The sequence below is a fragment of the Trifolium pratense genome, linkage group LG5 (genome assembly GCF_020283565.1).
Source record: "Trifolium pratense cultivar HEN17-A07 linkage group LG5, ARS_RC_1.1, whole genome shotgun sequence".
NCBI classification, from domain to species: Eukaryota; Viridiplantae; Streptophyta; class Magnoliopsida; order Fabales; family Fabaceae; genus Trifolium; species Trifolium pratense.
Window position 1 is genome coordinate 39,506,753 of NC_060063.1, and position 66,662 is coordinate 39,573,414.

The 66,662-nt window shown below is 34.7% G+C and overlaps 4 protein-coding genes, 2 long non-coding RNA genes and 1 other non-coding gene across 10 annotated transcripts; 2 read left to right on the top strand and 5 right to left on the bottom strand.

The window, feature by feature from the left end:
- Positions 1 to 551: 551 nt before the first annotated feature.
- LOC123885726 lies at positions 552 to 3,755 on the bottom strand. 4 transcript variants are annotated; one of them, XR_006801227.1, is made up of 5 exons: positions 3,105 to 3,755; positions 2,703 to 2,839; positions 1,576 to 1,685; positions 1,151 to 1,227; positions 552 to 1,062 (listed from the first exon to the last, which is right to left on the bottom strand). It is a non-coding gene; the product is annotated as an uncharacterized LOC123885726 (long non-coding RNA). The 4 variants fall into 4 exon arrangements; XR_006801228.1 differs by having other exon boundaries at positions 552 to 847; positions 979 to 1,062; positions 1,576 to 2,839; positions 3,105 to 3,536; XR_006801225.1 differs by having other exon boundaries at positions 1,576 to 2,839.
- A 19,595-nt stretch (positions 3,756 to 23,350) lies between these two features.
- On the top strand, positions 23,351 to 23,457 carry LOC123887796. Its single transcript, XR_006801790.1, has one exon. It is a non-coding gene; the product is annotated as a small nucleolar RNA R71 (small nucleolar RNA).
- Positions 23,458 to 25,421: 1,964 nt separating this feature from the next.
- Positions 25,422 to 27,493, bottom strand: LOC123884893 (pentatricopeptide repeat-containing protein At5g50990-like). The gene has a single exon (XM_045934118.1). The coding sequence runs from the start codon at positions 27,316 to 27,318 to the stop codon at positions 25,807 to 25,809; it is 1,512 nt and encodes a 503-aa protein (XP_045790074.1). The 5' UTR covers positions 27,319 to 27,493; the 3' UTR covers positions 25,422 to 25,806.
- A 1,485-nt stretch (positions 27,494 to 28,978) lies between these two features.
- On the bottom strand, positions 28,979 to 29,421 carry LOC123885219. Its single transcript, XR_006801104.1, has 3 exons — positions 29,341 to 29,421; positions 29,102 to 29,238; positions 28,979 to 29,012 (listed from the first exon to the last, which is right to left on the bottom strand). It is a non-coding gene; the product is annotated as an uncharacterized LOC123885219 (long non-coding RNA).
- Positions 29,420 to 30,985, bottom strand: LOC123886640. Its single transcript, XM_045935941.1, has one exon. The coding sequence runs from the start codon at positions 30,983 to 30,985 to the stop codon at positions 29,420 to 29,422; it is 1,566 nt and encodes a 521-aa protein (XP_045791897.1).
- Positions 30,986 to 51,496: 20,511 nt separating this feature from the next.
- On the top strand, positions 51,497 to 52,569 carry LOC123885811 (phylloplanin-like). The gene is made up of 2 exons (XM_045935141.1): positions 51,497 to 51,702; positions 52,151 to 52,569. The coding sequence occupies exons 1-2, from the start codon at positions 51,525 to 51,527 to the stop codon at positions 52,435 to 52,437; spliced, it is 465 nt and encodes a 154-aa protein (XP_045791097.1). The 5' UTR covers positions 51,497 to 51,524; the 3' UTR covers positions 52,438 to 52,569.
- A 4,805-nt stretch (positions 52,570 to 57,374) lies between these two features.
- LOC123887475 (cell wall protein RBR3-like) lies at positions 57,375 to 59,503 on the bottom strand. The gene has a single exon (XM_045936789.1). It carries the CDS (start codon positions 58,873 to 58,875, stop codon positions 57,709 to 57,711), a length of 1,167 nt encoding a protein of 388 aa, XP_045792745.1. The 5' UTR covers positions 58,876 to 59,503; the 3' UTR covers positions 57,375 to 57,708.
- Between the last annotated feature and the right edge of the window lie 7,159 nt (positions 59,504 to 66,662).

The window sequence follows — 66,662 nt, forward strand, 5'->3', positions numbered from 1 at the left end:
TAGTAGATGGGGATAAATGATAGTTGCTTCATTGAATGTGAGAGGGTTGGGGGGGAGTGTGAAGAAGAGAAAGGTGAGAGATTTGATTTTCCAAAATCACACTACAAGAAATTTGGCTATTAGCGACGGTTTTGTAGTGGTGTAGCGGCGGTTCTAAACCGTCGCAACAGCATATAGCGACGGTTGTATAGGGGTCGCAGATCCTGGCGTCGTCAGTACTATATAGCGACGGTTATATGAACTGCCACACAGACCGTCGCAATCGGTTTAGCGTCCGTTATAAACCGTCGCGGAATCATTTAAACCGTCGGGAAATAAAAATACAAAGGGATGTATTTCACCATTTTGCGACGGTTTAAACCGTCGCAATCCCTTTTTTTTTTTGAAAAAAAAAATTGTGGTATTTTTTGGTTAGCTTATAGCATTTCCTGTTTTAATTGATCTTCTTTCATACTTGACAACTACTAAATTAATTGATAAAAATCCAATACATTAATCATCAACAAAAGCATAATTTTAATTAAAATAGTGCTTAAACACACTAATTAAAATTATACAACCAAAGTTCCATAAAAAATGAATAAATTATACAACCAAAGTTCAACACAAATGTCTAATTAAATATAAATGGAAACAATCCAAAGAGTATGGAAATGGATGAAAATTGCAGGCAGCACATTGAACATGATAATTGAAACATAGCATCACATTAAAGTAGGTACCACTGAGATGTATGGAAAGTTTGATAGAACATCAGTAAGATCAATGGTATCAAGGTGACAACAGTTTAGCGATTCCTTAAACCGGACCAATTGTTGCTCATCTTCAATTGGGTCCTGGGTATTTTCTGAAATAAATAGAGTTCATTAACTTTTTTTTGAATGGCAATAGAGTTCATTAACTATTTTGACATATATGGTTATAGCATAGTTTTTTTTGAATCAAATGGTTATAGCATAGTAATTGTGTTGTCTGTACTGAATTAGAAGAAAACTTTAGATCCTGATGAAAACTTTGGATTCCCTCATTGTCATCCTCACAAGGGTCAAGCACACTCTTCACCTATAAAATAGAAGAAGAAATGATTGGCAAATTAAAACATTAGAAAAATATTTAAAACTTGGATGTGTGTCGTATATCCTTCCATTACCTTCAGAATTTATATTTCTTCCAATATTCCTCTGATGGAGAGCCACATAACTTATATATTTTGTGCAGTTGCTCGACCTAGGTCCAAACAATCCACAAACCAGTTACATACCACCCAGAAAATTAGCCAAATTATCCACATAAACAATTCCAAACATACAAATTTATCTCAGCAAACTAAAAAAATACAGTAGCAAACTAATTGCTACACAAACATTGCAGGTAAAAGCATATGCCATCAGTGGAAAGTATTTAGTACCCACTTTGTTCCTATCATGATAAACTTAATTGGTTATCCACATTAATGCACCCATTGTCCAATCCTCTAGAGTTGAATTAGAAGTATTACAATATATACCAAAACATCAGAATGAAGAAGTAGAATCTTTATATAAGCAACAAAACAACGGCCATAAATTAACATACCCATGTTTACATGGCAATATATATCACAATGAAGAGTAAGAGAAGTATTCACCACTTCCAAGATTTGTTAAAATCTCCCCTTGTTTCGCCTCTAAACATCTCTAGTCAACCTATTTAATATCAAACAAACCGCAGTGGAAGAGAGTGAGAGAGAACAATAGAATTATATTAGTGTTAATCTTACATCTATTACCATGGAGTCAATATGATTATTTGGATAAAAGAAATGAACAAAATTTACAACCTGCACCAATAGACTAAAAAAGCTACAAACCAAATAAAACCGAGGCCTCACAAATACAAGAGCATAACAGTAGTGATAACAGTAGAGAATTAAAAAGGCTATACAATCATTGATAAATCTCACATAACTAAGAAGTAAGCATATACATTCAGTTGCATTAAAACAAATCTACATTAAATTGCACAAAATATGAGAAAACTACGTGTATAAATAACTCCCTATAATGTTCCTCATCTTTGAGTGTTCGCAAAAGGGACACTAAAGCCTATATCAAATTCTACAATGTATATCATAAGGCACACATGTCATGTACATGATAGCCATATACTATCAATAATATAAGATATGAAGAAGGACTATTATGCAGACCCTGGTTAGGAAATATGGAATATATAAAAGTTGCAATGAGCTTTGAATGCTGGAACTATTTTAATATGGATGTTAGCTAAAGGAAATAAAAGTGAAAGTGGTGAATTGCTTCTATAATGCATCCTCTCATACCAAATATCTGAATTGTTTCGATTCAGAATTCTTTACACTTTAAAAAGCTCTCTTATGAATCTACACAGATTCATCTAGAAAACTCAACAACATATACAATTGTTCTATAACTTCTCCAAAGCAGAGGAAGTATGCAATAAGTTTAGAGAAAAGTAAACATGACAAACTGTTCTATAAAATTTCCTACACTAAAATAAAAATTTTGCACCCACCTTAGTTCTCATTGACACAACATTTTTGCACTACCTTTCAAGTGAAGATATATCCTTGCTAATAGATAGTTAATTGCATTTGAGTATCTACTAAATTTATCAGTAGCTAAATGAAATTTTCTTGTAATGAAGGGAGAAATTGGCAATTTCTAAAAAATAGACAGATTTACCTTTCAAGTGTGTCATTAACAGACTTGGTTAACAACATCTTCTTCTTCACCACATTGCATTTTCTGTACCAAGTTTTTCTTCATTGCTACCTTGAATGGACTAATATTGATCCAAGACTATAATAAGCTTCTCAGACCTATAATCAGTTTCAGAAAGGAAAAAAATGAAAAAATTTCAAATACCTAATTCTTATAAATGTCAATTACATAACTCTTCATACTCAATCAAAACATACAACAAACCAATAAATAAATTTCAAATACCTAATTCTTATAAATTTCAAATACCTAATTCTTCAAACTCAAATCAAAACTTAATTACCAATTTATTAATCTACCATATGATGAAAATATTGGAACAATAAATACAAAATTCAACAATAACGAAGTGAGAAACTGAACCTGAAGGTGATTTTGAAGGTTAATTGAAGAATTTGAGGAGAATCTGAAGCTTACATTGAACAAACTAGTTTGAATCTGAAGCTTAGGTTGAAGAACGGGTTTGAATCTGAATCTTAGGGTGAAGACCAAGATTAAACAGCTTAGAGTGAAGAAGAAGATTGAATCTAAACGAAAATTGAAGCTTGTGTTAAAAGAACAAACGAAGATTGAACGAACGAAGAATCTGAGATACTGAATCTGAAGCTTCGACTTGTGAAAAAAAATAACGGGTTCTGTAAAAAAAAGGAGGGAATGCGAGTGAATATTACGCGGATAGGATATAAGCGGCGACCGTTTAGAATGAACGGCCGTAATCCTCAAAAATTGAAAATAGCGGCGACGGTTGAGGGAACAGTCGTGGACAATCCGTCACAAATTATAGTTTTTTTTGTAGTGTCAAATTGATTTTATGGCTATTCAAGAAACAAAATTGGAGAATGTGGATGAGAAGCTTTGTGTTGGTCTTTGGGGTTCTCAGGATTGTCTTTGGGCTGTTCTCCCATCGGAAGGGAGTAGTGGTGGGATCCTTTCGATTTGGAGGAAGTCAAATTCGTCCTTGAGATTTACCTTTATTGGAGAAGGGTTTGTAGGAGTTTGTATTGAATGGGGGGTGTCGAAGAAAGTGTGTTTTGTGGTTAATGTATATGCAAAATGCGATTCGATGGCTAAAAGGAGGTTGTGGGAGCTGTTACTAATGTCGAAACGGGGGTTTGGAGATGGGAATTGGTGCATCCTTGGTGACTTTAACTCGGTGGCCAGCGGGGAGGAGAGGCGAGGAGTCTCTCAAGAAGTCAATTTCACGGCTGACATGAGAGATTTTGTGGGTTTTGTGGAGGGTATGGGGCTGGTTGATTTACCGTTATTAGGCCGTCGTTTTACTTGGTTCCACCCGAGTGGGAGGGCGATGAGCCGAATTGATCGTGTTCTGGTGTCCGATGATTGGCTTGGTTGTTGGGGGCAGAGTTCTGTTTGGGTGCTACCTCGCGATGTGTCAGACCATTGTCCGTTATTACTAAAACGGAATGGGTATGATTGGGGTCCTAAACCTTTTCGCTTTAACAATGTGTGGTTGGAGCATAAAGATTTTCCGAAGATGGTGGAAGAGGTGTGGCGAGGGCTGAACGGTGTTGGTTGGATGGGGGTTATTTTAAAAGAAAAATTGAAGAGCTTAAAACTTCATTTGAAGGTGTGGCATAAAGAGGAGTATGGGGGTGGGGATGATAGAATAGCGGTGTTAATTGAGGACATTAAAGACCTTGATGTCAGAAGTGAATTAGTGGGGCTGTCGGATCAGGAGGTTATATTGCGCAAGGTGTTGTTCCAGGATCTGTGGAAAAGACTGCGTGCTAAAGATATGGCGATATTTCAAACCTCCAGATCAAAGTGGCTCCGTCAAGGTGATGCTAATTCTAAATTTTTCCATCGCTGTGTTGCTTTTCGTGGAAATTTAAATTCTCTGGTAGCTTTACAAGTGGGAGACATTTGGTTAGAGTCTCCGGCTCTAATTCGAGATGCAGTGGCTAACTATTTTGAGACTCATTTCTCCTCTACTCTTTTGCGGAGACCGCGGCTTAATGGTGTGATGTTTCCTTCTCTATCGGTTGATGCAAATTCTGTGTTGGTTAAGCCTTTCTCGGAAGATGAAATCTCTGAAGTGGTCAAGCTAAGTGATGGGAATAAGAGTCCAGGCCCGGACGGGTTCAATTTTGCGTTCTTAAAGAATTGTTGGGCAACTTTGAAAGGAGAAATTCGGATTATGTTCGATCAATTTCACGGTAATGCGACTCTGCCAAAGAGTTTTTTATCCTACTTTGTGGCTTTAATTCCGAAGGTGAGCTCCCCGTTTGGTTTGCCGGATTATCGTCCTATATCCTTATTGGGCTGTTTGTATAAACTAGTGGCGAAAGTGTTAGCGACGAGATTGGGTAAAGTTATGAATTCTCTCATTAACTCTACGCAATCGGCGTTTATTAAAGGTCGTAACTTGGTGGACGGGGTGGTGGTTATTAATGAGGTGTTGGATGTGGCGAAAAAGACGGGGAAGGAGGTGTTGGTGTTTAAAGTGGACTTTGAAAAGGCATATGACTCGGTGGATTGGGGCTTCCTCGATTATATGTTACGGAGATTTGGTTTTTGTGATAAATGGATTGATTGGATGCGGGCTTGTGTGTTTGCAGGGAGCATGTCTATTCTTGTGAATGGTTCGCCAACGAGAGAAATAGATATTCATAGAGGTCTCAAACAAGGGGATCCTTTAGCGCCGTTCTTATTCTTACTTGTTGTGGAGGGTTTAGGGGGGGTGATGCGGAAGGCGGTGGAGTTAAATTTGTTCAAGGGGTTCAAGATGGGAAGAAATGATTTGATGATTTCTCATTTGCAATATGCGGACGACACTTTGTGCATAGGAGAAGCGTCGTTGCAAAATTTGTGGACTCTTAAGGCTATTCTCCGTGGTTTTGAAATGGTGTCGGGTCTCAAAATTAATTTTTGGAAAAGTTGTCTTTTGGGGGTGAATGTGTCAGATGAGTTTTTGGCTATGGGGTGTACGTTCCTTAATTGCAAGCGTGGGGCGGTGCCGTTTAAGTACCTTGGGCTTCCGGTTGGGGCAAATCCTCGTCGTTTAGCTACATGGGAACCTCTTTTGGAGCATATCCGGAGAAAGTTGAATTCTTGGAGAAATAAGTTTATTAGTTTTGGGGGTAGAATTGTGTTACTTAATTCAGTTCTAAATTCTATTCCTACCTTTTATATGTCCTTTATGAAGATGCCGATCCAAGTTTGGAAGAAGATGATTAGCATTCAAAGAGAGTTTTTATGGGGAGGAGCCCGTGGGGGAAAGAAGATTAGTTGGGTAAAGTGGGATGTGGTTTGCTTAAAGAAATGTGAAGGTGGTCTGGGGGTGAAAGATGTTAGAATAATGAATCTGAGTTTGCTAGCAAAATGGAGGTGGCGTATTTTACAAAGTGAAGGTAGTTTGTGGAGAGAAGTAGTGACAGCGAGATATGGAACTCAAATCTCTCTTTCTATTGATTGGTCGGGCTGTATTTTTCCTTCTAATTCGTCAACCTGGTGGAAAGATCTTAGAGGGCTGGATGGTGCAGTGATCTCTGAGAACTGGTTATTGGAGGCGGTGGAAAGGCGAATAGGGAATGGTTTAAACACTAATTTCTGGTTGCAAAACTGGATTGGTGGTTCGGCGTTGATGGATAAATTTCCTAGACTGTACTCACTCTCTGAACAAAAAGATATTTGTATCAGTGAAGTGGTGAGGGAGTCTTTCGATCGGTCGAGTCTGGTTTGGCGGCGTGGCTTGTTCCAATGGGAAGAGGAGCTTCTTGGACAGTTGGAGGCGCTAATTATGGAGGTCAGACTTCGAAATTGTGAGGATCAGTGGATGTGGATTTTGGAGGATGACGGAAATTTTTCGGTGAGCTCTGCGTACGTTCGACTGGCTGAGGATTTGCAGATTACCAATCCTGTTTCGGCTATGGGTGCTTCAGTTTTTGATAAGATTTGGTCGAGCCCGGCGCCTTCTAAGATCATTGCCTTCTCGTGGCAGCTGCTCTATGATAGACTCCCTTCAAAGATAAATCTTTATCGAAGAGGAGTGGTGTTGGATTCGGGAAATCAAGATTGTGTATGGTGTGCGGCGAAACCAGAGTCCGGGATTCATTTGTTGTTACACTGTGATTTTGCTCAAACTGTGTGGAGGGAGGTTTGTAAATGGCTGAACTTTGATATTATTATTCCTCCTAATTTGTTCTTTCTCTTTCTTTGGTTTTATGGATTGTCGTCGAATAACATGGAGCGCAAGGGATGTTTGCTTATATGGCATTCAACGCTTTGGTTTCTATGGAAAGCTAGGAATGCTAGGATTTTTAAGAATGTCTTAAAAGATCCTAAAGAAATTGTGGAAGATATTAAGGTGATGACGTGGAGGTGGAGTGTTCACCGTTTGAAGATCTCTCCGTGCTTGTTGTATGAGTGGCTGCAGCTGCCGCGGTACTGTTTTCGGAGGTGATTCGTCGGTTTTTGGTGTGGAGAGTGGTGTTGATTCTGTTTGTTTTGTTTTGCTGGTTTTTTGTTCTGTGCTGTGTTAGCACGCTAAGGTTTAGCAATTTTAGCTGCTTGCCTTTTTCTTTGTTGGAAACTCCTTATGAGTTTTGCTTCTGCAGGTTTTTCTCCTGCTTTTTTCTCCTGCTTTTTTCTCCTAATGTATATCTTATACTCATGGGGTTTTAATAATATATGCTGTTTCTAAAAAAAACATTTTAGTACCTAATAGGTACCACTTCTAATATAAGAACTCTCTCTCTCTTCTTTTTATGGGACCCACTTTATTTAATATATTCAAAAAAATTTAATTTGGCAATATTATTTTAAATTAAATTTCAAATTTTAATGATGTGGAGTTATTGATGGGACCAATTTTAGAACTTTTTAAGAAATGCTCCATTAGAGAGGTTGAGTACCTATTAGGTACTATTATTAAAAAAATAATAAATTGATGATGTGTCTATGTGGGACCATTTAAGTACTCAAAAATGGAGTGCTCCATTGTGGATGCTCTTATAGATCACCGATGGAAAATGAATTGATGAGATTGAAAACTGTGTATAACTACGTGGAAGAAGTAGTAGCTACAATAGGAAATCCAAATCCCTCATTCTCTTACTAACTTGAACATGTTTATCACCTCCTCCGCTACAACGATATGCTCCATAAAGAAGGAGAGAGCTTGGAGATATACTCCATTTAAAACCCTAACATAACTCTTAAATTAAGTATTGGACCTAACTCATCCTTATAAAATCGGCTTGTAAGATGAAGATTACTTCTACTATATAAACACATATTCATGTCATCTCACAACCGATGTGAGACTTCTTAACATTAAGCTGTGTCTGTCTCACCACCAACTTTCAAACTCTGCTTCAAAACAAAAGTAAGAAAAATACTAAAACAATCATATCACCCTCTCACTTCTTACAGAAATAATTAAACTCACCCTCCCATATTCATCACCCTCCTCCCTTCCAATATCGACCCCGGTCAGCTATAGCAAGTTCCTATAAATATATTTAGTCCTTATAAAATATTCATATTTTGGTTAAAAGATTTTTTTTTTTGTCTTTTATGTTACTTTTAAGTTTTGAATAATTAACCAACTTCATCTTTGAATTTTCACTCACAATCATCGTCCCTTAATTTTTTTAAAATTATAAACCTTAGATAATTTAATTTTTAAGTACTTTTTGTTTTATTTCTGTTTGTTATAGCTTATTTTAGAAAAAAAAAACACTTTTTTATAAAAATAATCACTTTTAATTGTTTTGCATCTGTTTGTTATAGATTTTTAAAATAATCAGAAGCTAAAAATAATTAGAAAACAGCTAAAAATGAGAAGCTACTAAGAGTAGCTTATAAAATAATAGATTTTTTTTAGAGGAGAGAGAAAAGAAATGTTAAAATAAGAAAGTTATTTGTAATTAAAAAAATCACTTTTATAAGTTGTATCCAAACAAATTAAAGATTATTTTATTTAAAAAAAGTGATTTTTATTATAATAAACAAACACAAAGTAAATTCAACTTTTCTAAAAATTTCTAAAAACTAATATCTAAATTATTTTACATCAAAATCACTATTTTTTTTAATCTGTAACAAACGGACCTTAATCTTGAAGTTATAAACATTTGACTTTTTTTTTTAACCAAGACATTGAGCCCAAGTGGTTAATGAACTCCCCCTAAGACGAATCTTTCGGGAGAACTCGAATTCGATTCTTAGTGCCAAACATGGATGAGGTTTTACTTTTCATCTTAAACCACGATGACATGTTTGTTGCAATGTTTTTGATCATTAAGAAATAATAATTTAGTTCAAGTTGTTATTTATGATACATTATACTTTGTACATGTTAAAACAACATACAAGATTGATTATGAAAACAGAACTTTGATAAAATAGAAGGATTAAGAAAATTAGAACTGATATTCTCTGAGTACTTTGATATAATTTTGTATTAACATTAGAAGTTTAGAACATTAGACCTAGCATCCTCCCCGAGTAATTTGATAAAACATTAGAACTTTGATAGAAGTACATTTTTTTTTTTTTTTTTTTACAAGCTTTAGCGGTGTCATCAATCACAAGAATTGAATTAAGATTATCTTGTGTAATTGTTGCGTACATCCATTGAAGGACGACTGCAGGCGATTCCAAAGGTTAAGATAATTGGCTTTGATTGCAGCCGTTGTTTGTCTAGCCGTCTCATCGGTAGGAGGAACAATGTAATCAAGAATGTTATGGACATGTGCTTGAACTTTGAATAGGGCTGCCGAAGAGAGGTGGTGGCTTGAATCATTGTCCAAAGTTACTCGAATAATGGATTTCATGTTGCTTATTTCAAAGCCCGAGTGAAATTTCGAAGGTTGGGGTGAGAAATTGCCAATCACGACATTGTTGTTTGGTGATTCAATCATCGATGGAGGTTAGCGGAAGTGGAGGGAGAGATGAAGGTGTGCGGCGCAACTAGGAGGGAGAGATGATGGTTTGCAGCGCAGCAAGAATAGGAGCATTTTGATACTTTGTGTACCTTAATGAATAATATTTCCTAGATATGTAAGATTCTATCACTAACAACAATTGCTATTTTCACAATAATAACTGCTATTTTCTTGATATAGTCCATCACTAACAATTGCTAATTTGAATAAGCTAAACTCAAAAGATACCAACTTGATATGATTATTAAATATAAGGGTTACACTAAAAAAAATTATTGCATGTAATCATAAACATCATTCCTTTTGTAATAATTGGCAGTGGCAATAATTTACTTGGTGGTTGATCGGACGAAAACGTGACTGCAAGTATACAGTCGTGTCGTGTAGTTTTAAAAAGATATCGAACCCAAATGACCAATAATCGACCTTCCGTTATCTAATGCTACTGTGTAAATCTAAGGCTTAATGATTAAATTAAAGGGGATTTAAATTATAAAATATATTTTTTTATGATTTTTAAATTAATTTGGAATAAGTATTACTAGGATGTGCTTTTAGTTGCTTCAGAGGGTTCGGTATTTAAATCGTGCTAGATAAAATATTTAGTTTTCGAAACTATATTGTTTTAAAAATACTAATCTCAGCTCTCGCAAATCTTGACTAGTATTATAAATTATAAAGGTGGTGCTTAACTCTCGTCCTCACACCCGCTAATAAAATATTTTTTGGAAAACAATATAATTTGATTAACTCTAATCTCAACTCTTGTTGCTAATTAGCGTTAATGTTCAGTTTTTACTATCTAGTAAAAGTCTCACGCCCTCGCTCTATTGATTTTTACTTTAATTAATTTCCACTCTCGTGATAAATTATATTCGTTAAAAATAAAAACTGCTTTGAGAAAACTCGTTTAAAAACAGTCGCACGACTATAACTACCGAACCCCTATTAACTCCTAATTACACATCCTAGCAATATTAATTTAGTTAGACATAACTAAAACTAAAGACATAAAAATAAAATAAGCAAATAAATAAAAAAGACATAATAAAAATAAAAACGAAAATTAAAAGCATAAAATAAAAGCAATAAAATAAAGACAAGAAATAAATAAGACAATAAAATAAAATAAGAACCTGAATTAAAAAGGCCGAAAGTACGGACACCGGAAAATAAAATAAAATAAAGCTCTCAACTTAGAGAAGAAAACCTTGTGGTACTAAGCCTAGTTCTCAATTCTCCAAGTCAAGTGTTGTATCTACAAGTGAAGAAAGCTAGTATATTTATACTAAAATATTGTTGGAACCAAAACATAGTTGGCCGATGTGGGACTTAAAGCAAGTTAGCGCCTGACCGTGTGATCAAAAAATGGATGGATGGCCATGATTGAAGGAGTGGCGACCGCCACTTGGGCCTTGCTGGCGAGCGGCACTAAGGCCTGGCTGGCGAGCGGCTGGTTGTGTTGGTGGGCTGCACATGTGTGGCCCAATTGGCTGCACATGTGTGGCCTTTTTGTCCTCTTTTGCTCTTTTTCAGTCCGTTTTCGCTTCTTTTTTCAACTCGAATGATTTTTATCTGATAAAATAAAATACCAGGAATTAATAACGATTTATTATATAAAGTTACGAAATTGAAATAAAAATAACTGAATTATTATATTACTTTAACTAAATAAATAGTGCATTTTCCGGTGTATCAAACTCCCCTAAACGTGAATCATTGCTTGTCATCAAGCAATTTAGCTTGCATATAGAAAACATTTGAAATGCGGAGCAACTCACACACACAGACTCAGAGAAAAAATAACATCACAAGTACTCATACATGGTCAGAAATTCAGATCGGCTAAGATTAATTAGTTAGATTCTTACACAATCAAGAAGGGTATTTCAACGACACACAAAGTTCTCCCTCTTATACATATCGAATTTGGATCATGCCGTTGTACTAAAATCTAAATCTTCTCCTTTGTTTCATCCTTTTTCATTCTAGACAGTCACATTAAGACCCTTTATCTATGTCACACACATGGTATGAAAGCCGGTTAGCGTTTTTATTCATCTTTTTCAACTCGCAATTTTAGCTCGATGATGCAATATTTTTGTATTACTTTATATTTCCAAGGTTTAACCGTATTACCACAGTATGACCTTAAGAATTTGCTTAGATGATTCGCTTATATTCATCGACAAACTTACTTAATGTGTGACTTTATAGATGGTGTCCGACTGGATAGATAAACTACTAAAGGATTCCACAAATTTAAATCAGGAGATTTTGGCACAATGGTTATTCAAATTGATATCTATACTAAGGAGACTTCTGGGTGTTGGAAAAATACCGATTTTGTTGTAAAATTCCCTAATTTCCTTAACTTAGCCTCTTCTCTTTTCTTAACCTATATACTTTCTAAGTGAGTTATTATCCTAAGTCTTTGGAAAAATTTTAATTTGGCTCAAGAAAAGGAAAAATTTAAACAGACCAGAGAATGACTATTATTCTATTTTATTATTAAAAAGGGAAAGTAAACTACTGAAAAAATTTAAATGACTGAATTTAAATAAAAGCAGTAAAGGCACTCCCCTAAACTTAGATGCGGCCGTGTCCTCCCTGTTGCGACTAAAGAGTGGAAACTGGAGTGTGGGAGAATCACGGTGGAGGCTGTTGATAATTTGGAAAGTTGTTGAACTGAGGCCTCAAACAGCCTAACTCTCGTGTAATGTTGTCTAGTTGTTGCTGACGGTGTTCTTCTGAACTCTCTCATCTATGGTATTTTGTCTTGATGAGGAGGAACTACCTGCAAAAGTGTTAGATAAATGTGTAGTGTGTGCAGGTGGAACAATATTGGCGCCCCCACCAGCAGCGACATTTTGAGAAATGTGCGTGGGAGCTCTATTATTCTCATAGTAAAAATTATTATTATTACACGCGCACATCCGTACGCGTTGGGTTAGGAAGGATAAATCCATTAAAGACGCGATTACTAATCATAAGATCAAATCTATCATCGCTTCTCAATCTCACTAAGTTCATGCTCCTAACCATATCTTCATCGATTAGGCGAGGCGGGATATGTGGCAAATTTCACAGTTGTGGTCCTAGTCCTAATGTCTTAGCTAAAGTTGTTATTAAACTACCAAAAAGTATTTTCCCGTTCTTAGCAGTAACTAGTGAGTGCATATGTGAGAACAAGAACGGGACAGTGTTTATTCTTCTATTATTTAAGGCAGTAAATATAAAAAGAATTTCTTTAGAATTAATCTTATTTGAGGTGGTACAAAAAATAATCACCAAAATATATCATGCATGTATGTCGTGTATTTCAATTTGGAGGACATGTGCATGCTTTAAAAGAATTGAGTGGCAGAGTTATCATTCATGCATGTCCTATATAAAATGAATTTTCTTAAATCACAAGACATATCATGCATGGCGTGTACCATGCTCTCTTTTTTCAGGTGGAAAAGTTTTGTTTCATATGGCAGGCATGCATATAAAGGTTTAAAGACTAGTTATGATATTGAAAATATTTTTGACCACAAAGGTTGATATGTGTAATTTCATACCTATGATACTGATAAATAGACTGTTAGAAAGAAAACATTTAGCAGGATAATAATAATTACTAAAAGATTAAAATTAAACGGAAATAGGAATATTTAATTGTAGTTCAAACCAAAGTAAAGAAATCTTTCGTCGTTGTGTCCCTGAAGAAGAAATGGAAGATATAATTTCCCAATGCCATTCTGCCCCTTATGGAGGGCATGCTAGCACTTCAAAGACATGTGCCAAAATTTTACAAGCTGGTTTCTTTTGGCCTACCCTGTGGAAAGATGTCCATATCGCTGTTAAAAATTGCGACCGATGCCAACGCACCGGCAACATATCTAGACGTGATAAGATGCCACAAAAAGGAATTTTAGAGGTAGAGATCTTTGACGTATGGGGTATAGATTTCTGTGAAGAAGATTTCCTTCTTGAACTTGGCTGGGTTTTGATGATAACAAACTCTCATCACAAAAGAAGAAAGGTTATGGAGGCTCAACAAGAGGAAACAAGATGAAGACCAAGTCTTGGGATTTTTAATTTAAATTAATTGTAAGTATGGTCCTTATCTTTGATTTATCATTTTCAATAATTATATAACTTAGAATGCTCAGAAATTATTTTATAAATTAATTAAAAATAATGTTTCTAAGTTAAATATAAAAGTCCATATGAAGCAAGCCTTTAAAATTATAAAAAGCTGTTTTTTGAAAAATAGCTGTCAGGGCCTTTTAAATCGGTGCGCTCGTTAACCAAGTTAAAAAGATCTGTTGCTGGTTGTATTTCCAAAACAGTGCAACGTTTGAAACTTGAAAACAGAACTTATTACAGCGCTTCATTCGTAACAACCGATTTAATATGTTATGGGCAAAATGCATATTTTATGACCCATTGTGATTTTTAAACATAACTTTTTATCATATGATTTTTTGAAGAGTTGTCTTGCTTCATGGACATTTTCTAAAAGCCTCTATAAATATATTTGTGATCAATTACAATTGGTAACAACTTTCACATTCTCAAAAGTTCTAAGTAAAACAATATCACTTTTCTCTCGTAAACTTTTAAACATATATTTTGTGAAACTTTGCCTGTATTTTCATATCCATAAAAGTTTCTGAGCACTAAGATATATACATTATTAAAGTGATATTGATTTGATAACAGCCATACATAGTTTTCTTCATTGTAACTTTATATTGTTGCTTGTTTTCCAAGGTTGTGGAAACAAGTGTTGTTTAAGATAGTGAGGTGCTATCTTGTGTTGTATGAGAATTTCACCATAGGGTTTGGTGAAGATTCTCGTGGTTAAAGATAGTGGGGTGCTATCTTGTGTATGTTAGAAAGATTGTTAGGGGGTCTTGGGGTAAGATTGCTTGTAACAAAGATTCTAACATAGTGAATTCCTTCGCGGGGTGTGAAGGGAGTGGACGTACCAATAGGGGAACCACTATAATTCTCTTGTGTCGATTTTCTCTTTCCCTTCTCTCTTTTATTTTTCAGCATATTTTTGTTACCTTCATCATAACTTTCAAGAAAAATAAAAGGAATCCAAAACATCTCTAAAATAACCAAAAAAAATCATAAAACCTAATTTACCCACCTATTAGGTTGCACTCTTAAACTTACAATTTCATGGGACCCTTCCCATCTTCAGGCGGAAATAAATATATACTTGTCGCTGTTGACTATGTTTCAAAATGGATCGAGGCTGTAGCCTCTCCTACTAATGACACACAAGTAGTTATTAGAATGTTTAAAAATATAATCTTCCCTAGGTTTGGTACGGCCCGTCTCGTCATTAGCGATGGTGGCTCCCATTTTATATCTAAAATCTTTGAAAAATTATTAATTAAATATGGGATAAAAACCGAATAACAACCCCTTATCACCCACAAACTAGTGGGCAAGTAGAAGTTTCAAATAGAGAAATTAAAAGAATTCTAGAAAAAAACTGTTGCTACTAGGAAAGATTGGTCATATAAACTCCCCGAGGCTCTGTGGGCCTATAGGACAGCATATAAAACCCCTATAGGAACTACACCGTTTAATCTAGTTTATGGAAAATCGTGTCACCTGCCTATAGAACTTGAACATAAAGCTTTTTGGGCTATCAAGGCACTAAATATGGATTACAAAGCAGCGGGCAAGAAAAGAATTCTTGATCTTCACGAACTTGAAGAACTTCGAATAAGCGCTTATGAGAATGCTAAGATTTATAAAGATAGAACTAGAAAATGGCATGACAAGCGCATACTTAAAAAAGAATTTAAAGTAGGAGAATTAGTGCTTCTTTTTAACTCTAGACTAGAACTTTTTCCTGGAAAACTTCGTTCCCGTTGGTCCGGACCTTTTGAAATAACTAAAGTTTTTCAAATTGGCGCTGTTGAAATAATGAACAAATCTAATGAAATTTTTACTGTTAATTGACAACGTCTCAAGCACTATTTCTGCCCAAGTAGTTCATATTATTATTCTAAGTTAGAATTACATGAAATACAACCCAAGACTTAGAACCTAGATAGTCGAGCTACCGACGTTAAACAAAGCGCTGCATGGGAGGCAACCCATGGTTTTTATTTTACTTTTTGTTTTTATTCTCTTTTTGATTTATTTAAGCGGAAATTTATTATGACTATTACTAACTCGTATGACTGCTTACTTGAACTATCAGATCCTAATTTAATAGTAAAAGAAGAAAGGTAAATGACGTATCACGATAGCATGTTGGTTCGTTTCGGTAGCAATATCCAGAGAATGCGCTTCGAAGAGCTTTTCGAGAGAGAAATGTCGTTCCAAATTTACCCGGAGACTAGAACAATGACGGCATTAGGCGTTACTGAGAGCGTAAAATTCATGATCAACCAGTTGGAATGGGATAACCTAGACCTTACTAGCTTGCATACCTATCGTAACCTTACGCTTGAATTTCTAAGCTCTTTCAAATACGACCCTGACTATGGATACTCTATCCATAAGGGACTTGCTAGATTCAGGATTTTTAGGATTCCCTACCGCTTTAGCCATCAAGGTTTAGCTGAACTTATGTCTGCACCCTCTAGCCGAGATGCTGTGACCCAAATTCAAGAAGATGAATTCATGAACTACGAACTACAAAGCTTCTGGGGAAGTATCTCTGGAGACCCTAACTGTGAAGCTGAGGATAGAGTTAGCACCCAGATCCATAACCCGGCTATCAGATATTTCCACATGATCCTTGCTCACACCATCTTTGCAAAGCCAGAACACGATACCTCTGTTTCTAAAGAAGAACTATTCATAATATTCTGTGTTTCCCAGGGTCGCCATGTTAACATTGCAACCTTCATGCTAGCAAACCTTGATAAGCTCTCTAAGAACGTGAATCGCAATATCAGCATAGGCGGTTTCGTTACCTTCCTAGCTAGAAAGATAGGTCTCCAAACCCACCTTGACCAGATTGTATCATTTGGTGCACCCTATGCTAGTGGCTTCCGATATATGGATGTCACATTTTGCTTTAACTGTCACCTCATAGGTAATCTCGGACCCGACCCTTATCAACTGCTTGTTAATCATACACCTGTCCACGACTTGACCTTGCCAAATCCTGGCAAAACAAACCTGCATGATAAGAAAAACTGGCTCTATGACTTAGAAGAAGAGGATGAGAATGATCCCGAGACCCCTCCGTTTTACTATACACCTGGATCATTATCACCTATCCACCCTGCTGAGTCCACTGCAGCACCACCACATCACTCTCCACCCCTGGTTGATCATACCACTGCCATAGCTAATCTGGAAACGAAGATAGAGACGCTCCTCGAAGATTTTACCAATTTCATGAATCTTGTCATTCAGCAGTCCGAAAATTTTTCAAACGAGTTAGCCGCCTTTAAGAGGACTTTCAATCCAAGTGGCTAATAGTCATATTTATTTTACCGCAATTTTCTTCTCCCACAAACTTATTTAAAGCATTGTCCTCAATGATTGGGTGAAGAAGAAAATTGCGGTGAAATAAATATGACTATTAGCCACTTGGGTTGAAAGCCCTCTTAAAGGCGGCTAACTCATTTGAAAAATTTTCGGACTGCTGAATGACAAGATTCATGAAATTGGTAAAATCTTCGCGGAGCGTCTCTATCTTCGTTTCCAGATTAGCTATGGCTGTGGTATGATCAACCAGGGGTGGAGAGTGATGTGGTGGTGCTGCGGCGGACACAGCAGGGTGGATAGGTGATAAGGATCCGGGTGTATAGTAAAACAGAGGGTTCTTGAGATCATTCTCATCCTCTTCTTCTAAGTCATAGAGCCAATTTTTCTTATCATGCAGGTTTGTTCTGTCAGAATTTGGCAAGGTCAAGTCGTGGACAGGTGTATGATTAACAAGCAGTTAATAAGGGTCGGGTCCGAGATTACCTATGAGGTGATGGTTAAAGCAAAATGTGACATCCATATATCGGAAGCCACTAGCATAGGGTGCTCCAAATGATATAATCTGGTCAAGGTGGGTTTGGAGACCTATCTTTTTAGCTAGGAAGGTAACGAAACCGCCTATCCTGATACTGCGATTCATGTTCTTAGAGAGCTTATCAAGGTTTGCTAGCATGAATGTTGCAATGTTAACAGGGCGACCCTGGGAAGCACAGAATATTATGAATAGTTCTTCTTTAGAAACAGAGGTATTGTGTTCTGGCTTTGCTAAGATGGTGTGAGCAAGGATCATGTGGAAATATCTGATAGCCGGGTTATGGATCTGGGTGCTAACTCTATCCTCAGGTTCACAGTTAGGGTCTCTAGAGATACTTCCCCAAAAGCTTTGTAGTTTGTAGTTCATGAATTCATCCTCTTGAATTTGGGTCACAACATCTCGGCTAGAGGATGCAGACATAAGTTCAGCTAAACCTTGATGGCTAAAGCGGTAGGGAATCCCAAAAATCCTGAATCTAGCAAGTCCCTTATGGATAGAGTATCCATAGTCAGGGTCGTATTTGAAAGAGCTTAGAAATTCAAGTGTAAGGTTACGATAGGTAGGCAAGCTAGTAAGGTCTAGGTTATCCCATCCCAACTGGTTGATTATGAATTTTACGCTCTCAGTAACGCCTAATGCCGTCATTGTTCTACTCTCTGGGTAAATTTGGAACGACATATCTCTCTCGAAAAGCTCTTCGAAGCGCATTCTCTGGATATTGCTACCGAAACGAACCAACATGCTATCGTTATACGCCATTTCACTTTTTTTTTTCTTTTACTATTAAATTAGGATCTGATAGTTCAAGTAAGCAGTCGTACGAGTTAGTAATAGTCATAATAAATTTCCGCTTAAATAAATCAAAAAGAGAATAAAAACAAAAGGTAAAATAAAAACCATGGGTTGCCTCCCATGGAGCGCTTTGTTTAACGTCGGTAGCTCGACTATCTAGGTTCTAAGTCTTGAGTTGTATTTCATGTAACTCTAACTTAGAATAATAATCTGAACTACTTGGGCAGAAATAGTGCTTGAGACGCTGTCCATTAACAGTAAAAATTTCATTAGATTTGTTCTTTATTTCAACAGCGCCACTTTGAAAAACTTTAGTTATTTCAAAAGGTCCGGACCAACGGGAACGGAGTTTTCCAGGAAAAAGTTCTAGTCTAGAGTTAAAAAGAAGCACTAATTCTCCTACTTTAAATTCTTTTTTAAGTATGCGCTTGTCATGCCATTTTCTAGTTCTATCTTTATAAATCTTAGCATTCTCATAAGCGCTTATTCGAAGTTCTTCAAGTTCGTGAAGATCAAGAATTCTTTTCTTGCCCGCTGCTTTGTAATCCATATTTAGTGCCTTGATAGCCCAAAAAGCTTTATGTTCAAGTTCTATAGGCAGGTGATACGATTTTCCATAAACTAGATTAAACGGTGTAGTTCCTATAGGGGTTTTATATGCTGTCCTATAGGCCCACAGAGCCTCGGGGAGTTTATATGACCAATCTTTCCTAGTAGCAATAATTTTTTCTAGAATTCTTTTAATTTCTCTATTTGAAACTTCTACTTGCCCACTAGTTTGTGGGTGATAAGGGGTTGCTATTCGGTGTTTTATCCCATATTTAATTAATAATTTTTCAAAGATTTTAGATATGAAATGGGAGCCACCATCGCTAATGACGAGACGGGGCATACCGAACCTAGGGAAGATTATATTATTAAACATTCTAATAACTACTTGTGTGTCATTAGTAGGAGAGGCTACAACCTCGATCCATTTTGAAACATAGTCAACAACAACAAGTATATATTTATTTCCACCAGAAGATGGGAAGGGTCCCATGAAATCTATTCCCCATACATCAAAGATCTCTACCTCTAAAATTCCTTTTTGTGGCATCTCATCGTGTCAAGATATGTTGCCGGTGCGTTGGCATCGGTCGCAATTTTTAACAGCAATATGGTCATCTTTCCACAGGGTAGGCCAAAAGAAACCAGCTTGTAAAATTTTGGCACATGTCTTTGAAGTGCTAGCATGCCCTCCATAAGGGGCAGAATGACATTGGGAAATTATATCTTCCATTTCTTCTTCAGGGACACAACGACGAAAGATTCCGTCAGGGCCTCTTTTAAAGTGTAGGGGTTCATCCCAATAATAGTTTTTTAAGTCATGGAAGAATTTCTTCTTTTGTTGGTAAGTTAAACCTGGTGGAAGGACTCTTGCTGATAAATAGTTTACGAAGTCAGCATACCATGGTAAAGTGTTTTTGGTGGAGTAGACTTCTTCCTTTAGTTGTATGGTATTGGATTCTTTCAAGGATAATTTAGCTGAGATAGTTTTCAACTGAGCCATGAGTTGTTCATAAGGGAATTCATCAATGCCCTCTATCCTAGATAGGTGATCGGCTACTACATTTTCAATTCCTTTTTTGTCTAAGATCACTAGGTCGAATTCTTGTAAGAGTAGGATCCATCTTAGAAGCCTAGGTTTTGCGTCCTTCTTATTTAATAGGTACCTAATAGCATCATGGTCTGTGTAAACAATTATTTTAGATCCTATTAGGTAAGATCGAAACTTATCCACTGCGAATACGACAGCTAAGAGCTCCTTTTCAGTGGTGGCGTAGTTCATTTGTGCAGGATCTAAGGTTCTACTTGCGTAGTAGATCGCATGAAGCTTCATATCTTTTCGTTGTCCTAAAACTGCGCCTATAGCGTAATCACTAGCGTCACACATGATTTCAAAGGGTAGCCTCCAATCAGGTGGTTTGATAATTGGTGCAGATATAAGGGTTGTTTTTAATTGTTCGAACGCTTTTAAGCATTCGTCGTCAAAGATAAACTCAACATCTTTCATTAATAAGCCAGTCAGAGGCTTGGTGATTTTAGAGAAGTCTCTAATGAATCGTCGGTAGAAACCGGTATGTCCTAAGAAACTGCGTACTTCCCTTACTATTTTTGGGGGTGGAAGGTTTTCTATGACTTGAATTTTAGCTTTATCTACTTCAATCCCATTATCGGACACTACGTGTCCAAGAACTATTCCTTGTCGGACCATAAAGTGGCACTTTTCCCAATTCAGCACAAGATTTACTTTTACACATCTGTTAAGTACTTTTTCTAGGTTCGACAGACAACTTTCATAACTTTGCCCACAAACAGAGAAATCATCCATAAAGATTTCCATGATATCATTTATAAAATCTGCGAAGAACGCCATCATGCATCTCTGAAAAGTTGCGGGAGCATTGCATAGTCGAAAGGGCATTCGTCGGTAAGCAAAAGTTCCATAGGGATATGTGAAAGTGGTTTTCTCTTGGTCATCAGGATGAATAGGGATTTGGAAGAATCCTGAATAACCATCTAGGTAGCAGAAATATGAATGTTTAGCCAATCGCTCGAGCATTTGATCAATAAAGGGTAGAGGAAAATGGTCTTTTCGAGTGGCTTTGTTTAGTTTCCTATAATCTATGCACATTCTATGGCCAGTTACAACTCTTTGTGCTATAGATTCTCCTTTTACATTCGTTACAACTGTAACTCCTCCTTTCTTTGGTACGACATGTACTGGACTGACCCATTTACTATCAGGTATCGGGTATATGATTCCTACTTCTAGAAGCTTTTGCACTTCTTTCTTGACTACCTCACTTAGAACTGGATTGATCCTTCTTTGGGGTTCTCTAGAGGTTGTACCGTCTTCCTCTAGCATAATACGATGCATACATATTGAAGGACTAATTCCTTTTAGGTCAGTGATGTTATACACTAATGCAGTTGGGTATTTTCTTAGAACGTTTAGAAGTTTTTCAGTTTCTAACTTTCCTAAGTCCGCAACGACTATTACTGGTCGTTCGAGGTCTTTATCTAGGAATTCATACCTTAAATTTTTGGGTAGAGCTTTGAGTTCTAAAGTTGGTTTGACAAGGTGAGGTATAGGATCTATAGATTCAGCTAGGTCGTCTTCATCATCTTTATGAGTTTGAGGGTTGGGGGTTTTTAGAATTTCAGAATACTTAGTTTGATCCTTTTCCACTTCTTTTCTACATTCCTCAATGACGTCTAGCATGTAGCATTCATCGTCTATTGATGGTGCTTTCATGAATTGAGTTAAGATAAATTCAACTTTTTCTTCACCCACTTCAAAAGTGAGCTTCCCTCTCTTTACGTCTATTATGGCACCAGCAGTTGCTAAGAATGGCCTTCCTAAAAGGATAAGTGTATTGGAATCTTCCCTTATGTCCATAACTATGAAATCGGTTGGGATAAAGAATTGACCTACACGTACTGGCACATTTTCTAAAATACCTAGAGGGTATTTGACAGAACAGTCAGCAAATTGTACGGAAATTTTTGTTGGTCTTAATTCTCCCATTTTCAGTTTTTCACATAAGGCTACGGGCATTAAACTGATACTGGCTCCTAGATCACATAGGGCTCTATCTATTACGTACTTTCCAATGACACAGGGTATGGAGAAACTTCCTGGGTCTTTTAACTTAGGGGGCATTTCGTTTTGTAATATGGCGCTACACTCGGTAGTGAGCATGATGGTCTCATCATCCTCGATCCTTTTCTTATTAGTCAAGATATCTTTAAGAAACTTAGCGTATGAGGGCATTTGTGTGATAGCTTCCGTAAAAGGTATTGTGATATTTAGTTTTTGTAGAAGCTCTACAAATTTCTTAAACTGCCTTACGTTTTTGGATTGTACTAATCTTTGAGGATACGGGATGAGTGGTTTATATGGTGGGGGAGGAACGTAAGGTTTCTCTTTCTCTTTGGTTTCCTCTCCACTATCCTCCTTTTCTTTTGGTTCACTCTCCTCGGTTGGTTTATTAGAACCTTGTTGCATGGCTGGGCTATCGGGTTTTGAATTTGTTGGTTCATCTAGTTGTTTTCCACTTCTCAATATAATAGCATTGGCTTGTCCTCTCGGATTTTGCTGTGGTTGTCCAGGAAATGTTCCTGCAGGTGCAGAGGTAGATGCTTGTTGTTAGGCTACTTGTGAAATTTGAGTTTCAAGCATCTTATTGTGTGTGGCTAGGATATCTAATTTGCTTGTTAATTGCTTAATTTGCTCACTAGTGTGTATGTTTTGATTTAAGACTTCCTTGTTAGTTTGAGTTTGTACGGCTGTGAAGTTCTCCATCATCAATTCAAGGTTTGACTTCCTAGGAGCATTTTGAGCAGGTTTTTGGAATCCTGGTGGTGAAGGAGTAGGTGCTTGGCCAGGTGCATATAGAGCGTTGTTACTTTTGTACGAAAGGTATGGATGGTTCCTCGGACCTTGGTTGTAAGGGTTTCCTTGGGTATTGTTCACTTGGTCTGGGGAGACTTCCGTCAAGAGTTGACATTCAGCGATAGTGTACCCTTGAATTCCACACAGTTCGCAGTTTGAAATTGTTGCAGCCACGGTGGCTGCAGGTGTTGTGGTCATACTCTCCATCTTTTGAGTTAGAGCTTCAAGTTTGGCTTTAACAAGGTCAAGCTCGTTTACTTCGTACAAACCGCCTTTCGTTTGAGGTTTCTCTACGGTTGTTCTCTCGTTTCCCCATTGATGATGGTTTTGAGTCATGCTTTAGATAAGTTGATAGGCTTGGTTGTAGGGTTTATCCATAAGTGCGCCACCAGCTGCGGCGTCTATTGTCATTCTTGTATTATACAAGAGACCATTGTAAAATGTGTGGACAATTAGCCAATCTTCGAGTCCATAATATGGGCATAGCCTAATCATATCTTTGTATCTTTCCCATGCTTCGAAAAGAGACTCGTTGTCTTTTTGTTTAAATCCATTAATTTGAGCTCTTAACATAGCAGTTTTGCTGGGTGGGAAATATCTGGCTAAAAAGACTTTCTTTAACTCATCCCATGAGGTGACTGAGTTAGATGGTAGGGACTGAAGCCAAGCTCTAGCTCTATCTCTTAATGAGAAAGGGAATAAACGAAGTCTTATAGCTTCGGGACTGACACCATTTGCCTTCACGGTATCCGCGTATTGCAAGAATATGGACAAATGTAAATTGGGGTCGTCCGTGGGGTTTCCGGAGAATTGGTTTTGTTGTACGGCTGACAACAATGAAGGTTTAAGCTCAAAGTTATTTGCTTCAATAGCGGGGGCAGCGATGTTATTGTGCGGTTCTTCTTGCGAACGAATAGCGTAGGACCTTAGTGGTCGTTCTTGTGGGCCTTCAGCCATTTCTGATTGTCTAACTATATCGGGAAGAGGAATCTCTAATTGATTTTCTAAATATTTACGTCTTAAAAGACGTTCGGGTTCGCTAACTAGTTGCTCCAATCTTTCGCCTCTAGAGCGAGTGCTTGGCATGCAACAAACGAACTAATCGGGGTAAAATAAAAATAAAATAAAATTGCCTTAGTCTCTACGGTGTAACACTGGAGTTACGATATCGACTAAATTGGTCCCCGGCAACGGCGCCAAAAGCTTGATCGGACGACAACGTGACTGCAAGTATACAGTCGTGTCGTGTAGTCTTAAAAAGATATCGAACCCAAAAGACCAATAATCGACCTACCGTTATCTAATGCTACTGTGTAAATCTAAGGCTTAATGATTAAATTAAAGGGGATTTAAATTATAAAATATTTTTTTTTTATGATTTTTAAATTAATTTGGAATAAGTATTACTAGGATGTGCTTTTAGTTGCTTCAGAGGGTTCAGTATTTAAATCGTGCTAGATAAAATATTTAGTTTTCGAAACTATATTGTTTTAAAAATATTAATCTCAGCTCTCACAAATCTTGACTAGTATTATAAATTATAAAGGTGGTGCTTAACTCTCGTCCTCACACCCGCTAATAAAATATTTTTTGGAAAACAATATAATTTGATTAACTCTAATCCCAACTCTCGTTGCTAATTAGCGTTAATGTTCAGTTTTTACTATCTAGTAAAAGTCTCACGCCCTCGCTCTATTGATTTTTACTTTAATTAATTTTCACTCCCGTGACAAATTATAATCGTTAAAAATAAAAACTGCTTTGAGAAAACTCATTTAAAAACAGTCGCACGACTATAACTACCGAACCCCTATTAACTCCTAATTACACATCCTAGCAATATTAATTTAGCTAGACATAACTAAAACTAAAGACATAAAAATAAAATAAGCAAATAAATAAAAAAGACATAATAAAAATAAAAATTAAAATTAAAAGCATAAAATAAAAGCAATAAAATAAAGACAAGAAATAAATAAGACAATAAAATAAGAACCTGAATTAAAAAGGCCGAAAGTACGGACACCGGAAAATAAAATAAAGCTCTCAACTTAGAGAAGAAAACCTTGTGGTACTAAGCCTAGTTCTCAATTCTCCAAGTCAAGTGTTGTATCTACAAGTGAAGAAAGCTAGTCTATTTATACTAAAATATTGTTGGAACCAAAACATAGTTGGCCGATGTGGGACTTAAAGCAAGTTAGCGCCTGGCCGTGTGATCAAAAAATGGATGGATGGCCATGATTGAAGGAGTGGCGACCGCCACTTGGGCCTTGCTGGCGAGCGGCACTAAGGCCTGCTGGCGAGCCGCTGGTTGTGTTGGTGGGCTGCACATGTGTGGCCTTTTTGTCTCTTTTGCTCTTTTTCAGTCCGTTTTCGCTCCTTTCTTCAACTCGAATGATTTTTATCTGATAAAATAAAATACCAGGAATTAATAACGATTTATTATATAAAGTTACGAAATTGAAATAAAAATAACTGAATTATTATATTAATTTAACTAAATAAATAGTGCATTTTCCAGTCTATCAGTGGTCAGCATGAAGTGAACCCAGAAGCACAGCTACTACAGTTTATAGTTAACCCAGATGCACGTTTAGAAGCAGCTACATGGCCTAAACATTCGACCGAGTCATTCCTCTTTGGTATGGATGCAGCTGCAGGAACTTCTTGTCCTTCTAGATTCAATACAATAGCTACATTTTTTCCCTGAGTTCACTGCAAGTCATTGTTACGCTGTCTTTGAGTTCACTTCATCATTAGATGCCGCCATATAATGATTATTAAGCTTACCATTCTTTTGGCGTCCCTCGCTATCCCTTGAGATATTTTGGCAGTTTCTTCTCAAACATATAATCAGAATGTGTAACTGCTAAAGACCAACCAACAATGCAACAAATCATTAGCTCTCATCATAAGTCATATCTACCAGTAGTCTCCACAAGAGCAAAATCCACCTTCAAATTGATGAAAACGGATACGATCCCTCACAACTATCTCTCTGTTTAATATTCTTGACACAATTTTAATCCAATTATGACAGTCTTGACATATACGCAGGTTCTTGGAAATCGTGATTTTTGATCCCGGGCTACTTTTCAGAACGCCATAGGCCAAAGCCAACTTCTCGCTATGAAACGTTAAGTTTTCCTCCTTTTCCTCTTCAGACACATCCATCAAAACAAGATCGGTCAAGGGGGTGAATCCCTCCAGTTTAGCCCTCTGCATCAAACCTTCCAGCACCCTGTAAATTGCTTTCGTTTCTGCATGTGACTGATCAGCAGCATTGAATTGGTGAATGCTATTCCCGAATTCAATCCAACTCTTACCACGCTTTTTACGAACTCCTTTTATTTTCATCATCTGTCTCACCCTCTCAGCACCATGCCAGTTCTTGAAAGAACAATACATGTTTGACAGCAAGACAAAATCTCCACTCTCATGGCGTGAAATATTTGCGATAGCAAATTCGCCGAGTTCTTTCTTACCGTGGATTCTACAAGCACTCAGAAGTGCTCTCCAAATAACAACATCAGGCTTCACCGACATCGCCTTAATCACTGAACATGCCTCTTCCAAATGCCCTGCTCGTCCCAAGAGATCAATCATGGTTCCATAATGCTCAAGCTGCGGCGTAATCAAAAACCGATTCTGCATCATTTCAAAGTACTTGCGACCTACCTCAACTAAGCCACAATGACTACACGCTTTCAAAATCCCAATAAAACTAACAGAATCTGGCAAAACATTTTCCACCTCCATCCTTGAAAAAACCGCAGTTGCATCCAAAGCAAGTCCGTGAATAGCCAACCCATTAATCATAGCATTCCAAACAGACACATGATCACGCACCACACTCTCAAAAACCCGCTTCGAAACATCAATCCTACCGCACTTAGCATACATGTCAACCAATGCAGCACTGAGTATATAATTCAATTCAACCCTTTTCTCAACCATTAAACCATGAACCCACTTGGCATTACAAAACGAACCAAGACGTGCACACCCAGTGACCACAGAAGCAAAGGTAAACCCATCCGGCTCAACCTTGGCACTCAACATACCGCGGAAAACACTTAACACATCATGAAAGCGCGAATTTTTAACATACCCTCCAATGATTGTGTTCCAAGTAACCACATCTCTAACAGGCATTTTATCAAACATCTTCTTGGCAATATCACATTCACCAGATTTCACTAAATTTTCAATCACCAAATTCATGTTGAACAAATTCATAAGATAAGAAAAAACATTATGGGCTATGTGGGGTTGGTGACAGTGTGCATATGTTGATATTAGAGACGCTACAATAGATGGGTATGTGGCATAACCAAGTATAATGATCCTTGCGTGAGTTTTAGCAACGGTTTTGGAATGCATAGAAGTTTTACAGCGTTTGAGAATGTAGTGGAATATTCTACAATCTGACATTGGAATGAATATAAATCGATGGAATCAATGATTTTGTAATATAGAAGAAGCAATTTTCTTTCTTTTGTTCCCTTCAAGTGTGAATTTTAAAGAATATTAGTTCTGGTTAACAGATTATGGGAAAAAACGGTTCTGGAAAAAGCACTTTTGCAAAAGTTCTGGTTGGTCATCCAGATTATGAAGTTACAGTAGTTAAGGTTTTAAATTGCGGTTGCGGTCGTGGATGTGGTTGCAGGTGTTGCAATTGCGGCTAATGCAGACACTGCGATGCAATTGCGGCCGTTGTAGCATGAAATAATTTTTTATCCGCACAAACACAAAAAAAATACTATAATTATTGTAATTCCTTATATATCTTTTACTTATAATTCTATATCAATTTTAATTCATTTTTAAGACATTGTGTCTTATTTATGAATAATATAACCTTGACTCGAATGGAAGAAATATTAACATAAATAACAGTCATAATTGTTTATGCAAATACTAATACAATTAATACATCACAAATATAACTTACATGATACTTTTTACCACATGGTGGAATGACGTGGAGGAGCATTACTAGTACTTTCACTCTGGCTATCATCTTGTGTAGCTCCTTGCCTAAAGACATAACCAAAAAATCCACCACTTGATTGTTCATAATAAGGATCTTGGTAATTCATTGCTTGTTGGTAGTTGGAAGGAGCTTGATCACTTGCATATTGGTTATATGAGTTGAAATAAGGATATTGATAAATAGGCGGATAAGATTGTTGACTATTTTGAGAAGAATCACCAATCCCAAAGTCACTAAAACTTTGAGCAATACTAGAAGAAGAAGAATCTTCAAGTGGAACATTTTGTTTCCTTTTACCTCTTCTTGATCTAGAATGTGACACATCTCCTCCACTGTTAAGTAGTGAACCATCAGAACGATCCATATCAGTCAAATTTCTATAACGCCTATAAATAGGTGATGTTTCACCGTATGGATCATGGTCTACTTGTGCATCTTCTTCATCATCACCACCACCACCTTCGCCAGCTTCTTCATTACCACCCCCATTACCACTGTTACTGCTTGGTGGACTTAAACCACCATCATCACCATCATTTGATCCATTGTTATCATCATCAACCTCCACAATCTCATCATCTGTATCTTCTATATGCAACCATTCTGCATTTTGAACTTCATCCAATAATGGATTTTCTCTCTCTTCTATCCATTCAGATAAAGGATCTTCTTGAAATATATAGTTAATATTTATAGGATCAAAACTTGTTTCTATTTCTTTTTGACTTCTCCTCATTTCTTGTCTCATTTTCAGTTCAGCTTCATGTTGTAATGTGTGAAGACAAGTTTATGTAACTTTCTATACTTCAATCTATTCCTCGTCTTTGTGTGAATATAACTAAATGTACTCCAATTTCTCTCGCAATTTGTAGCAGAAGTTGTTTGACTAACAACTTTTATAGCTACAAGTTGAAGTTCAGGAGCACATGTACCGTAATACCCCCACCAAGAATCTATGTAAATAAACAATAAAAAAAGCAAATTATTGGTTATAATTATATATTAAAAAACAAAGTTAATTTTGCGAAACTTATAAAAAATGGATTAGTATTTTACCTGCCCTCATCTTTGACCAAGAATCTTGAGCCAGACGTGTTCCAAATGAATCACTCTTTTCTCTGTAAAGAGTCAACTAAATAACATAACAAAATACATTAATATGTAAACATATTTTTTATAACAAATAATTTATCAGATTAAAATATTTCATTTATTACTAACCTGATTCAGAGCTTTGATTTGATCATCTATACTTCTTACTAATTTCGTTATCACTCTAGCCGTCCCTTCAAATGTTTCCTTATAGACATCATCTCCATGTTCAACTCCATATTGAAATTGTGGATTAAGAAAATAACCTAATTAAAAAAATATAATCACAATGCATGAAAAAATTACATGACATGAAGAAACATATTTTAAAATTATATGAAGAAATTAAAATTAAAATATAGACATACCAGCAGAATGAAGATCAGAATGCATGAATTTCCAACGCTTGTCAATTATATCATTATAGGTGGAATGATAACGAGAATTTTATTGAATTGCCTGTTTTGCTCGATCAATGGCTTCATATAGGAAACCCATTGTTGGTTTCTCGTCACCATCAACTAGTCTTAAAACTTGAACAATAGGCTCGTACACCTTCAATATATCTTTGGCTTTACTCCAAAACTCCTTGCTCAAAACAATTTTCCTTGCTTCATATCCTGGTCCATTCTTCTCTTTGCCATATTTTGTTTTTCTAAACTCTTTCGAATGAAACATGTTTTCCAGACCTTCCTTCTGATTCACAATTGATTGAAGTTGTAGAAATTGTGTTGCAAATCGGGTTACACCAGGACGAACAATCTCTCTACCTCCAGTATATTTTTTCACGAGACTCACAATATACGTATGGTTGTAGATGAATGTTGTCACCAACTTTGCTTCACTTAATAACTTTTGTATATTTTTTTTCTTCCCTATATCCTCTAAGCAAAGATCTAAACAATGAGCCGCACAAGAAGACCAATACAAATGTGGCCTCTTTTCCATTAGTTTGTGACCGGCTGCTTTTAGTGCAGCTTCATTGTCTGTAACCACCTGAACAACACATTCTTCGCCAATTTCATCCACAACTTTATCCAATAATTGAAAGTAGTACTCTGTGTTTCTACTATCAACATCGGAAGCATCAACTGATTTCCAAAACACTGTTCCTTTTTCACAATACACTAAAAAATTCATAATATGAGAATGGTTGATACCGTCTGTCCAACCATCACACATTATTGTTGCCCCTTTTTGTTTCCAAGTTTTTTTCATACTAGTTATCCATTTCTTCATTTCTTCATATTCAGCCTCTAAATACACATTTGAGATTTCATAAGGAGTTGGGAATTTAGCTTTTCCCACCTCAGAGGCTATATAAATCAAATTATGCAACCAGGGAGAATTAGATAAATTCATAGGCAAACGCTCATAAATTATAAATTTGCTTACGGCCGCTCCAAGCCTCTTCCTCCATGTGTTTAGCATGCCCTTATTGACTTTAGGTTGCCTCATGCTTTTGGTCCTCACAAGATCAACGTTGGTAGACCTCAAAGAAAAAGTTAGATCTTCTGGTCTTTCATCTCCGCTAACACTTGCACGAGAACTTCCACCTTGGTCATAAACATTTTTATATCCTCCTGTTTCATGTCTGAATTTTTGCCTATTTTCCCATTCATGATGTGATCTGAGACTCTCTTGTGTAGCAATCCTTAATTGATCATCACTAGAATGATCCACATCATCTACTTCAACAACATCTCCCCTTAAATGTTCTTCAAATTCTTCTTTCCTTCTTTTAGAATCATTTCTCTTCGCTATTGCATCAACTAGAAGTTTCATCATACTTTCCCTAACTATACTGTTCACTCTAGGACAAGGTTTGACCTGTTCTGGCATATGTGCTATATGTTGCTTCAATCTCGTAATGTCACCTCTTATTATTTCTCTACAAAGTTCACAACGAACATTGTTTCTATTTCCAGGTATCGGTGTTCCAAAGTGCCATCCAATATCATCACTTTGAGCACCCTCTAATCTTTTTGTAGGAAATGCTTCTCTTGGTGGCATTGTGTATATTTAATCGTACCTATTAAATTAAATATAATAATAAATAAATGTCAATCAATAACATAAACTAACTAATAATTATCTACGAATTAAAAATATAAACTAACACAATTTTTTTGTTTACAACTAACACAATAGTAATTAAAAAAAATTAAGATAAATATCACTTACTATATAAAAAATAAATTGCCTCAAAAAAAATATAAAAAACAAATCTTTTTTTTTTACAAAAAAAATAAATAAATCTATTATAAAATTAAAAAGAAATAAAAAAAAATCCATATCAGATAAACAAGGATTGATCCAATGAAAAGGTTGTTTAACCATAATCTAAAAACAAGGATTGTAGATACAAATAAATTTTTTTTGACAAAAAAAAAATCTATTATAAAATTACTAAGGCTTAAATGCACTTTTGATCCCCCTATTTTCAAAAAAATGAAGTTTTAGTCCCCCTATTTTAAAAACCAACTTTTTAGTCCCCAATTTTAACTTTTTTTGAGTTTTGATCCTCCAACATATTTTAGGGTTAATTTTGTTGATGTGACATTGTAACTAATGATGTGGCAACATTCATGTGAACAAATTTAATATCCATGTCATTATTATATGAGTAATTTCTATTGAATCACAAAATCATCTCTAATTTATTTTTGTTTTTAAAAATCCAGAAACTATTGAGTTTGAACGGAAACCATAGGATTGGTGAAATCCATAAGGAATGATTCTCTCTAATGGTGAATAAAATTCTAGTAGTTGAAAGTTTGATAATTAGGTTTCAAATTTCATATTTTATAAGATTTAACAATTATTATTTTAGTTGAATATATAATTCTAATGATTAAAATATTTTATAAATAAATTTTATTGAATTTAAAAATATATAATAATGACATCGATATTAAATTTTCCCACATGAATGTTGCCACATCATTAGTTACAAGGTCACATCAACAAAATTAACCCCAAAATGGGATGAGGGATCAAAACTCAAAAAAAAAATAAAAATAGGAGGACTAAAAAACTGGTTTTTAAAATAGGGAGACCAAAACTTCATTTTTTTGAAAATAGGAGGACCAAAAGTGCATTTAAGCCAATTACTAAAAAAAAATAGCTCACTACCAATTTTTACTCCACTTCCATTCTTTCCCCCGCTACATTTTCGTTTCCCCCCAATTTTTTCTTCACTTTCATTCTTCCCCCCACCCCCACTAAAATAAAATAATTATAATTATAATTATTATAATTAAACATTTCTATTTATTATTAAAAAAAAAACAAAAAACTCATTCTCTCTGTTCTTGAGTTCTCGAGAACTCTTCCGTCTTCCCTATCTCTTCCTCACTCTCTCAGAACCTATCTCTTCCTCACTCTCTCAAAACCACAAATCCCAAATTTTCTCTTCTCTATCTCCTTCCTCACTCTCTCAGAACCAACTCTGCTATTTCTCTGAATCATCTCATTCTCACCCACTCACACAAACACCCAAAGAAACACAAAACCTAGAATTAGAAATCAAATTTCCAAATAAAACCCAAAAAGCCAGAAAGAGGAAAGAACAGACCTTGAATAAGTAGTTAACAATAACATACCTTGATAGATATCACATAGCATATCAGACCGATTGGAAAGAGGAAAGGAAGGGAGGACACATTGAATCAGAGGAACGATAAAATTGCAACTCTTCACAGCACCAAGTCTATGATTTAGAGGAAAAAGAGATTCTAAAATGAATTGAATTGACGTAAAGGAAAAAAAGTAAGTTTATTCTGATTCCCTTCCGTTTGTTTTGTTCTGTTTTTTTGCTTTTCCTCTGTTTTGTTCTGTTTTTTTGCTTTTCGTTTGTTTTCTTGTGTTTTCTGAAATTGATTCTAAGATTCTCTGATTTTAGTTTTACCTTTTTTCCTTGATTTGGGGCATAAATGACTGTTGCTGTCAATGCGGTCAAAACGCCGTTGCATTGAGGAAAAACGCCGTTGCGTTGCGGTTGCGATGCGGCATCACTTGTGATTTGAGTTCACACCGCAATTGTGGTCCGATGCGGTTGCAGTGCCTACCGCATCCGCAATATTGTGGCCGCATCAAGTGATGCGGTCCGCAATTTAAAACCTTGGTTACAAGTGGTGGTAGTGTTGTTTTCAAAGGGGAAAATTTGCTTGAATTGGAACATGAAGAAAGAGCGTTTGAAGGTGTTTCAAATGATCAATTTCTTCTTATGGCTTATAATGCTCCAAGAAAAAAACTTGGTCTTCCGGAACTTGGACCCATTGAGGTTCATTATTCATTTTCTTCTCAATGTTTTAAATCATAATCCTAAAATTGTGGATAATTGCGGTTAAATGTTGTTTACATAATACCTTAATTGTAATAGTTTAAATAACCAAAATCTTTTTTATTTTTTTATTTTTTTATGAGCATCTTATTAATTTTATGATGTATGCTTTGTTTTTCTTCTTAATTTTCATAGATTGGTATTTTTGTTTTCTACTCTATATGGCTTTCATGTTTTTTTTGGTTACATAAGAGAAGAAAAAAAGAAAAAGAAAAAGAAAAAAGAAGACAACAATGGGATTACTCCCTAAAAAACTACACCCCAAGCATCTTCCAAAAGAGGTCTCAACAGATCACTAGGCGGAGTAGAGATCTTCACCAAAGACGAGTTCGAGATAGCACTCATTTTTGCCAAAACATCCGCACAAGCATTTCCCTCACGCAGCGTGTGAGTAATAACCACCTCCCAGTCATTTTCTAGCATCCTCTGAATACTATGAATCTCATTAGCAAAACGGTGATGCGCTGTGACCCCTTGCTTGATTAAATTAACTGCGAGCAACGAATCCGAGCAACAGAGAACTTTACGGTAACCATTCTCCCAACACAACTTTAATCCTTGCCATATAGCCATGATTTCAGCACTTAAAATATTTTTTACTGTTGCCGCTCCATAATAACCCCAAATAAAATCACCATGGTTGTCTCTTAGCAACCCGCCATAACCTGCAGAATTTATCGAACTTAGCAAGCTTCCATCTACATTAAGACACACGGTATCCGTTGGTGGACGGGACCAGCTCACACGTCTTTGAGAAACAACGTTTTCCCCCATTGATGTTGGAGAATTAAATGTCGCTGCACAAGCTAATACCAGAGAATGAATTTTGGCCACAATAGTATCAACACGTTCTCTATGATGGTTAAACACCAAGTCATTCCTTGCACACCAAATAAACCATATTATAATAAAGATAATATTACCATGTTGTTTTTCCACTTTCTTACACCAGGAAATGCGATCAGCACTTTGAAGAGAAGAAGGGATACCATGTAAACCACACATGTTCCAAACACTAATTGATTCATCACAGAAGAACAAGCAGTGATCAATGGTTTCTGCAGACGCTAAACAGCGAGGGCAGAGGTCATTCAAGCAAACATGTCGACGGTGAAGAATTTCTCTAGTTGGAATAGATTCATGAACTAGCTGCCAGAGGAAAAATTGTATATTCGCCGGAATACAAAGTTGCCAAATCCACTTCCAACCGGTGAGATTGTTGATATGCATAGGATCCAGAAGCCAAATGTAGGCGTCTTTAGTAGACTATACGCCCGAGCTAGCATTATGCCAAGTCCAAATATCCGGGAGATCGCTCACAATACAAGGTTGTAGTGATTTAATAGCATCAACCACATATTGAGGGATATTAGTATAGAGGTGTTACAGATTCCACTCTCCATTATTCCATACCTCATTAATCTTCAAAGACGTATCATGAATATCAACAAACGGAACTATAGAGCTCAAAATTTCTTTAAAGAACCATGAATCATACCAGAAGCTTGAGTTACCATCTCCGATTTTAAGCGTAAATCCATCACGCAAGGTGTGCATTGCTATAGCCAACGAATTCCAGATGACTGAATCGCCGGATATTCTAACATTAAAAGGAAGCCATCCTTTCAAATATCTATCATTAAACAACATGACCCACAATTTATTTGGTGCCTGCAATATCTCCCAGATAAGCTTACCTAGAAGAGCTACGTTTTGGAGACGAGTGCGGTGCACACCCAACCCCCCAAAATTACGAGGTTGTGTGATTTTGTTCCAACCAACTAGGTGCATCCCTTTATCTCCCGTGCCTTTCCAAATAAACCTTCGCACTGTTTTATCCAAATCATCACAAACACTTTGCGGCAGCCAATTAATTTGCATATGGTAAGAAGGAAAAGCCGCAATCACCGAATTGGCAAGCACAACTCTTCTTGGCTTATTTAGTAATATGCTTTTCCAAGAGGCCAATTTCGAAGAAATTCTATCATACACATCACTAAAATCTTGCTTGCGAACTTTACCATGGAACATTTTGAATCCCAAATATTTATTAAACCTGTCAGTTGCTTGAATTTGTGTACATTCAGCGATCTCCTCTTTAGTTCGTCTAGCAACTCCCGAAGATGTGCAGAACTTGGACTTGGCATGACTGATCTTCAAACCAGATACTGCACAAAAATTATCTAATACTTCACTAATAACATGAGCTTGAGATGTATTTGCTTTCGCAACCAGGAGCACATCATCCGCAAAGAACAAGTGTGACAACTTTGTGCCATTTTTTTATTTGCATTGGCTGCCACCTCGAGCTATTAACCAACCTATTAATCATAGCTCCTAAACATTCCATACATAGCACAAACAAATATGGAGAAAGAGGGTCACCTTGTCGAAGTCCTCTCATAGGAGTGAACGCTTTAGTCTTACTACCATTCCAAAGAATTGTGTTTGATGAAGAAGTTAGACCAAACATAATTAGAGAGATAATCACCGGTGGAAATTTGAATTTGATTAGAGTATCACAAAGAAAATTCCAGTTGACTCTATCATATGCCTTCTCCAGAGCTAGCTTAAAAACCATGTCTCCCTTTTTTCTTTTGGATTTTCTCATGAAATGTAGAACTTCTTGGAGTACAATAGCATTATCCTTGGTACTCCTTCTAGGAATGAAACTATTTTGTAAAGGACTTATAATTCCATCCAAGAAGGGTCGCAGCCGAGACACAATAATCTTGGAAATCAGCTTATAGGTGACGTTACAAAGACTTATCGGTCTAAAGTCTTTAAAGGTCTTCTGACTATCCCCCTTTGGCAGCAATACTATAACTGTTTCACACACTTTGGGGTCATATTCACCATGCTCAAAGGCACCTTGGACAAACTTCCAAATGTCATCCCCAACAACATTCCAAAAGAGCTTGAAAAATATGGGTTGAAATCCATTTGGTCCAGGCGCTTTATATGATTTCATGCTCATCAGAACATCATGAACTTCTTTCTTCGACACCGGTTTGACAAGCTCAGCAATAGCATTTTCATCTAAGGTAGCCACATCCTCTTCAACGTTATTATTAACCACTGGTTGATTAGAACAAAAGAGTTCCTTAAAGAAATTGAGGGCTTCAGTTCTCATCACATCTGGATCCGTACACCATTCCCCTGATTGTAGTTGGATTCCATGTATTTTATTTCTTTTTCAGCGTATAATAGTTTGAGCATGAAAGAAAGCAGTATTCTTACTTCCAAACTTGATGCATTGCTCTCGTGACTTTTGATACCACAATGTCTCTTCTTGGAACAAAATATTTTCATATTCACCAAGAAGCTCCTTCTGCAAACGTATCAAATTCGCTGAATCAATATCCTCTAAAGCCCGTTGAATTCCTCTCAATCTGGCCTCCACTTCTTTTTTGCGAGCAAAAATGTTGCCGAACACATCTTTATTAAAACTAATGGATTTGTTTAGCAACATTTTGGAGGCAGCGAACAATACTTCCACGATCACTTTCCCACGTATCTTTCACAAGCAAGGGATAGTCTTTATGAGTAAACCAAGATGCTTGGAAACGGAAAGGTCTACCTTCTTTATTTTTTCATATTGTTACTGCAACGTAATAATAAAGGGTTGTGATCCGAGTGTCGACGCACTAAGTGCTTAACAGAGGCTTATGCAAACTTTATGCGCCAATCATAATTCGCAAAACCTCTATCCAATCTTCTGGAAATCAAACGAGACCCTCTACAATGACCTTGCCAAGTGAATTTTGATCCAAAAGCCCCTAGATCAATAAGACCACATTTATCCACATTTTGAGCAAAAAGTTCAGCTTTTGAAACAGAGAACACACCTCCTCTTTGCTCTCTAGGCAGCATAATATCATCAAAATCTCCAATTACCAACCAAGGTAAAGAAACATCTTTTGCAATTTGTTCTAGATACTCCCACAGATATGCTCTCACCGTATATGTTGGACTGGCATACACCCTAGAACACAACCACTTATCTCCACCTTTCGAGATTGTGTTCACATACCTCTACGTTGAATAACCCAAATTCCACCTGATTGGCCTTGCACCTCTTGAAATTCAATTTTTTCATACCCCACTCAATTCCAGAAACGCTCAGAGGATGAAAACAAAGTATGAGTTTCAAAAAGAATTATAACATCAGGCTTGTACCTGTTAATCAGATCATGCATATGGTTCCAACTTCTCCTGTTAGCAAAACCTCTAACATTCCAAGCTAGAATAGAAAAATCCTCGAAGGCATTCATTGATAAATTCAAGTGTAAGGCAAGAGCCACCACCATCACAATTTTAGTGATGATGCAAAGGAGTTTCAGCCACCATATCTTCATCATCTTCTTTGGCATCTTCAAATTCATCACTAACCCTCTCGTCCGCCGCTATAATTGGGTCTGGTGGTTTGAGATGAGTAACCCCTTCACCTATGATTTGCTCTTCTGTTACTGTAGCTTCATGAAACACATTTTCTGGGCACCCTTTAAATGTATTTCCCGACGAAACCAATCTCGGGTCAACCGACCCACTCCAACCCACATAAGCATTGATGGATTGCTTAGATGTAAATATCATGATGGTTTCTCTCCCGACCTCCCTCATTTCTTTTCTACCCCCTGAATTTCCGTTTTTGCCCTTGGGAGTGCTTCGGTTTATACGAACCGAATTTTTTTGTCATGCTAAAAAATTTTGGTTTATATAAACCGAAATATTGTGTTCCAAATTTTTTTTCAGCTTTCCTGCATAAATTCTGCATGAGACCCTCAACGTCCACAATTTATTTGAAATACTAAACGATGTCCGATTTGAGTAAACGACCACTCGTTGGAAAGCTTAGGGAGTGAAGAATACAAATATAATTTTTGTTTTGAGGGTTAACTATCCAATTGGTTCAGTTTGACCAAATAATGGGTACTGGTACAGAAACATGGCATAAACTTTTCTCAAACTTGTAGGTAGATTTTCTCATACTATAATTAATGAAATTTAACAATTCCGGTGTCAATCTTGTATTAAATTTTGTCTTCTTTACACTAAATTAAAAATCGTTAGCATACGACTTATATTCAGAGAGTTGTGATAAATTTTGTTTTCTTTATGCTTATTGTTATACATTGCGGACAATGTCTGTTTTAAGTGTGGGGGGAACATTTATTTATTTTATTTTTCTGTCAATTAAAAACAAATATAATAATAATTAAAAAAAATTTAGCATGCATACAATTGTTATGAGTAGTTACATGTTTTAGGACTAGAGCAATATAGTTGTAGGATTGGTGAATTTTTTGGAAATTCTCGTTTTCATACTTGATATGATGATCTTTGCACCTTAATGCACAATTGCTGAAAAACTTGCAAACTTAGTAGTGGCTTGATAAATCTTTAAAATACACAGTCATCAGCTAAGTTGTCTGAGTATAGAATACGATAAAGAGGTATGATTAGGACTAAGTTTGGGGGAAAACTTAATTACTTGATTGTAGGATCATGGCTAGATTAAATGATGGGATACTACACAATAAAAAATAAAAAAAATAAAATAAAAATAGAATAAGTTCTTGTGCCCGAAACTGGAGGAACAATAATGAATATGTTGAGTTCCTGTGCCTAAAACTGGAGGAATAAATGCTGTGTAGGGTGCTCTATTCTGAGTAACAGGTTGGACTCATTACAAGTGAGATCTCGTCAGGTGAAAAGGTAGAGTAGCACCTAAAGCATAACTAAAATGAACTTAAGTAGTATCCCTGCGTATAAAAAATCAAAAAGCCTGTGAGAACAAGAAAAGAATAGCTCCCCCTCAAGCTGAAATCTAAACTCAAACTCTGAGTTGTAGGAAAGAAAGGGTAGCTTAGTATCTTGACTGTGTAGTTTTTGAGAAGGATCATGTCATGACTCTGGTTGACAGTAATAGGCAGTACACACACACGCTTGATTATCATTGACGGTTGATATACATGAGTTATGCCAATCTTTGAAATACAATCCATGGTTTGAACTTGAATCTTAGAATGTGTTGATTTGTTGGTTATTGCCTTTGAATTGTGCAAGGAAAACAGAAAATTGGTCTTGTTACAGGACATCAAGCCAGGCTTGATGCTTGCTGCGCCAGGCTCAATGAAAATGCAGGTTTCGGTGATGCTCTCTGCCATCTGAGCCAGGCTTGGCCTGGGCTGCGCCAGGCTTGGAGCGGGATTATATATATCCCCTGTTTTATGTTTTCAGCCGCAAGAGGGAGGAAAAATGTGATTTTTAGGGTTCTTTCTCCAACATGAAGGCTAGAGTATTAGAAGGTTTCTCTTGGGTAATCTCTAGGGTTGGGGAAGTGATTGTAACACCTTAGAAACACTTATTGATTGAATCTCTTGGTCACGGGAAGAGATTCGGGAAAAGGGTAGATTTAGGAAAACTCTAAATCTTGTAACTCTTTGTGGTTGAATCTTTGTAATCAAGTTGAATCATTCATAGTGGAACGGAGAGCTCTCTCTCCCCCAGACTAGGTCATTATTGAACCGAACTGTGTAAACAATTTCATCGTGTTCTTTATCGCTTTCATCGTTTATTGTTGATTTATTAATTATTGCTCATCCATTTTGTTTTGGTTGCTTCAATTCATTTGTCCCACACATCAAAAGTATTATTGGTGTGGTTTTCAATCCGAATTCACAACATGATTGCTTATGACGTTGTATCATGTTTTGGTATCTCAAAAAAAAAAAAAACGGTTTTACTTGAGTCTTTAAACTTGAGTTTTGCTCAGGAGAGCAAAAGAATAAGTGTGGGGGAATTTGATCAGTGCATTTTGGCACATATTTTATGGCTTTGTACTTTGACATATTGGAAGCTTTTCTAGCCTAATATTAACTTTTTACCATGTTTCTAAACTTTGGGTCATAATTGAGCTCTAATGTATTTCGTTGATTAATTTTCGGATTTAATTGCATATTGATCTTGCTCACTCTACAGGTCATAACTTGAGCTACGAGTATCGGATTGAAGTGTGCGAATATGCGTTAGAAAGATAAGAGAAAGAGCTACAACTTTCATGTTGAGGTCAGAAGCCAGTTCGGAGCGCAAAGGAGTCATTTATTTACGTTTTTATTCCAGACTTATAATAATAATAATTAATATCGGGTTAAACATTGTTTTTCGGCCCGATTCTTTAAGAGCCCAATTTTTCTATGTAATATAAATAGAAAAACACAACCTAGGTCAAAAATTCTGAATTCACGAAATAGATAAGAACAGGGGTTGCTTTGCTCTAATGGAAGCCTAGAAACCCTAGGTTGGTTCATTGGTGACGAAAACTCGTTTACATATTCCTGAGGTTCGGATTCTAATAATAATTTCATTCATATGTTTATTGCTTCTTTATGTCAGTTTCATGTTTCTTTGATTATTCTATGCATGAATTCGTTTGATGCTTAATCTTCTCGAGTTTATGTTTTCATAATTATTCGAATCAATTCAACGCTTGTTTGAATTTATTGGAATAGAAACTGATATAATCTATGGCGCTTAGCAATAGGGCTGGCCAGATTTTGTTAGGATATCAGTCGCATTGTTAGTGACGCTTGTTCACTGCCCTCGATTGGTTGAACACGTTCTTTGCTTAATCGAACGAATTTTGTAAACCTGGTAATCGCTTGTATAATCAGTTTTGCACCAGTCAAGCAAGAAACATTTGAATGAATATAATTTAGTAACCTGTGATGGATATAACAAACGTAGTTGCCTAACCAGTGGATCAATCATCCTTAATTAATCACTTTTCTATTAATTGATTTTCGTTTCTCTCTCAACTGTTTCCAGAAACCAACAATTAAAACCCCATAATTTCATTGTGTTATTTATCATTCTTATTTTTCCTAATTATTAAATCAGAGGTCCTTGTGAGACGACCAAGGTTAAATTACCTTGTTACTACTTTTCTTAATTAAAACTTATTTTGATCACGAAACGACAGTGATCAAATTGGCACCGTTGCCGGGGATCTCTGATTAGGATTAGTAAAATTTAGAACAAACTAACGTTACTAACACTTTTTGTTTTGTGAGTTTTTGTTGTGTTTCAGGTTCTGACGTTGAATTTTGCTGTGAAGCTGAAAAAATAATTAATTTTCGGTTGATATCTCAGATTGATCCGAAATTTGGTCCACAAATCCGAAAAAAAATCAAGGAACAACACTTTCTTATCTTTGATACGAAAATTGAGGCTGAAATTGCGAAATTCCTTCGTTTAGACCACTTTTTATTTTTTTTGAATTTTCCATACATTTAAAAAAAATTCCCAAAAAATTATATTTAGATTTGTTTGATTTTTAGAGATTTTAGGTGTTATTTTTAATTTTTTTTATATTTTATTTGACTCGGTTTTTATTTTTCTCTTCATTTTATTTAGACAAAAAAAAAACCAATAAAAAATGGGAGATTCATCGGACCAGTTGGCTTATATCATAAATTGCTTGGATGCAAGAAAACAACAATCTTGCTATCAAAATTATATTCCAACTGTGATGTGTAATATTTGTTCTTCGAGTTTTCATATTAGTGATGATTGTCCTATATTTTTAGATACTTTTTGTGGTGAGACGCAATTTGTAGGTAATTTTCAAGGACAATACTATCAAGAACAAAATTCATATGCTGCTGAGCAGCCTATTTGGTCACATCCACAGTTTCAGCAAATTGATTCATTGGTGGTTGAGCCACAACCTAGTTTGGAAGAATTGATAAAGCAGATGGCTGAACATAATAAGCAAATGGATGAATGGATGCAATCCTCTCTTCAAAGTTTAGCAGTCAAAGTTGAGAAAATAGTCTCCAATGCCCATCTAATTCAAGAGAAGAATATGTTGCATTATGATGTACAACCTGCTGCACTCTTAGAGGTAATGCAATGTGATACAAGTGTTGATGAAACTCCAGGTGAGCCCATTGAAACAATACTTGTTTCTGTTGATGAACACAAAATAAGCAACATAAATTCAAGTGAATGCCTGGAAGAGATCACACCACAAAATTCCTTCGAATCTGATATAGATGAATTATATACTTCGCTTGATGTAGATAAGTCTTTTGAAATTTTTGCTTCTAAATGTGATGTCTGTAATGTTTGTTGTGAGATCAATGCAGCCATTGTAAGTGAAGAAATTTTGATGCCGACAACCACTTGTGTAGAAATTCAAAAGAATTCAATAACAATTGAATTTGACACTACAAGTGTGGATGTTAGCCGCAAGCAACCATTGCCCATAGAGGAAAAATTATTGATGGAACCTCTGATTAAGCCGCACAAAAAGCAGCCATCCTTCATCATTTATGCATCTCTTCCACCTATTTTACCTGACTCACCAGTTAACTGTGGATTTTGTGATTTCCATGCTTTTGTTAATGCAGGTTCACTATATGCGCTGGATATTCCTCCTAAGCCACCAGATTTTGTACTATTATACAAGTTCACGTGCTATTTGCTTTTTCTTGTTTCATGTGTTCGTAGTGCAGAAAGGCCTCCACCAAAACCGCCGGACATAGACTTTCTAGTTGCTACAGCTTAGCTCCTCGGGTGTGTCCCTTCCTTTTCTCACTTTATGCTTATTGTTATACATTGCGGACAATGTCTGTTTTAAGTGTGGGGGGAACAATTATTTATTTTATTTTTCTGTCAATTAAAAACAAATATAATAATAATAATAAAAAAAATTTAGCATGCATGCAATTGTTACATGTTTTAGGACTAGAGCAATATAGCTGTAGGATTGGTGAAATTTTTGGAAATTCTCGTTTTCATACTTGATATGATGATCTTTGCACCTTAATGCACAATTGCTGAAAAACTTGCAAACTTAGTAGTGGTTTGATAAATCATTAAAATACACAGTCATCAGCTAAGTTGTCTGAGTATAGAATACGATAAAGAGGTATGATTAAGACTATGTTTGGGGGAAAACTGAATTACTCAAGGTTGTCAGAACCGGACCGGACCGGCCGGTCGGACCGTGAACCGGCCATGAAACCGGCTCGATTATGATAAAAAACCGGACATGAAACCAACCGGAAAAAAAGCGTGGCGAACCGGGTTGAGCCGGCGAACCGGCCGGCCGGTCCAAACGGTTTTGCAATTTTTTTTTTTTTTTTTTTAGAAAAACAAGGCAAAATCTTTTTTTTTTTTTTAAAAAAAAATCTGAAACAACGTAGGAATAGGAAAAGTTGTTTTTCATCTTTTTTCTCTTCTCTCATCAGTCATCACGTAAAAACACTTAACATCTCCTCCACCCTCTTCAACCTTGCCACAAACCCTTCCCCTTCCTCCTCTTGCTCCGGCGCCGGCGGTACTACTACTACCTCTTTTGCAGCCAGTTTCTTCTTCCAAGTCCATCAATGTCTTCTATTCCTCAAGTGAGTGTATTTATTAAATTCTTTTTTCTTTTTGCGTTCTTTTTTTCTTTTTGCTTTATTTTTTTCTTTTTTCTATTCTTGTTTTGATCTTTGTTGTTGTTCTTGTTTGCTTCTATCTAGTTGTTATTATTATTAGTTTTTTTTTTTTCTAGATTTAATTTACTTGCTTTTTCTAGGGTTAATGTTGATACTGATTGACATACTTGCTACTAAAACTTGCTCAATCAACCAATAATTAAACATTATAGGACTATTCAAACTGATGTGATCATGAATTGATTATAGGACTCTTCAAAATCTTTTCCATAACTTTTTGTTACTTATCTAATAGAGTGCAAAAGTTCTAAGCATATGTTAGTGATTAAAAAAATATTGTTTAAAAACTGCTAATAGAGTGCAAAACTGATAAAGTTCTAGCATATGTTAGTGAATTGATTATTGGTTTTGGTAGTATGTTGCCAATTGATTTTTTTTGAAAACAGTATGTTGTCAATTGATGTTATGGTGCTATTTTGTGTTATTGAACTTAGTTTATTATATAATTTCTAATTTGGTTTGAATTATAAATTTTATTTTATTTTGACCTTTGATATTTTATCTTTTTAATGTGTGAAATTATGAAATATTGAACAATTATTCATATATTTTTATTTATATATTAATTAAATTATATATTTAATTAAAAACGGTTCGACCCCGGTTGAACCCGGTCCGACCAATTGAACCTTGAACCGGTGAGCTTGCCGGTTCGATGACCGGTCCGGTTCTGACAACCTTGGAATTACTTGATTGTAGGATCATGGCTAGATTAAATGATGGGATACTACACAATAAAAAATTTTAAAAAATAAAATAAAAATAGAATAAGTTCCTGTGCCCGAAACTGGAGGAACAATAATGAATATGTTGAGTTCCTGTGCCTAAAACTAGAGGAACAAATGTTGTGTAGGGTGCTCTATTCGGAGTAACAGGTTGGACTCATTACAAGTGAGATCCCGTCAGGTGAAAATGTAGAGTAGCACCTAAAGCATAACTAAAATGAACTTAAGTAGTATCCCTACGTACAAAAAATCAAAAAGCCTGTGAGAACAAGAAAAGAATAGCTCCCCCTCAAGCTGAAATCTAAACTCAAACTCTGAGTTGTAGGAAAGAAAGGGTAGCTTAGTATCTTGACTGTGTAGTTTTTGAGAAGGATCATGTCATGACTCTGGTTGACAGTAATAGGCAGTACACACACACGCTTGATTATCATTGACGGTTGATATACATGAGTTATGCCAATCTTTGAAATACAATCCATGGTTTGAACTTGAATCTTAGAATGTGTTGATTGCTTATGACGTTGTATCATGCTTTGGTATCTCTTTAAAAAAAAAAGGTTTTACTTGAGTCTTTAAACTTGAGTTTTGCTCAGGAGAGCAAAAGAATAAGTGTGGGGGAATTTGATCAGTGCATTTTGGCACATATTTTATGGCTTTGTACTTTGACATATTGGAAGCTTTTCTAGCCTAATATTAACTTTTTACCATGTTTCTAAACTTTGGGTCATAATTGAGCTCTAATGTATTTCGTTGATTAATTTTCGGATTTAATTGCATATTGATCTTGCTCACTCTACAGGTCATAACTTGAGCTACGAGTATCGGATTGAAGTGTGCGAATATGCGTTAGAAATATAAGAGAAAGAGCTACAACTTTCATGTTGAGGTCAGAAGCCAGTTCGGAGCGCAAAGGAGTCATTTATTTACGTTTTTATTCCAGACTTATAATAATAATAATTAATATCGGGTTAAACATTGTTTTTCGGCCCGATTCTTTAAGAGCCCAATTTTTCTATGTAATATAAATAGAAAAACACAACCTAGGTCAAAAATTCTGAATTCACGAAATAGATAAGAACAGGGGTTGCTTTGCTCTAATGGAAGCCTAGAAACCCTAGGTTGGTTCATTGGTGACGAAAACTCGTTTACATATTCCTGAGGTTCGGATTCTAATAATAATTTCATTCATATGTTTATTGCTTCTTTATGTCAGTTTCATGTTTCTTTGATTATTCTATGCATGAATTTGTTTGATGCTTAATCTTCTCGAGTTTATGTTTTCATAATTATTCGAATCAATTCAACGCTTATTTGAATTTATTGGAATAGAAACTGATATAATCTATGGCGCTTAGCAATAGGGCTGGCCAGATTTTGTTAGGATATCAGTCGCATTGTTAGTGACGCTTGTTCACTGCCCTCGATTGGTTGAACACGTTCTTTGCTTAATCGAACGAATTTTGTAAACCTGGTAATCGCTTGTATAATCAGTTTTGCACCAGTCAAGCAAGAAACATTTGAATGAATATAATTTAGTAACCTGTGATGGATATAACAAACGTAGTTGCCTAACCAGTGGATCAATCATCCTTAATTAATCACTTTTCTATTAATTGATTTTCGTTTCTCTCTCAACTGTTTCCAGAAACCAACAATTAAAACCCCATAATTTCATTGTGTTATTATCATTCTTATTTTTCCTAATTATTAAATCAGAGGTCCTTGTGAGACGACCAAGGTTAAATTACCTTGTTACTACTTTTCTTAATTAAAACTTATTTTGATCACGAAACGACAGTGATCATTTATCAAGATCTATCTCAATACAAACTCGTGCGAACTTTCCCCGTGACGCATCCAGTGTGTGCAAATCCACCTTGATTGGTCTTCCAACAGCAGTTGCCAATGCTAGCAGCAGACTTTCATCGTAATACTCCATACCCAGGCTTGGGAAACGAATCCATACTAGTGTTTTATTGATCTGCACTTGTGATGAAATGAAATCTGTTGTCCATGGCCTAATAGCAACACAGCGATCGTATATCATCCATGGACCACCACTGATGACCTTCTCTCGATCCACTTCCAAATCAAATTTAACCATGAAAAAACCATTTCCGATATCTATCATATCCATATCTCATGTTAGCTTCCATATAGCTCTCAATCGATCTCTCATAGTAATGTATCCAAGTTTCTTCCCCAAAAGTTTAACAATAATAGCATGTTGCCATGGTAACCAATAATATATGGCTTTCATGTTGTTATGAGTTTGTACCTTCAGATTTATATTGTGTATTTGGAATGATTATGAAGTGTGTTCTGTTACTGAAACCATTAATATTGTTAAATAGTTTCAAGATGTTATACACTAAAATTATTAGTATTGTTAAATCATTAATATTGACTACGAGGGTAAAATATATTTTTGAAATCCTTAATATTGGTTAAACGGTTTTAAGATGTTATACACTGAAATCATTATTATTGTAAAATGGTTTTAAATAATGATTATTACTGAAACCATAAGTATGGTTTAATGATTTTGATAGTCTTCTATGTGAAACCAAAATAATTGTATAGTGATTTTGTAATAAAACAAAAGACCAAATGTGATAAATATTTAAATCATTATTCACAAACTATAGTACACACTTATAACATAAAAACAATTAACAAATGTAAATCAATCAATCAGTGACCACTTTTTTTGTAAAGGCTCATCACCTCTCTTTTGTTTCTTCCATTGTAAAACGAATTTCTGCTTTTGCCTAGCTTTTTCAAAATCACTTTGAAACCAAAATAATTGTGGTTGAAAGGTTTTGATAGTCTTGTATGTGAAACCAAAATAATTGTGTAATGGTTTCTAATAAATAAAAGAACGATGAAATTATTATTAAGAATTGATATACTATTAAGAAACAATTTTCAATCACTAATCTCAAACTTGGTGATGAATGATGATTCCTGTGATGTCGTGGTGTGGCGGAGATGGTGATGAGCTCTGTGATGGCGATGAATGATGATTTCGGTTACGGTGATGATGATGATGATTTCTATGATGGTGATGAATGATGATTTCGTGTTGTTGTTGGCGTTGGTTTGGTTTTGGACAAAAAAGTGAATTATAAATGATAACCGTTAGTTGCAATTAGTTTAGAGATGGGCTTGGGGGGTGTATGACGAAATGGGATAGGGTGTACGAAGCAATTATGTTGGGGGGTGGTGTATGACGAAATGGGCTCAGGTGTTCGTAACAATTATGTTTGGGGGGGTGTATGACGAAATGGGCTGGAGTGCATAAAGCAATTATGTTAGTGGAGGGGGTGTATGACAAAATGGACTAGGGTGTATGAAGCAATTATGTTGGTCTACCACTAAATGGACTAGGATTTATGCATAGTGCGTAAACATGACTTATGCACCATAAACCACTCCCTCATTCAAATCCAAAATATGCTTAGGATTCATAAATCCATTCATGTGTTTTTAGTATAGTGCTTCAATTTCAATAGACCGTGTTCTTCCTCCATCAATAAGAAATAAGGGACATTCACATTAGTTCAAGTGAAACTTCATAGATTTTTTATAGGTTGGTCAGAAAATTATTCGATTCATAATAGACATCACAAGTTCAAACAATAAGAAGTCTGTAAAGAGATGAAAAATCTCTAATAGAGTTTGCTAGAGAGTATTAGTAGGCAAGAAACAAATATGAAAATATTGCACGATGGTTTGAGAGTCTACTTCAATAGAACTACAATATGTTTGTATTTCTGTAACTATGCAATAAAAAATCTCATATCTAGCTAATAATAATAAGGCTTAATTAGTCTATTGGCCCCTTAAAAATATTTTAGGTTTCATAATGACCCCTTAAAAAAAAAAGATCCAGATTGGCCCCTTAAAGAAAAAAAAAAGGTCCGGATTGGTCCCTTAAAGACATATATGTTTGTTATATTGGTCATTTCCGTTAAATTTTAACTTTAAATATAACAAAAAATTCCAATGGTTAAAATTTTAAAAATTAATAAGGTTTTTGGTGGACCACTTACACTTAATGACATCCACAATTCAGTCAACTAAAACTAACGTTTTTTTTTGTAAAAAATTGACGGAAATGACCAATTGAGAAACAAATGTGTCTTTAAGGGACCAATACAGACATTTTTTTCTTTAAGGGACCATTGTGAAACTTAAAATATCTTTAAGACCATCTCCAATGGTGGGTACTTATTTTTTTAAGTTCTAGTACCTAATAGGTACTCCCATTGGAGCAAAACACAAAGAGTACCTAATAGGTAGTGGTTCTAAAATAAGAAGTGGTACCTATTTTGTTTTTGTGGGTCCCATTTATAATGATGTATAGTTATTGGTGGAATGTGTTATTGGTGGGTCTTGTTTAGAACTTTTTAAGGGTGTGTTTGGTTCGAGGTAAATGGAGGGGAGGGGAGGGGAGGTGAGGGGAAAATTTTAATGAAATGTGTTTGATTCAATTTTTAGGAGGGGAGGGGAGGTGAAAGGAGGTGAGCAAAATCCCTCCTAAACCCACTTTTTGCTTCCCCCCAAATTGGGGGGATTTGGAGGGGATGTGAGGTGAGCTCTTTTAATATTTATTACATTCACCAAATTATCCTCGATACAATTTTAAAATTCCAAAATTACCCTTATTGTACTTTTTAAGATTTCATTAGGTAATTTCTTTTTTCTTTGCTAATTCTCCTACTTAATCGATTACATACCTACAATTTTGTAATTTGTTTTCGTTCCTGTAGCTCACTTGTTCAATTATTATTGTTAACATGTTTTATGCTCACGTTATTTTTCGTTGCTTGTAGTTTATTGATTTCATCACTTAATTTTTTTTCCCGTTCTTGTAATTCACATTCTATATATTATAATTTATTGTTTTAGTATATATATATATATATTTGTCTTAATAAATTATTTTATATATTTTTGTAGAATTTAATTTTCTAAATGTCTTATTGGATTACATTGATTATCAGGGTTGAAAAATTACTATCAACAAATAGTTTAATTTGTGTCGAAGAGATATAACTCAATTCATGTGTGGTATGCTTTTTATTTTAGAACATATGTGTAAGTACAAATTTCATCTCCCTTCCCCTCACCTCCCTTCCCCTTCATTAAAATACCTCCCCTCCCCTCCCCCTATGTTGAACCAAACAGACCCTAAGAGATTTGTGTTGGAGGGATTGAGTACTTATTAGGTATTATCATTAAAAAATTATAAATAAATGATGTATACATGTGGGGTCCAGTTAAGTACTCAAAAATGAGTATCTCCATTGTGGATGCTCTAAGGGACCAAAAAACTAATTAAGCCTAATATTAATTATACATCATGTGTAAAATTACCTTTTGTTTTATCCTTATTCTGAAAAACTAAACTGATGAAATTGTTTTTTCCTATGTACATTCATACCATGGTCAATTGGAATTCATCCTCTCTTGTTTTTTGTGTTTAGCCTTTTCTCGTTTTTCTAGTTCAACACTTGTTGATCCACAAAGAAAAAAAAAAGTGTAGAAGAAAGAGAAAAAGATAAGTGAATGGCTAAGATACAGGAGGAACTATAAAAGAAAGGGTTTGAGAGAATCCAAATTCATAGTTAACAACGTTAAATCGGGCTTGTAGTGCATAAATATATGTTAGAACATGAGGGAAAACTGAATTATATTTCTATTATTTGTATATTTTAGTTCAACTAAGGTTATCCCTATACCTTGAAAGTAGTTAAGGTTGAGTTTATTAAATATTTTGAAGTCCTACCATTTTCCTTACTTTAAATCATGACATCATCCTCTCACCTTAAATTTGTAATTAGCATAACTTTCGGTCTACAAAAGTTTGACCTCAATTTGCATAATTTGTGGAGAGTAATATTAAGCTTGAGTTTGTTTGAAGATAAAGTGTATGTTTTTTTTTTAATGGGCTAAAATTGATTGCGGAAGTCGATCACTTCTTGCAGCAACACTAACGTTAGATAGTTTTGTGTGCGTTAGGAGAGAGAAATAGAAATAAAGAAATGAAGAAAAAATGATGAAAGAGAAGTATCTGCAGTGACGTTAGATAGTTTTGTGTGCGTACGATTAATTTTTATATGGTTAATTGTTTGTGATATTACTCTGCAGTGAGATCTCAACCATTAATAATGTTTACTGCTTGAGGGTCAAAGTAATCAAAAGCAATTTGAATGGTGGAGATTTGTACCGGACCACCTCGAATGGATATCTCACAGATTTTAGGTTATAACTTGATCATGAACGAATTTGTTGATGTTGCACCCACAAAATATAGAAAGTACCAAACATTGGGAACTACATGGGGAAGAGTTAGGAACATGAACGAGTAGCACATTAGAATAATAAGAATTATAAATAAAAAAAAAAATCCAACTTTATGACACCGTAGTAGAATCATTACAAATGGCACGCTGTGCGCCTAAATCCGAAAAGACAGTGCAAGTTCTTCTCTTCTAAATCAAACACACTAAGAATGAACGGACCAAAATTAAACGTGCAGTGTAAATCTTTTGCTTTACCTCTCCACTAAAAAATAATGATGAACAAACCAAAGTGATGGACGGTGTTGATTCAAATGCATGATGATGTGTCAATCTTTTATGAACACAAGAGAACGAGTTACTTATTTTGATATGCAAATAGTGCCTATAAAATGGACTTATAAGGTATCAACCTAGCTATGCTACATATGCAAATAATTAAAAATGATAACTCTAAAAATTAATGTTCAAAATGAGTAAAAAAGAATATATTATCAAATTAGTACTATGTCACATACCATACCATACGCACTAAATAATTCCAATTTAGTCATGGTAATTATGTTGGAAATAATTCAATATGGTGCTTCATTGTAGTATAAATAATTAAGGTGCATAGCTAAGTTGTTACATTTAATCAATACATTTGATTTTATTAGAGCCATGACTATGAAATATTTCATTACATTTTACTTAATTGTTGCAATGGCAATTCCACAAACCAAAGCTCAGCTTGGTATTCTCAATGATCTATTGGGTTCTGCTAATATTAAAGGAACTGTACTTTGCACTTCTAAGGATAATGTTGGTGTCAATGGTGCTTCAACCCCTGGTTTTTCAAGTAAGGCCATAATTCACATAACATTCATCTTGCTATGTTTATGACTTCTACTAAATTTTTATTAAACAAAAAATGACACATCAATGAAAAAACAGAGATAATTGAGATATAGATAATATTTGTTTAAAAAAAATAGAGAAAAAATAAATTACTATTAATTAAAGTAATTTTACGGTCGTTCTGAAGTTGACACATCCATATTCAATCACATTTCAAAATTTTAGATATTTATGTTGGTATATATAGTAAAACATAATATTATAATACATCTAAATAGAATTTTTGTGCTTTTTACAACTTATATTTTTATAATTTTCGTAAGTCAAAAAATATGATATGATTTTCGTATTTTATTTATATATTATAATATTTTTTAGTGGTTCATCCAAATTATTTTTCTGATTCCGCAACTAAGTAACTATATTGTTATGTCTATACAATATTTCAGATGCTCAAGTACAACTACAATGTGGAGGAAACATGATCTCTAATGCAACAACTGATAATAATGGAAAATTTTCAATGATGATGGATAATCCTCTACTCTATGATCTTTCATCACTACTCACTAGTTGCAATCTAATGGTTCCTACACCACTCTCTAATTGCAACACTAAACTTCCTTCTGCTGGTGGCCTAATTTCAACTCTCAAATATGTTGGAATCAGTCATATTGGGACTCAGACTCTTACCAATATTGCACCTTCAGGATTTCATTTCATTCCCTTAACTTAGGTTAATTAATTAATCCATTATAATTAGAGGATATTATAAAATATTATAATTAAATAAATCCATATCCTCCTGTTTTTTCTTATTTTCTATTGTACTACTTGAAACTTAAAATTGATGTAGTGTGTTTTTTTTTTTTTTTGTAGCACTTGAGACTATTTATGGTTGAAGACATTATGGTAAAAGTAATAAGAAACCTATATGTGTATATCAAAACTCAACGCGTATTTATTTTTCTGGTTTAATTAAATTGACATTGATCTGGTCATTGTTTTAGTGGCAAGACGAAGAAGATTAAAAACTTCTACTTTATAAAAACGCCACTCAATGTTAATATTTTCGACAATATTCAAATACTAACATATTGTGGATCACTAAGGTCCATCGTAGAATTAACCCTCTTATATGGATTTAATAATGATTATGAGTCTTATGACAAAGCATATGGACTAATCATACTGATTGCAGAAGAGTTATCTCTAATCATTTGAAGCATAATGTTATTTTATGTAATAAACTTAAATCCCTTAAACCCAAATCAAAAGTTTGGAACAAAGTTGTATTTGGTGATATTCATCAAAATGTTAAGTGAGCCATTGAGGTCATGGACTTTATCTAACAAAGGCTTGATAGTAATTATTCGGATGCTTTAGCTTTATAAGAGAGGCAGGCTCAAATTGAGCTTGATAAAGCTTCTTACCAAGATAAAAATTGATGCTTGGGGGTGTTTTTATCAGGCCTATTGGGACATTGTAGTACATGATGTATTTAATATTTGTGCATCAATTTTGGATATCCAAGAGATAATTCAAGTTAACTGGCTTTATCCCACTTTACTTACCATGGATGAAAAGCAACATTGATGGAGCTTCGAGAGGTTCTCTTGGGCTTTCAGCTTGCGGAGGAATTTTTAGAGATCATGATGATCGAAAAAGATTTGTAGTTTTCATGAGTCATTGGAAATTTCAAATGTTTTTCAAGTTGAAATTAAAGGTGTTATGCGTGCTATAGAATTTGTCTATAGTAAAGGATGAAGACATTGTTGGCTCGAATGTGACTCCTCTTTGATTATTTAAGCTTTTAGCAATCTCTCTTTGTGTGGATAAATTGGCTGCTCACGATTTTCAGGTCATTAGTTTGATGTGGTGGGATTTTTTGCCAACGTTCATCTCTGAGGACTTTACGTGCAACAAAAATGGTCTTCCTTTTTTTTTTTTCGTTTCTGTTGATCCTTTTTTAAGTATTGGTTTCCTGGTGGTTGTTAAAACTGGATTTATTTTTACGTGTCGTTTTGTTGTGCACTCTTTTTTCTATCTAAGTTTTATTCATTTGGGATTTTGCTAATAAGGTTTTTAACAAGGCAAATGTTGTTGGTCATTTGACTTGTATGTTGGATTTTGGCCTAATATCCCAAGTATCTTAATCCTTCTTTTTGGGTGCTGCAAATGATATGCGGTGGTTGCGGATGACAACACAGTTGAGATGTCATTTATATCATGTGATACTTTTACACTATTATTTTGTTTGTTGCTTAAAAAAAATTCCTCCAAAAGTAAGTTGATCCCTACTATATATCGGTTTACAATATGTTTTCTCGTCATTTTGTAATTCTATTCATGCATTGGACACTAAATATGATCACCTATTTTAGTCAGAATTTGAATATTGATTCACCATATTGCGAGTGTCGAACCCATTCCACTATACTCAATCTTCATCAATTTCTTAACTTTCTTTATAATTAAATATTATTAAGAAAATAAAAAAGTATTTACCAAAAATACAAACCTTCGTCTCAAAACATTTTATCTTTTTTTAATATTAACGATGGCTTCACAAGTTGAATTTTCTTCTTCCTACCAGAACTTTTCATACACAGTTAGAAATTGAACATCTAACTTTCTATTTAAAAGGCCTAAAATCTGGAAATGGATCATATGCAGTCAAAATTTTAATGCAGTTGATTTATAGCCGTCTGATCACAATCGCACGGTTTAAATAAATTCAGTTAACAAATATAGTTTTAAATCATAACCGTTCGATCTTGATCAGACGACTATAAATGAAATGACTGCACCCAAAAATCGAATACATGGAATCCTGGTCCCTAAAATCTCTACCACTTCGATCAATTTATTGTTGCTTGACTTTGATTTTCTCTATTATTATTAAACCTGTAAGTTGCAGCATTTGCCTATAACTGAAGCAAGCACAAGAGATGTAACTCCTTAACACTCCGCACCATTAGGCCAGCATGTATCATGGGCATACATACATATTCATACAATCACATAAAAGAACAAAAATATGCATCATACTTTTTATTTTAATCAGTATCTGCACCATACTTTTAACCACACACACTCATAGAGCTATCATTTTAATCTTTTATTTTTTTTGCAACATTAAAAAATTCATCATTTTAACTATTTTTGTTAAATTTAAAATCCCTAATCGAGTGATGCTCAGCTTATAAAAGGGACAAGAAGAGTACATATGAAGATTTTCAATAAAGTTTCTAGTTCTATACTTTGGGTTTGGGAATGGAAAAAATGACACTCCTTGGATCCAACTTATACCACTGACCAAGACAAAAAAAAAATTAATAATTAAAACAGAAACCATTTCAAGTAATTTGCCAGCAAAAACTTGCAGGTTGAGTGTATTGGATTCCCATATAGCAATACTCATATGAGAGATGGATTTGCTGCGGTAGAAAAAGCACGTGGTTGTACACTTTAATCGATCTCAGACATCAATTTTACATTAAAATAATCTTAACCATTGATTGAAATCAGATACCGTAACTGCGGGATATGGATTTAGTAAATTCACAAATATACTGACTGCAGTGCAGTCGGCCACATATAAGCCGTCCGATCAAGATCGGACGGTTCAGATTTTAAAATCAGATTTTATAATTAAAATCTGACCTTAAAATCTGAGTCATCTGATCTTGATCAGACGGTCCAAATCTACTGACTGCATGCAGTCAACTTCACAGAATCCAAATTCGTAACTGCGTGTTAATACAATTAACCTATAAAGCAATGAATATAGACATAGACACCAGACACAACACAAACACTGATACATATATCGATATCGATAATAATTAAATAAAAATGACATAATTTAAAATAATTATAAATATCGGTATCAAATACTAAACATATTCGACATTAAAAAACGCCTAATCCAAAAAATGTCCTTTCTTCATGGAAGTATCAATTAACACTGAACCTGTAAACAAACACAATTAAGAACACAATAAACAAGATCTTTTATTGGTTTGAATATACAGCTGTGAATTGTGCATGTGGAACAGTCTAGACAAAATGTCTAAAATAATATTAATAGGCCTGTCAACAGTTGCATGCTAAAGCCTACAAAAAAATGTTACAATAAGGGAACAGTGAATGAATGCAAGATCTTGTTGGTGAATGCAATCTAGGGGACCACTTTAACTCACTCTCCAACCATGTTCTTCTATTTGACTCTTTGACTATTAAGTACTAGTAACCATTTATTATAAATAAATAAATTAATTAACAACTTGCCTCAAAATATTACTACTAGTATTATTCATGAATATAATAGAATAATATCATCCACATAAAGGGAAAAAAATCAACTACTTCTTAATTGCTTATAATTAAGTTGCATAGTAATGTAACATTGCATAGCTATAACATGGCCTAGCTAGATTGATTCTATTATCTTCCACCACATTGTGTGTGACTAAATTGCTGAAAACATGTGTATGCATGTGAATAGTGATTTAAATTACACAAATTATAAAAAAATTACATCTCTTTGCCATGGAACATTACAAGATAGAAGCTACAAAGAATACATCTAAAATTCCAAGTAAAACAAATCACATGATATATGATTACAACTTAGACTTTCTTCTCCAATTTCCCCTCTCTCCAAAAGCATACAATGCCACAAAAGGTTCCATGATAAAAGACAGACCTAAGAGGAAATTAAAATACTAAGTTGGTTATAATATTTAAGTTGCATATGGCACGATAGCATAGCTAGAATTGGATTCGGTGCAGTGTGACTACATATAGTCAAGTGTACATTTAGATCTTCTGATTAATATTAGACAATTTAAATATTAAAACCAAATTTTAATTGTTTTTAAATATGATCTTAATCAAACGATTTATATATGACCGACTACAATGTCCGAGGGCACACAGAATCCTAGCATAGCCATAACATGGCTTAGATTGATTCTATATATCTTTCACCACATTATATGCCTAATCAAATTGCTGAAAACATGTGTATACATGTGAATAGTGATTTTAAATTACATAAACTAAAACTAAATTACACCTCTTTTTGCCATAGAACATCATATCATAGTGTACTTAAAAACTGAATATTACAAGATGGAAACTACAAAGAGTACAACCAAAATTCCAAGTAAGAACAAACCAACCACATGATATATTTGATGACAAAATATTGAGACTTTCTTCTTCAAATTCACTCCAAAAACTGCATACATAATAGTATGATATACAATGCCATAAGGGGTTCCATGATAACCAGTATCTCCAAAAAGAAAGAATTGGAGAAAATTTTAAATAGTAAATAATCATTTTGATCACTAAATGTGTGAGGGAGTGTCGCAATAATTCTTGAATGTATCGAAATTACATAAACATCTTGATATGTAGCTTTTGTTAACTTTTGTTGACTAAATTGACCAACATCAATTTCATTCGACTACCAAATTAATAACAAAAGAAACATTCGAGAACCAATCTAAACAAAACGGACTAATGAAACACAATTGATACTCCCTCCGATCACTATGTCTATAGACCAGATACATCAGTTACCCTGTGAGACCGGAGTGAATATGCTTCTTTAATTTTGATAAAATTCACCTACTATTATGACAGCTATTCACACATTAATGATCAAAATAATTGTTTGCTCTTCAAAGTATTACATTAATAATGAAAGAAAATTATGATCCATCCACAAAATAAACACATAACAGAACTAATTGACAAAGTAATGAACAATAATACATCATACAAATGTGTATAAAATTAATCAAACTGAAACACTATGAAAGTAGTTCTTTTCTTTAATCCTTCTAAGTGTATGTTTGGTAGATGATTATGTCAGAATTACGGTGATTCACCGTAATTTTGCAGAAACTACACACTTTTGGAAAATCACCGGTGATTATGACATACCCAACATGATACCAAACATAATCTAATTAATGTACCACATCAAGGTTTATCCTCTAGCAATAAGCAATGAAGGAACAGCTGACAAATTTGGTGAATTCCTTTTCTCAGAAGTGCTTTTGTTATCCTTAGAAGTGCTTTTACTACTAAAAGCTCTCATTGGACTAGCCAGTGCCCAACTCCAACTACTACTTCTACTTCTTCCATCATCAGAAGAAGAAACCCAATAAGATGAAGATGAAACAGAAGATGAAGATGAATTCATCATCATAAACCCACTAAATATTCCACCACACTTCACTCTTTCTTTCATACAATGTTGAATATTTCCATTTCCAGTTGATGATGAATTTACCTTATTACCCTTACCTTCACGTTGTGATTCAACTCTTCTTAGTGTACAATCTCCAAACCCAGTTGAGATTTTCTCAAAAAAATCACCAGAAAAACTTCTACTTCCACATCCAACAGATCTAGATCTTGAAACTTTTCTCTGTTCTTGTTCTAAAGAATTACCTGAACCAGAACTTGAACCAGAAACTTGTTCATCTTCTTCATCTTCTTCATCTTCTTCAACTACCCTTTCACAGTTTCTTCCTAAAGAACACATCTTTGGCTTCATAGTTGAGATTCTTGGACTATTATTACTATTTCCTTCAATTTTCTTGTTGCATGAGTTAGAGGGTTTTGAAGAAAGATATAAGAAAGACCAAAAACGGTTTCTTTTTCTGATATTGAAATCACCTTCAGCAACATCATCATCATCATCTAGAAACTTTGTTCTTCTTGGTGTTGTAGTTGATTTGCTACGCTTGAAAACAATATCAGAACTACCATTTACAGAATTGTTCATGTTCATGTTCATGTTGATGAAAGATGGTGTTTTTTTGTGATTTTTCTTTGGTATGAGAAAAGGAAGACGAGAACGCATGTGATGGTTATGTTTGGAAGATGAAGATGGAGGGATAGAGAGAGAAGAAGAAGATGAAGAAGATGGAAGAGTTTGAGATCTGAAAGAAGGTGAAGAAGAAGGTGGAGAAGAAAGAGAAGAAGAAGATGAAGGAGTTGTTATAGGAAGAGGGAAAGAAGAAGAAACAAGTTTACCAAGTTTTTCTTGAAGACAAAAAGCACATATTCCACCAGGGTTTTTTTTTGTAGGATGATTAATGCAATATTGTTGCATTGATCCATCTTCTTCTTGTTTCATTGGTTCCATGAAGATGGATTATGAAGTTTGTAGATATATGAATCAATGAATGAATGATTATGGTGCTTTTGGTTATGTACTTTATAGGTTCTTTTTGTTTTGTGAAAAGGGTTATGAGATATTATGATATGCTTTATGGTTTTGGTAGCTATAGAGAGAAAGGGGAGTGAAGAAAATGAGAGAAGAGAAAAATGAAAGTGAAGAAAAGGGTAGATTGAATTGAAGTTATGGTGTGAAAGGGGAGAGAGGGAGCACGTGGGAGACTGACTTGGAAATGAATTAAATAAAAGTTTGATAGAGACAAGTGAAGCACTTGTGAGTTTAATGTGAGAGTGAGAGGGTGTCAATAGATCAAACACAAGAATCTATTCAAGACACTCCTCCATTCTTCTACTTAGATTTTTGTAAAAGCAAAATTTATTTCTCCAAACTTACCTCCATTGTTTAGGATTAAATATTTTTGTAAGCAATAATTTCAGTGTATATGTATTACGGTGAATATGTCAGTATTATAAGTTATAAAGTATAGCTTTTAGAAAATTATGATGAATCGTTATGATTCTGATATATTTACCGTGTATCAAATATAGCTTTCAGTTTCTTGTCGAGCGACTGAAAGTGTAAGATGTCTATGAGATGGTTTTTTCCTCCTCTGAAGAAAGATTGGTCACTCGACGAACATTGTTCACCTAGCGTGGTAATGTTTTTCTTCCGCTTATAAATAAAGCTCAAACTCAATGTAAATATCATCAATTCAAGTGGAGAGCACGAAATAGAGTAGTGGTAGCGAAAGGCTGAGAGAGTGTAGTTTTTCGCAATTGCGAAAGTCATTGATGTAATATGCTCTCTTTCTTCTTTATTTGTAAATTATGCTCAATATTATGAGTAGCTAGCTACCTTGTCTTGTGTTGGGATTAAAGTTACTTATCTATGTTCTTAATGTAAATATGTGATCTACTTGGTAATTCCTAAACTAATTCCTTGACAATCACTTGTGAATGTGTTTGTTTTTTGAACATTTAAGGATGACTCTGTAGTTTTTTATGATAGTCTATGGACTATTTTGTTATTTTTCACGATAGTTTATGGACTAAATTGAAGTATTTTAATAGTTTAGAGATCACTAACAGCCACTCAACAGAAAAGTTAATTGATGAACTAAATTGATGGATGTGAATATAATTTTGGGACATTTTAGTTGTTTTTAATAGTTTAGGTAATAGATTGGTGAGAGATTGATAGTTTAGAGACTAAATTGACTGATTACGCTTACTATTGTCAAAATAAATATGTTTTCTATTATATTTGATGAACAATAACTTAATTTAAAGATTTAATTTTTATGGACTTAGTATAATAAGGTATGTTATAAAACATATTATTTATTTACGATACAAATTTAGGGTAAGAGAACGACACCGCAATTCAAGACAGATCGAGCTTTAGAGTTTAAAGAGTACTTATAAAAGTATTTAAATTTATTTCACTAAAAACATTAGTCGAATCAAATTTGAGATTTCTTGATTCAAACCTTTGAGTTATAAAAAATAGGTTTAAATGGTCTTTTGGTCCCTGTAAGTTGACATGTTTTTGTTTTTAGTCCCTGTATCTTTTTTTTAGCAATTCATCCATATATGTTAAAATCTTTTGGTTTTAGAACCTAAAGCTAAAATCTGCAGGAAAATCCACAACAAAACTTGCGGATTTTCCTTTTAATTTTTCTGCGGATTTTTCTGCAGATTTTCCTACATATTTTAGCTTTTGGGACTAAAAGCAAAAGCACGTCAACTTACATATATGAGTTCATAAAAAAAAATACAAGGACTAAAAGCAAAAACACGCCAATTTACAGGGACCAAAATATCATTTAAACCTAAAAAATATAGTATCATAATGCATGTATATATACTAGAAAATATATACTTTATTATAATAAAAAAATAAAATTTAATTTATATACACCGTTAGTGTAAAGTTATTTTACACATGCGTCCAATAATATACCAACACATCATGTATTGTTTTTAAAAACACATGATGTGTCTCATTCATTAAATGATATGACAATATATCATTTGATGCATGTATAAAAAAAAACTTTACACTGATGTAAATATATTTTATAATAAAAATTAAGACTAAAATTATTTAATATATTGTATTATTGGGCCGAATAGGTGATTATAAATAGTTTAACTCTAAAAGTTTTTTTTTTGTCTCATGAATTTGCAAACATCATCCACTATTTAAGTAGTGGACACTTTTAAATAACAGACAGTGTTTTTTGTTCAAATAGGGCGAACCAGAAATTCATAGGCAAAAAAATCTATCTATAACTCTAATCTAACTTTAATTACAAGACTAGAACTTGGAAGAATGATCTTTAATACATATAATTTTTTCATGGATAAAGGATATTGGAGATGAAATCGGGTTAATAACTATTGATTATATTTCCTAATGTTAATTTTTCATGTCAATGGAAATATTGTTGCTTAACAAAATAAATTAAAGTGATCCACCTTGATTTTCAAGTGTTGAATATGATAAAAAAATCTAAAAGACAAAGACAAAATGCAATAACATCACTACACCATCATATAGTGAAGTGTGTGGCATTACTTTGTTCATGTCATATATGATGATAATGGTGATAATTATGATAAGATAATAAATTGACCTTATTAAAGCAATGTGCCAAAACAACTTGTGCATTATTAAACTCCTCCACCAATTATAATAGTAAGTTTCACACTCATATCCTACATTATTCATATACTTTTTTATTTTGTTGTCGATATGATCACATTTGTGAAATTGATAGATGCGAAGCCCATTTCACTTTGATTTTATAATAATCATAATAATACAAGACTATAAATAAAATTATTAAGTTCCATGAAAAATATAATGGTTAGACACATGTTAATGTAAATAAATATAGAAGTTTTATAATTAATGATGTAAAAAATTTAATGCATAAAATATTGAAGCATTTTTCTATCATGTGCAAATTTACTCATGTTAATAAGTTTAAAATAGTAAGTTTGTATTAAAATTTGTGCATTTTATATTAAATGAATAATTTTTTAATAAATAATTGTTGTTTTTTCAATAAAAAAATTACTATTTTTAGTTGCTTTAACATATAACACCCGCTCACGGGATGCACCGTCTCATTTGTCTTTATGATTACCGAGGGGAATTCTTGTGCAGATAAAATTGCAAATCTTGGTTATTCCTTTGTTGATTTAAAGTGGTGTGGTTCCTTGCTCAAGAGTTTAGACATGATTTTTTTTTACGTGACTAGCTTGGGATTCCATGCATTTGTACTATGTAGTTTGCTTTTTAGGCTATCATTTGGGATAAGGTCTAATCGCTCTTATAATTACTTATTTTATTTTTTAATTATTTATCTAATATGACATATAGGTATAGGATGTGAGTGTGCAGGGTTTCCACCTTAGTTGGGATGCCTCATGCCTTCATATTTCTTGATATTTAGAATTCTAGATGCTCTTAATTTATAATAAAAAAATGTGCAATATTGCATATGTTAGACAAACTCAATATTAAATGCATAATTTTCAAGAATATTTTTCAATTCTTAACATTTTCCAAAATATAAATCACGTGGTTATCAACTCATGATCTCATCTTATTTTCAAATTTAGTTAAGCTCCGTAAATATTTACACTTGTTGAGTCTTAGACCACTGCGTTATAGAGATGTAAATGGATATCTATGGAGGCGGATAGTATGTTATTCGTGTCCGCTCCATTGGATAAATATGATATCCGTATCCACTCCATATCCATGCGGGTATCCACTAAGCGGATAATCCGCGGGTTTTGAGGTATCCGCGGATATTACGGATATCCATTGATGATAATTTTTTTACAAAATATTTTTTTTTCTAATTACCTAAAATTTCTTAAAAGAAGTAAATAAAATATTAACACATGATAGTATTCCTACATTTCACTATCAATTTAACAACAAAGTCACCACATTCATTTTCCTTCTTTTTACTAAAACTTAATATAATATCAATATATTTATCTTTCAAACAATAATATACATACATTAATTTCTAATTAAAATAAACTTCATCACAAAGTTATATGGAATATAAAAGTCTCTTTTATATTTAATAAGTAAGGATATTTAAGTAGTTTTCTTTTCTATTAGCAGGTACGGATATTTGCGGACGCGGATGTCATTAAATCCGCATCCATATCCATGAAGTAACAGGTAGTTGAAATATCCATTTATCTATCCGCAGATATCCGCGGGTGCAGATATTTTTGCCATCCCTAATTGCGTTGGGCCAATAGAGATAAGTTTGATGAAAATTTCTTTTCGCGTCCAATATATTTTCTCGCGCGCCATTTTAATTTCCATTTTGACTCTTCTTCTGCTTAAGTCATGGATATTATAAAAATGAAAAATTGACCCCTGCAGTTCTCTACTTAAATAGCAGACGTGTAAAATCTTGAAATTTTTAGGATTTTACACTGTTCTCTATTGAAAATTTTAAGATTTTACACGTCCTCTACTTAAGTAGAGAACTGAATCCGCTACTTAAGTAGAGAACTGCAAGGGTGTCAAATTTCTCATTTTTATAATGACTGCAACTTAAGTAGCAGAAAGGTAGAAATAAAAATTAAAAGTGCGCGTAAGGAAACACATAGGGCGCCAACAGAAATTATCATTGTTTGATAGTTAAGAGGGGTCCAAGATTTGTTAGGTTTAAAGGCCCATATTTAAGGTATCTTGACATCAAATCCAACAATTTATTTATGCCTGAACTATTCTTATCCTCTATGTAGCACCTCAATTACATGGAAATTAATTTAATAAAATTAAATTAAATATTTAGAAAAGGAAGTAATGATGGATTTTTTTTTTTTAAACTTCAAATATCATAGATAAAAATAAAAAGTGGGATACAAAAGAGGGGGGACCAAGCCTAAACCCTCAACAAAGGAAACAAAACAACTAGCTAGCAACATCTAAAATAAGGAAAACCTAACCTGTTTCTAGTTAAATCTTCCCTAATTTCAACTGGAGCAGATGTCCACCATGTGAAACCTTGCAAAGATAACCCGAGATTAGCAAGCTTGTCTGCACAATGATTGCCCTCCCTATAGATGTGAGATATAATGAAGCTCATGTTTCTAGTCATGTATATACAGTTCATCCATCTGTTCTTTAGTTTCCAAGGAATGATATTCGGAGATTTAAAGGCCAAGGAGACTAGTTTAGAATCACTTTCTATCCAAAGATGAGACCAATTCTGAGCATATGCATGTTCAATAGCAAGAATGACCCCCATTGCTTCCGCAAACAAAGCATTAGCCAACCCCAAATGCTTGGAAAAACAACTAACCATTTCACCTCTATGGTTTCTAAAAATACCAGAATAAGCAGCAATACCAGGATTACCCAATGAAGCTCCATCTGTGTTACATTTATACCAACCAAACATAGGTGGTTGCCACAAAACCTCAATGATCTTAGGGGGCCTAACATGATGTATATTGATTTTAAAAAATTTCAAGATACTAAAATTAGTAATAGATGAGTTAGAAGACAAAGTAGAGCAATTACCAGTTAAAGAAACTAAAGCAATAACTGCAGCAGTTATTGTGATTCTGCACTGAGGGTTCCATCCAGCACTGGTTATGTTCAAAATGGATGTGTATGAACTCAAATCAAGCCGTTGATTAATTATAGAGGCCAACCAATGCCAAATAGACAAAGCAAAAGGACATTGTAAAAACAAATGCAAAGAGGATTCACTTTGCTTTTTACATAAGCTACACATAGAGGTTAGATAAAAACCTCTAGCTGATAAAGCATCATCAATTGGCATTTTGTGATGAAAAAGCCTCCACACCAAGAAGGATTTAGAAGGAGGGATAGCAATATTCCATATGGTTTTGGACCAGCTAGCAGTAGGACCAGGATTAGAGAAAAATTGATAAGCATCTTTCATGGTCAACTCACCAGAAGTAGTGTGGTTCCAAATAAGAAAGTCCTCTTTATCTTCAAAGGGGATGGAGAATTGCTGAAGATAAGACAGCAGTTGAGGGAAAGCAGTCTGAATATCCATGGGAATGTGCCACTGGTGGTCAAAGATAAAATCTGAAACTGGATAGTTTAATTGACTTTGAAGGTTGCGAGGGACATTAAACAAATCCACTAAAGGAACACCACTCCAATTATGAAGAAAAAAATTAATTCATCTACCATTGCCAATCATCCAACAAGTGTTATTCCAAAGATTCTGAATTTGAGCTTTAATACTGGACCAAACAGAAGAGTAGATGTGGTGCCTGATAAAACTTTTGTTTCTGACAACTCTACTTCTCAAGAAGCTAGCCCAAAGGCTATTGGAGTTCATCAGATCCCAAATGAGCTTCAGATTAGAGGCTTGGTTCAAGGAAGATAAAGATCTGACTCCTAGACCCCCTTCATCCAAAGTGGAACAAACAATATGCCAGGGCACTGTAACCAACTTCCTAGCGTTCATGTCACCACTCCAAAGAAAGTTTCTCATAAGTTTTTCCAAATCCTTGATTACACTGACATGCCAAGAATAAATGGTTATGGAATAAATTAACATGCTTTGGATAACACTTTTGAGCAATTGGACCCTCCTAGAATAAGAAAGAAGTGAAGCCTTCCACTTAGCTAATTTGAGCTTGATTTTATCAAAAATAGGGGCAAAATGACAGGTCTTTGGCTTACCTTTGAAAATTAGAACACCCAAATAGATGAAAGGAAGCGAACCATTAGAAAAACCGAGAGAGTGAGCAATATTGTTAACTCTAGATTGAGACATTGAACCAGCAAAGATTGTTGATTTAAGAGGGTTAACATATTGACCTGAAATCTGGGCATACTTAGCAAAAAAGTCAGTGAGAACATTGATGTTTGCAGAAGTTCCTTTGCAAAAAAGCATGACATCATCAGCATAGACGATATGTGAAGGAATGTGGTTGGATCTAGTACCCTTTATGAGCTTTAGGTGACCATCATTGACTAGCTTAGTGAGACCTCTGCTTAAGACTTCTTCAGTAAGACAAAATAGCAAAGGTGATAGAGGATCTCCTTGTCTGACTCCCCTAGCACATTCAAAGTAACCTTCATTCTTGCCATTGATTGATATGGAAAGCCTAGCTGAATGTAAAATGGTGGATATCCAATTACAAAAGATGGAGTTGAAGCCAAAAACTTTCAAAACCTTAATTAAAAAGGACCAATCAATAGTGTCGAAAGCTTTTGCAATATCAAGGAGGAAATGATGGAATGACATAATAATGAAGGAGGAAATGGAATTGTTTTTTATGACAGAAAATGAGTGAATGAGAAAGAAAACTAGAGATAGTTGAGTGAATGACTCATTGTTGTTGTTTTGGTCAAGAATATTAATACAATTTTTTTTTAAAACGATAGGTTTTACATTTGGTTACGACCATAGTAGATCTAATAAATCATGTTTTACATGGATTACACCTTCTAACCGGTACAAAAAGTACTCTATACTATAACAGAAAATATAAAAGTTCAAATTTGATTGATGTAAAGATCTCTTTTATGAAATAGTGAAAAATGAAACTGAGACGAATTCAAGTAGTTTGGTGAGGTATTATTGTCAAATTTTTAGGCATACAACTATCATCTGATAATTTTTTTGTTCGAAAAAATAATTTATTTAGTCCATCAAAATAACACTATATTTCGTACTTTTTAAAAATAAAATAATAATTATATCTTTTACTTAATCT

Coding starts and splice junctions, on each gene's coding strand:
- LOC123884893 (XM_045934118.1), bottom strand. CDS start 27,318: ATGTCAGATTGTAGAATATTCCACTACATTCTCAAACGCTGTAAAACT.
- LOC123886640 (XM_045935941.1), bottom strand. CDS start 30,985: ATGCCACCAAGAGAAGCATTTCCTACAAAAAGATTAGAGGGTGCTCAA.
- LOC123885811 (XM_045935141.1), top strand. CDS start 51,525: ATGACTATGAAATATTTCATTACATTTTACTTAATTGTTGCAATGGCA. Junction 51,703..52,150: donor TTCAACCCCTGGTTTTTCAA/GTAAGGCCATAA, acceptor ACAATATTTCAG/ATGCTCAAGTACAACTACAA.
- LOC123887475 (XM_045936789.1), bottom strand. CDS start 58,875: ATGGAACCAATGAAACAAGAAGAAGATGGATCAATGCAACAATATTGC.